Raw genomic sequence first — 72,089 nt, forward strand, 5'->3', positions numbered from 1 at the left:
ATAGAGTTTCTATGGGGAGCAATTCCTTGCACATTTCCACAATCACAGTGTCCCACTATTCTCCACAGGCATATATCAGTTCACAATCACAACAATAATAATAACAACATTCAGTGATACAGTTACAATCACAGAACCAACACAATCTGTAGAGTGTGAAGTTGCACAGCTTCTTTTGGGATCTTCAGATGGACTAACATAGGCCACCACTCAGGTCGGAAAGACCAAAAGGCTGCTACTCTTGCAATGAGAAAAATCACAATGACTACATCAGTTTTTGGAAATGTTTATCTCAGCAGGTCTTCTCCAGGAATCACTTTCCACTCTAAGTTCTTCCACTGGTCCTTTTACACGTGTGTAGTGGTTCCACCCTTTGTTTTTAGTTTGGATTGCTGTTTCAGTGGTCAGCAGGATTTAGTAGGACCTGTCCCAGGCTTGGCTAAGTTTTTCCACATGTCAGATTTTATCAGGACCCAATCACCAGGCTGGAACATATGACCAAAATCGAGAGGTAGGGTTTGAGCTAGTAGTCCTTCATTTCTGAGGCAAGATAAAGAAGAGGAGAGGCCAAGTATACAGTTCTTTACAGACATATCTTTAGTTTCATATTGTGGAATTTCCCCCATTCTGTCCAAGTGTGGAAATCCAAAGATCATTTCAGAAGGCAAGGCCAAGGGTAAAGATTTGGGTCACGGCATAGACAATTTTGCACTCCACTGAACATGACATTCCCACTGAATTCCCACTGCCTCCATGATTGATTGAAGCCCTTTTGCAGTAAAAGGAGTCCCCTGGTTGTTGTCTATAGCTTCTACTACTCCATATCTAGGTATAATCTATTCCAATATAATTTTGGTGACTACTACTGCAGTGGCTCTCATGGCTGGATAAGCCTCAACCCATCCAGTCAAGTGGCCCACTATAAATATTTATGTTTCCTCACTTGAGGTAGTTTAATAAAATCAACTTGAATGCATTGAAATGGTCTCACACTAATGGTCTCTTTTATGTGTAGAATTTGCAGTTCAGCAGTTCGAATCCCTAGTGCTGTGTAATGGGGTGAGCTCCCGTTCCTTGTCCCAGCTTCTGCTAACCTAGCAGTTCGAAAGCACATAAAAAATGAAAGTAGAAAAATAGGGACCATTTTTAGTGGGAAGGTAACAGCATTCCGTGTCCCTTTGGCGTTTAGTCATGCCGGCCACATGACCATGGAGACATCTTTGGACAGCGCTGACTCTTCAGCTTTCAAACGGAGATGAGCACTGCCCACTAGAGTCAGGAAAGACTGGCACATCTGTGCGAGGGGATCCTTTACCTTTACCTTTACCTAGCTATTTTATCTCATTTTGCTGTATCATATCTCATTTTATTGCATTTTACAGTGGCTGGTGCTCCTGTCTGATATGGTCAATTGACTAATCAATAAAATACATTATATCATACAATAAAAAGGAAAAAGCTGACATAGATTTAAGCTTGCATGCAGGAAGCATCAGTTTAAAGTGTTGGGGTACCTGCCCTGCATCTTCTGGAAGGCAGTTCAGCAACTTGGTGCCATCGGTGTTCTTTAAAATCATAACACTCCACACTGCGGATAGCCTTTGGGGCTTGGCCTCCTACCACTACCATCACCTCTAACAGAAGCAACAACATAAGATATACATTAATTGGGGGGGGAGGGGGAGAGAAACTGAACAGTCTCTGACAATGAACAAAAAAATTCCTATCCACAGTACCATTCCACTTCTCAGAATAGCATTACTCAGGATGGGTTGAAAAGATTCAAGGAAAGCCCTACAGATATGAATATAGTGCAGCCTTTTTTGACTTGTCCCTGGAAAAAAAGATGATGGCTCAGCGGCTAAGACGCTGAGCTTGTCGATCAAAAGGTCAGCAGTTCAGTGGTTTGAATCCCTAGTGCCGCATAATGGAGTGAGCTCACATTACTTGTCCCAGCTTCTGCCAACCTAGCAGTTCAAAACACGTAAAAAAATGCAAGTAGAAAAATAGGGACCACCTTTGGTGGGAAGGTAACAGCGTGGCGTGTGCCTTTGGTCTCCATGGTCATGTGCTCCACATGACCATGGAGACGTCTCCGGACAGCGCTGGCTCTTTGGCTTTGAAACGGAGATGAGCACTGCCACCCTAGAGTTGGGAATGACTAGCACATATGTGCAAAGGGAACCTTTACCTTCACCTTTATACCCAAACAATTCCCACTAATGAAAAAATGAGAAGGTATCTTCTTTTGCCTACATAGCAGTCATCTTAGTTAAGAGAGTTGTTTCTTTATGAATTGTAACTCTAATTAAGTCTGTTTAATGCCACACAACAGCTTTCAATTTTCTTAAATAAAAGGTGAAGTCCTAGCCTAGGTTAACAAGAATGTAGACACAAGTCAGCATCAATCAAGGTTGACTCAGCCTTCCATCCTTTCTAAGGTAGGTAAATTGAGGACCCAGTTGTGGGGGCAATAAGCTGACTTTGTATAAATATACAAAAGAATGAAGGTTATTGCTTAGCGCATTGTAAGCTGCCCTGAGTCTCCGGAGAAGGGCGGCATATAAATCAAATTAAAAAAAAAATAATTTAATTAATTTAATTTAATAATTTAATTTAATTTAATAATTCAATTTATATGCCGCTCCTCTCTGAAGACTCAGGGCGGCTCACAATACATTTTTAAAAAATCATTATAAAAAAACATTTAAAAATTAAAAACATTAAAAACATTAAAAACTTATTCACGCCATTCATGGCCGGATCTCATCAGATCACAAGAGCGAGATCAACAGCCCCAGGCCTGCTGGAAAAGCCAGGTCTTCACTGCTTTTCGGAAGGCCAATAGGGTGGGGATGGTCCGGACCTCAGGAGGTAACTGGTTCCAGAGAGCTGGGGCAACCACAGAGAAGGCCCTCCCCCGCGGGCCCGCCAACCAGCATTGTTTAGCTGACGGGACCCAGAGGAGACCAACTCTGTGGGATCTTACCGGTCACTGGGAGCTATGCGGCAGAAGGCGGTCTCAAAGATAACTTGGCCCTGAGCCATTTTGTATGCACCTGAATACTGACAAGACTCTCTGGCTGTTTTATTAATTTTACTAGATTGATTTAAGTATGCTTTAATTGAACAGGAAATTAAGACTTATTGACATAATGGCTTCTTCCAATTCTATAATTTTCTACTTCATTTCAATTATTCGAATTATATATATATATTAAAATAAAAAAGAGCCGCTGACTTAAATCACATACATTTTTTCATACAATGCAAGTCAATTCGAAAAGGAAGTACATATAAGTGACATGCTTACCTTTGGAAGGCAGGAAGGTGTTCTTAACTTTGTTCGTGTGGACTTCATCAAAGCTCTTTGTTCAAGTGGCAACAAATGGTACTTCATTGCTTCAATTAGGTAATCTTTACACGCACTGCTATTTTTAACAAGTATCTCTTCTTCAACTCTCTGTGAATTAGCCATATTGATGCAATCTTAGCAAGAAAGAACACACTGATTAATTTGCATGAATGTAGTTTCCATGTAGTTATTAGTTCTGAATTGGTTCAGTGAAAACTTTAAAATAATTTTTCCCAACAATTATTGCTAAATGAAAACAAACTAGAGATAATTTTTCCCAACAATTATTGCTAAATGAAAACAAACTAGAGATAATGACAATCTGATCTATGTATCTTTTTATTTGTGAAGTACTCTTTGAAATATTCTATATGAATAATGAAGATTTTTTTTTATTAATATTGATCAGTGTTTTTCAGCCTGGGCAACTTCTAGATGTGCAGACTTCAGTTTCCAGAGTTCTCACCTTGAGAGACGAAGGAATTCTGAAAGCTGAAGTTTGCATGTCTGAAGTTGTCCATATTGGAGAACTGTGACTTTTTTATTTATTATCACATTTATTTTATAATTTTTTGTATTTTATATTCATATAATTTAGCTATCCCGTTTATGGTGCCCTTAGTTCGTATAACCCTCAAACCTGCAAATCCAATCTATATACAATACTATTAAAACTCTTTTTTTTTTTTTAATAAAAAAGTTTTTATTTTCTGATCAAACAAGTATACAATATAAACAATCATTCATACTATCATCAGAAAAAAAGAAAAAAAAATCAATTTGGTAAACTCAATCTTCAACCCCTCCTCACCACCCCCCACCCCCGACTTCCCAGAACAAAAACAGGGCATAGATTTCACCAAACATTCGCTAAAATAAACTAGCTAACTGCAAGATTTAATAACTCCCAAGACCCCTTAACTCCCCTTTTACAATTTCATCAACCTCCCTTTATATAAACACAAAGTAACATGTAATCCAATAACTCTAAGAATTTTAAAACCATTAACAAATCTTAAACATTCAAACCTAAAAACATTTTTCCCCCTCCTACTTTTCTCAAAGTTCAGATATTTTGAAATCTCATAACAAAAAATAAACCTTAGATATTCACTAATTAAATTTCTACATTTTTATAATTAACCATTAGTACATTAACTAGAAAACCAAAAAAGATTAATCAATCATTAATACATCATATTTAAAGATCAATATTCAACTTTATACTTTTTCCCCCTCAGTAGTTATAACACCTAAAACATAATCAATTTAAACCATGAATAGAACAACTGCAAAGCCAAAAAAAAAAAAAAAAAAAATTTAATCTTCCATTCTTGGTTTCTTATTTTGAAATCTCATAATGAAAAATAAACCTTAGCTATTCACTAATTAAATTTCTACATTTTTTAAGTTTCTAAATTTCCCCCCTTCATTATTCCTCCCTCCAATTTTTAAAATTTAAAAGATAATCAACAACATAATTAACCATTAATACATAAACTAAAAAACCAAAAAGGATTAATCAACCATTAGTACATCATATTTAAAAATCAATATTTAACTTTATACTTTTCCCCCCTCAGTAGTTATAATACCTACAACATAATCATTTTTAACCATGAGTAGAACAACTACAAAGCCAAAAAAAAAGGTTAATCTTCCATTTTTGCTTTCTTTTTATATTTTTTCCAATCTTTCTGCTTCCCTCCTACTTCTATTTTGAGGAGGTTTTTCATTTTAATTTGAGGTTGATATAACTGCAAAAATTGTCCCCTTTTTAAAAAAGTTTCCTCTGATTTAGAGCCCCCAAATCGCCTCTTCATGCTTATATAAATCAGTTCATTCCTTCGTCTGTAAAACCAAAGTTTGTCAAGAGTTTGTGAAGAAAAGTTCAATTGTTTCTTTTCTATTAAATGTATAGATGCCACTGACAAGTCTCCTTCATCTTCTGAAACTTCGAAAGTCTGGTCATTTACTACTTTTTTCCAAACCAAGTCATAATTTGAAGGATTCTATCAATTTTTCCGAAAAGAGCAGAGAGTAAGCTCGAAAATTCTTGAGAAAATTCTTCCACCCTCTGTGCTGCAATATCTCCTGAGTTGTCATCATGCTCCGTAGTTGTTTTGATTTCCTCAGTCATTTCTGTTGTTATCCCTTTAAGAATTGCTATTTGGTTACTTATAGCTGCAGTATGATTATTCATGGCTTCTTTTATAAATTCTGTAAGTTCTGCATCAAAATCCTTACAACTCTGTAAATCAGACAACTGTTTCGTTTCTGACACCTCCAAATAGCATCCAGCACTTTCAAGATCTCCTTTCTTAGAAGCCATTTTATTTTAAAGAAATTTTCTTTCTTCCCACAACCATAAAATCATAAAGTCAGAGCCATCCTTTTGAGCAGCATTCAGCAATTTCTTTATAAACAATCTTTTCCCAAACAGCTCTTCAAAATCTATTCCAGCAACTTAAAGCCAGTCTCTGAGCACGAGTCTGTTAGCAAAAACTTTTTCTAATTTTCCCTTTTAAAATCGCAACAAAGAAACGCCATCTTAACTTCCAGCTCAGAAAATCCAATTAGAAACATTGTATCCCCGGAGTTAAGTGTTATACTTGCAAAAAGCTAGTCCTCCTGCTTCTGTTCTGTTCTGTTCACAGAGTCCCCCCGGATCCGGAGCTTCAGTGGGCTGAACGGGGAGCTCTCACCCTCCTAACCCCTGGAATTAATCCAGGGGTTTTCAGGGAGCTCTACCCTCACCCACCTGCTCTCCTCCCCTTCTTTTCCCGAAGGGGAGATTTTCAAGCCGTTTGACAGCTGATTAACGCTGTCAGAACGGCTCAACGGAATCACGGGGGCGGCGGTCTAAAAAGACCGTCAATGGTGCTGCGGAGCCAACCCGGAAGTCTCAATACTATTAAAACTCTTGTTGTCATTACCATTAACTGAGTGAAACGGTGCATTAGAGGGCAACAATATTTGAACCAAGATACTGTATTTTTTGGAGTATAAGACGCTCCAGACTATAAAATGCACCTACCTTTTTTGGTGAGGAAAACAAGAAAAAGAAATCTGCCTCTGCCTCCCAGCAATTTTGCCTCCTTGCAGCAAAGAGCAAATAGCCTGCTTTACTTTCATTTTCGTTTTCAGCATAGCTTGATTAGCACAAGAAAAAAATATCTGCTCCCAGCAATTTATCTTCTTGCAGCAAGCAGCAGAGGCCTGCGCAAAACAGCTGAGAGCAAAACAGCTGAGAGTCGGGAGGCTGATCCAATCAGCTTGTGCTAATTAGGTTGTGCTGAAGCTGAAACGAGCTGTTTCTTCTTGCTGCTAGGAGGTAAACTGCTGGGAGGCAGAGGCCAAAGGGTGGGGGACTGTGGGTGGGCGGGGTTACATTCAGTGTATAAGATGCACCTAAATTTTCACCCGCTTTTACAGGGAAAAAAGACCCCATCTTTGTCCAGGAATGCAAAAATTATATATATTACTCCTATATTTCCTCACAACAACTTTATGAGGTAGATTGGGTTAAAGTCATTAAGGGAGTTGCTGTGGTTGCAGATGGAGTAGAAACTGAATCTCTCTGGTGTCAGTCAAATACGTTAGCCATTGTCCGTGGTCCTTGCCCATTCTATTCATTTATTAGCTTCCTACTCTGTAACTGAATGTAGAATGCTCCTTTCAGTCACTGGAGATCAGGTAGACCAGTACCATCCTAGCCCTTAGGAGGTCATCAGCCCCTATTTTGAAACTGTCTTTGACAGTTTTGTAAACTCAGTGGAGAAGTCAATAGGGATTCTAAACTGTTCTCCGGTGAGAATATCATTTGGTAAAAATAAAATTAAATATTAAAATTATAATTCTAATTAACCCTGATGGAATATAAAAAAGAGAGGGGGTGTATTATGATCAAGAAATGACATACCTCAACAGGACAATACCCTCTTTCAACAACAAACCTAAACAGGGAAAGAGTAAAAAGCAAAATGCATAATTTACACAACACAATATTTCTCCTGATATTGATGCCATGGTTTTAAGTCTTCCTTTACTATTGTGCATTCCTATTTCCTGGAAAATCTGTCAATTGCTGCTGTGTGAAGGAAAAGGTCAGGATAGGCAATTTGCAACCTCTGTCTAATGAACTCCTCAATTTATATAGCAATAATGAACCCTTTGCAATTTAGTTCCGACAGAACATCAGACAATACAACTGCGTCTTTCAAATGACACTCTTTTGTGCCAAAGTCCTTCCAATGAGGAATGGATGGAATCCTTCTGTGAGTAATCAAGAGCAAATTACATTGACATTTAATGCCAGACCCAAACAAATAAGCCAAATTTATTAAAATTTACTTCATGGGTCCTCAAGACGGTGTAGAATTGAGAATGGGCATATTCCACAATAATGGAATCAATGTGAGATTGTAGGTATGTAGGTGGGTGGGTAGCAAGAAGGAAGAGGGGAGAGGAGGTAGGGAAGGAAAAAAACAGCAGAGGGAGGGAGGGAGGGAGGGAGGGAGGGAGGGAGGGAGGAAGGAAGGAAGGAAGGAAGGAAGGAAGGAAGGAAGGAAGGAAGGAAGGAAGGAAGGAAGGATTGCCAACACTCATTCAAGAAATTAAATGGGGAAGCCAACAGGAAATTGGAAGCTGCTCCCCTCTCACTGATTTTTTTTCACATATGGTTATTTTCTCACGTATAGTTCTCTGTTTCAATAACGAGATATCTACTAAACGAAGACCCAACGAAGCACAGGTTGCCTAGGATGATTATAAAGGTTGATTCAACTTTTATAGAAAGCACCAATTTGGGGGATTTTATTATCCGGAATGGATCAACTTGTTGGGGCCAACTTGTGGCCAACTTGCTGCAAGACAACTTGCCATGGGACAATTCAACAAATACACAAGGTAAATTTTCAATAGAACTGTGGCCAGTAATAATAAAATAAAGAAAGTCAATAGAGAAATAGTATTATCTAGTATCAACGAAAATGCGGTCACCATTAGTAAAAGTAACCGAATGAAATGATTAATAGAACAATTGAATTGTCGTGCAGTCTGTTGGCTATGGTGAGTTGGTTGCAGCAAGTTGGCCAAATCAGGGCTGTCAAATTCCCATCCCACGGGCTGGATGTATTACGTTCTGGCCACGCCCGATTTAGCGAACGAGAAAAAAGTCCCGATATATCACATGATGCCGCCATGATGATGGGAGTTTGACACCCGTGGCCTAGACCCTTTGTTACAGTGGTGAAATACAAATTTTTTTACTACTGGTTCTGTGGGCATGACTTGGTGGGCGTGGCAGGGGACGGATACTGCAAAATCTCCATTCCCACCCCACTCCAGGGGAAGGATACTGCAAAATCTCCATTCCCACCCCATTCCTGGGGAAGGATGCTGCAAAATCCCCTTTCGCACCCCACTCCAGGGGGAAGAATATTGCAAAATCTCCATTCCCATCCCACTCCTGGGAAAGGAGACTGCAAAATCTCCATTCCCAACCCACTCCTGAGGGAAAGATACTGCAAAATCTCCATTCCCTCCCCACTCTGGGCCAGCCAGAGGTGGTATTTCCCAGTTCTCCAAACTGCTCAAAATTTCCGCTACCGGGTCTCCAGAATTGTCAGAACCTGCTGGATTTCACCCTTGCTTTGTTATGTTTCTTCCTTTATACAAACTTTTATCTTGCAATATAACAAGAGAATAAAAGACCATGAATGAAATGTCTCCAGTTAATTACCTGGACCAAATATTCCTTTGACAGCAAAGGTAATCGAACATGTTCCATCAGACGTGCCATGAGTTCTTGCCTCACATCTTTGTCATAGTTAACCCAAGCAATCACTGCTTCAAACACCTTATGTGAAATAAAGACACGTTATGAGTTCTGCATATGGTTTTCTTGACAGATAGATATAGAACGCTAAGATTTTGCTTATTTTATAATTCAAGCTGAAAGAGAGGAAGAACATTTCCAGCAACAGCCAGCTGAGACTGCCTTGTCTCCACCCATTCATCTCTTAGAAGTGAAGACATATTGATTATATAAAGTTTTAACTTATCTAGACCAGATCAATATGTTTTAAAATGTAACAATAACTAGCCAGTTTTGGCATTACAAAGAACAACACATCTAATTTCCCCTATGAATTCTTTTTCTGAATTAGCTGGAACTAAGGATTCCTATCAGTATTTATACTTTTACGCTTTTTCACATGTTTAGCAGTATTTGTATCATATACAGTTTGATTCCGATTATTTTTTTCACAATTGGTTTTCCTTGAGGAGATAAATATTAGAATCTCCCCCAGTTTATTAATATTTGGAGTTAATGTAGGAGACCCCTTTCTTCCTCTAAGCAAGAAAAGAGTCTCCTGCATTATCACCAACTATATAATAATGTAGATAAAACGGTTTTCTTTGAGGTTCATAGATTTTTGCTTTGGCAGCCAAAATTGGAAAAAAAAAAATCTGAACAGAATGAAGTGAAAGGGAAAAAACATTCAAAGATCTTTCTCCTATATCCTCCTATCAAGATATATTGTAAAGGGATAAATATTTCAACAATGCGCCTTCTAATCTACCGGTAGTTCCATGATTTTAAAGGTGTGTAAAAACTTTTGCATTAAAACTATTTCAAAGCCAAAGTTAGACACTTCTGATCTTACTGCAACTGTTCTTATATTGGAATATTTTGGGCAAAAAAAGACACAGCATCTGAGTTTCAGATCAAAAAAGAACAGAACACTCCATTTCAAACTCAAATTTTAAACATTAGCATCTAAAACAGATTGCACACCTCTATATTATTACATATCGTAACGGCTAAATAAGGAAGACATTACCTTACTTTTTCTTCTGATGGTACTGTTAATTTGTCACTGGATATTAAGCTGCACACCTGTTCTACACCAATACTGAGAAATTCCTCACCTAGTACAACCTCAGTAAAGTGCTGTTCTATTTCAAGGAAAAAAAAATGTAAACATACAGATTGTAGCAACAGAAAAAGCATGAAGGAAGCATTTTATCCTTATAGAGATTCAGGAAACACAAAATAGTTTTCTTTCTAGTTATAATTGCTAGAATATACAGCTCATGTCCATGTCATTTAAAATGTGGAAATCTCATTTATAAAGCCAACTGGACTTTGTGTGCAACTACCAAGATAATTTCTAAAGTAAGGCCACTACATTTGGAAAATAAAGACTGACTATTAGGTCTTCCTTTTGAAAGATGTAATACATAATAAGGTTAAAGACTGGAATCATGGCAGTGGCTGGATAAATCCTATTTTAAATACAGGGTTATCCCAAAGTCTTAGTACAGGACTATATTAAGTGCAAAGTGTGCATAATGCTATATACACCAAGAGCATAAACAAACAAATATCAGCAAACAAGATAGATGAATTCTACTATTATTAATGGTAAGTGGGATTAACAATTTAACCATGGATGCTGGAGGGTTATGTTTGATGGGCTTGTTTTTTGTAAGCCACCCATCTTCTGTTCCCCAGGCATCTGGCTCCATTGGGAACAGGCAGATAAACTCTAGCAAACAGGTTTTCATGCAGATTATATTTATTTCGGGTATCCTCAAACAGACTTACAATCATGGTGAGTCAAGGTGAGATTCATCCAAGTATTTCATAATCTATCCCATTTCCTAGTGTAAAATGACGGTAGTTCTATCCCCCTGTTCAGAAAGCATGCTCCTCTCTTCTGTGATAGTTCAAAATGGCCAGGTCTTTGTTCTGCACCCAGGCAGAGAGCCTCAGTGGCCAATCAGACACATAGATGTGGTTACATGTCATGGACTACATTTCCCATAATGCAATCTCTCTCTACATCTCCCACAATGCAATCTCTTAAGGAGACAGCTCTTAATTCTTAAGGTAACTAATTCACTATAACTCACTATCTGAAACAGCACAGGAAGGAAGAGATAAGGAGGCTTGCAGTGGCATCCTGCCATCTTGGGGGAGGGGGGGAAACATCTGTAAAATAAACGACTCCTGCAAGGAAATGCAGTTACCCAGCCAATCCTTTTGTATTAAAAATATTCAGATTTAATTTCTTTTTACTTTATTTGTGTAAATAAAATGCTTTTCCCAGCAGCTTTTTCCATATGCATAATCTTTTAAACTATAAATCACTTTTATTACATTTCAAGTAAAAAAAAATAAAAATAGAATAAGCATTGTTTTTGAGGGGACATCAGAAGTGGAAAATGCTGGCACAAAAACACTCTTCAGTGCCCGAAAACCGTAAAGCTATACCCCACCCAATTTCTGCAGCAGATGTCTTTAAGAAAAAAAAGTTTATGGCTTTCTAAAAGATAGAATCCCGGTTAAGCAGGTTATACAATTTAGTGTTTTCCATAGTAAGTCAGAAAGGCCAAGAAGTATTCATATAGATGGTTAGTTATCTAAAGTCTCTACTATCAAATTTCAGTGCCCATACACATTCTGTTCCAGTTATCAATACCTGCCACTGTGTATTAACAAAAACATAGCACTTATTGTTTGATAGGAACAAACCAAAAGGAACCAGGAAATAATAGCCTGAACCCCAATATTATTTTATTTGCCGTACAGAAAACATGACAAAGAAATCAACCACAACTATTTTAAGACAAATTATCTTAATAATCAAATCAGCAATTTACAGTTATGTGTAATACAGATTACAATAACATTCATTAAAAACCAAGTAAAAATATTCTTTGTAGCAAATAAAGATGGTTTCTTAAATCTACCTAATTGGGAAAGAGGATTCCCACAAAAGCTTTAATTGGTGAACTTAATGTAGCTGTTCTTTCTAAACTTTAGGATTCAGATTAATGCAAAAAACCTCCCTTATTTTAATTTTAATGTACATCTTTTTTTTTTTTTACATAATTTCAATCATTTGGTCATATTTAACATTTTCTTAAATATATATTGTATTTGTTTGACATATCTATAGGATAGAAAAAGCACAATCATTTGGAAAATGCATCAGTGAATGTTTTTCCTGCTGCAAACATAAGCTTGGTTGGTTTGTTAAAAGCTGCATTTTGCTTTGAATTGCAATACTTATTACGTTTTCTAGTTTTAAGCAAAAATACGAGGCCATGTCCCTCTTTGGTGCTCCAAAGAGTGTTGCAAATGGGAAATTTATTCCAACTTCTTTTCCACTGTGTCTTTCTGTTTCTTCTTTTTCTCTTGGTAAGAACTGTACTGCGAATCAGTTCCGAAGAGTTTATCCCACCATGTGAAGGTTGAAGAGTAATTTCCAATGAAGTTCATATGATGGAAGTCATGAAAGCGAGAGCCAGCATAAAAGGGCAGGAAATGTAAAGGATTCAGAGGAATATCATAGCCACTGAAAGGAAAAATAATGGAATGCACAGACTGTTAGATTTACAACATGCAGAAAAAAACTTCTCAACCCTGGGAAGAGATAAGTAACATACTAAGACAAGTTTCTACATGGTGATTATTCCCTAAACCTACACAACCTAGTCAAGCATGAGTTTTTCATATTTTTCATTTTCTCCCATAGTATCTGCCAGCCAATCCGATCTGGCAGGATCGGTGCACTTTGAGTTCCATTGATTAAACAATAACATCTATAAACATCCCAGAAGAATGCCTTTCTCTGTATCAACAACTGCCCTCTGGAATGTGGTTCCTCACAAGATTTGAATGGCCCAGCCAACTGATGTTTTGAAGGGCCCTTAAAATCTTTGTCCAGGCCTTTGGTGAGTGTAACTCAAGCCCCTTTTTCTTTGTTCCCATCAGCAAGCATCTGGGCAGCAGTCTCCCAATGGGCAGCAGGGTGCTTGCTGGCTGCATGAAAAAAGCCTAGAAAGTAGTGGATTGTGATTTCACTGAACTAGGGCTGCATAAAAATCTTGGTTTACGTAGGAAGAACCTGGCTATAGAAAAATACATACATACATACATACATACATACATACATACATACATACATACATACACTGCTCAAAAAAAATAAAGGGAACACAAGCAGAAGACATCCGAGATCTGAATGAATGAAATAGCCTTATTAAATACTTTGTTTGTTACATACAGTGGTTTTGTGTTCCCTTTAGTTGTTTGAGCAGTGTATAAACTACTATATGTAAAGAACAAAGTATTTAATAAGGCTATTTCATATATTAGACGCAATTCTATTTCAGATGGTGTTTGTCCATGCAGCTTCAGTTCATCTATGTAAAGTAGATAGGATAGCCAAGCAGATGTTTTTGATGTTTGATAGCCATGACTTGATTTATTCTGTACTGTTGACAATGACAAGCAGTAGTGGTAATAGTGAATCTCCTTGAATTCTCTTTTGATATTAACATCTCCCAGGCTATCACCACTGACCAGCAACTATGTCTTCTATTGTGCATCTTTACACAAAACCTCTAATGTTTGTACTGACTCCTGTTATTTCTAAGCACCTGATTTTTCTTGTCCTTTTCTGTTTTTATTACAAGTTCTTTCATTTCATCTTATATTTTATTCTAATCCACTTTCTTTATCCAGGCTCCATTCTTTCAAATGATCTATCATTTGTTGTTTATATCTTATGATTTATGATCTATGACATAACTTTGTCGTTTGTATGTACAACGAGACCTTATGCATGATTATGATCTATGACATCACTTTGTCGTTTGTATGTACAACGAGACCTTATGCACTGGATACAAATTCCTTGTATGTCCAATCACACTTGACCGATAAAGAATTCTATTTTATTCCATTCCATGTTGTCCCATAGCTGCACCCAGAACTACACTGTTTCTTTATCAGGTATTGATGGGTTCACTGCAGTCATTCCATTGATGGATTGTACAAACGTTTCTGATTTGATTGAAATTGGAGATTCTGCCTATAGTGTGCAATTTGAGCTTCATATTTGCTGATCTTCTTGGCTATAGCCGTTATTTGATACTTTATTATTTCCAGTGCTTCTTTAACCTTCCTTGTTTCTAGATGATATCTCTTGATCAGATTTTTTAGTTTTCTTATTCTTCAGGTTTATTTTTCTTTCATCTGTTCAATATTCTATTTAACTAGTGAAAACCTTTTTGCCCAAACAATATCTGAAGAATTTAGAAGCTTGTCATGGAGAAGTTATTGACAACTTTTTCAAATAGTTGTTTAAATAATTCTAAAATTTCTGAATCTGAACACAAAGAATCATAAATAAATAACAGAAGATTACCTGTGAACATCAATGGTCTCTATCAAACGACAAACCATCCATGCCCATAGCAAAATTAGGTGATTACAGAAGACAATTATCCCAATGAAGAATCCAGTTCCAAGGATTAGAGTTTCTAAAGGATGTGCATATGCAGCTTGCATCCCAAATGGTGCCTGAAGAAAAGTATACAGAAAAGGTTTGTGCACGTGTATCCATACTGAAGAAAAAATTCATATATATGCTTCAATATGACTGTTTCAGGAGATCATTTTCCTTCGTGTGCTAACTTTGAACTCACACAGTTTCAGGAAATGTAAGACTGAATAAATAGAACACATTTCTAAATGTAATAATGTTTGCTACTGCTAACTCCAGACAGCTCCTTAAAACAGTAGGTGCTGTATAACTGTGGATACTGTATGATTTAAAGACACACAGACAGGATTCAATAGATCAGGAAACTTGTGTATTCAGTGAAGTTTTCCTCAACGTTTAAAAAAGACCATGCTAAAGAGGTTGCTTGATACTAATTTTCATATTATTTTAGAAACAGAAATTAAGTTATTTAAGTAAAACTGACAAATGTACAAATGTTTTGCAAAAAATATTGTTGGTTTACTGCAATGTTTAAAACTCTTAACCTCTTGTAAACCTTTCTGGCCTCATACGATAGGAAGAACTTTACTTTAAGTAAAAATAATATAGACAAATAATAAACCCCAGGTTTCGTCTCCCTATTTCTAAAAATAATAACTAACACATGTCCATTGCATGAAATTTTAAGGTTGCAATCATATACCGAAACAAGTTCCGGTGAGTTTCATGGAATATTCTTATTGGTAAGCACATATACAATTTAACCATGTAAACCAAAAACTTAAGAAATTACATACAAGAAATTCATGATGTACTTTGTGGATATATTTATAAATTTTCTTATGATGAAGTAGTCGATGCAAGAAATAATGCCAGGTATCTTCAATCACAGCACATCCAAAACACTGAGTAAGTATCACAAACCTTTAAAAGAAAAATTAGCTTTTGAGATATATATTTGTGCAATCTATCCAATGATCAATGCTAGAAACCTGACATAACATACACAGAAATTTTAATAACATATTTTTCCCCCTTGGAGCAACAAGCACAGCAAAATAAATTGCTTTTTGAGAAAGACAGGAAACAGTAGTTACATATGATGTAGTTTATATTATATTTAAAATAAAATAGCACTTAGGCTTCAATTTTCATCCTGAATAAAGATATCCAGGTATTATCTATTATATTTGTATTTGTTTTGTAGAATGAATAAATGATAAAATTTGAAGAATGTATAGAGATTAACAGACAATTAGAAATAACAGACACTGCCTCCCCCTAGCACCCCTAGGGGTGTGTGTGTGTGTGTGTGTGTGTGTGTGTGTGTGTGTGTGTGTGTGTGTGTTTTCCAGCATAATTCTGGAGCACCTGGGCCGTTAAGGAGACCAAGTGTGGTGTCCTAGAGTGGCAATTGTTTGTGATGTCAGTTCCTTCGCAGCTTCCTCTAGAAAGCCAGCCGTAACATTCGCCCTCCAGTGGACCAATGGGGAAGTGCATGATGGATTTGGGGCAAAGTGCCAGAATCATAGACATGGTGGGAAAGAGGAGCACATGGGAGGGGGGAAGGAGAGGGCAGGGATGATGGGCATGGGAGTAGGGGGAAGAAAGGCACTTCTCTCATGTAATGTAAAAATGTAAGAACCAGGCTTTTGTTTGTTTTACCACACATCTGTTGCATTTATTCCCAGTCATAATGAAAACTTTTGGGAAGCTGAGTGAAAGCAAAATTCTTTATTTAGATGGATGGTGAATTTAGATTTAGCACAGAAGGTATTGCTCGTTTGATTTTAAGGCTTATATTTTTTTTTAAAGAAGAATTAACAAAAACTCTTTATTCATGTTTATATTGTGCTTACTGTAGAAGCTTTCAGTTTTAAAAAACATAATGTCCATCTGTATTAACAATTGTGTTGACAGTCTGTGCTTATTTTCAATTGCCTTAAAATCATTTTCAATCCCTCAGAAGCCTCTGACAACCTTCCTTCCTTCCTTCCCCCCATCTGCCCCTTTCATCTAGGACACAGCATTCTCTAGTTTTTAATAAATTTGAAATTACTGAGCCATAGATTCAAAAACATTTTTGGTCAAACTTCTGGAAATATCTCCCAAATCCAGTCCTTGATCAGCATATAATTGCCTCCCACCGGCCAGTTCGCTCCCACAGAGGGGGCCTCTTCAGGGTGCCGTCAGCCAGACAATGTCGGCTGGCGACCCCCAGGGGGAGAGCCTTCTCTGTGGTGGCACCTACCCTCTGGAACAATCTACCCCCAGAGATACGAGTGATCCCAGACCTCCGGACTTTTCGTCGGGCCCTTAAAACCTATTTTTTTCAGTTAGCCGAGCTGTCCTGATTTTATGGTGGGTTTTTAAAATTTGATATTGATTTTAATTGAAATGTTTTAAATTATGGGTCAAACTTTATTTAATTATTTTAAATCTATTTTAACTTTTGTGTACAAGTGTTTTATTTTGGCTGTTCACCGCCCTGAGTCCAAAAGGAGAAGGGCGGTATAGAAATCTGAAAAATAAATAAATAAATAAATAAATAAATAAATAAATAAATAAATAAATAAATAAATAAAAATATCAGTATTTTTAATGTGTGGAAATATGTATTTTTAACAAACAAATAATGACAAATAATCAAATATTACTTACCATCTTGGCATCATTTCCCAGTCATAAGGAATATTGAAATATTCTGTGAAATAATAGGTACCACATATGAGAGGCAGCTGAATAAAAAACTGATTGAACATAACATTTTTAAAACATTTCCATTGTCCTGTCCATGTTTCTGGTTTATCCTATAATAGCGGCAAATAAACAAAAATAATTAAATAGTGAATATAGCAAACTGATTACTTTTCCTACAGGCTCTCTTTCCAACTACAATAATGCTAACATAAAACATATCACAACATATTCTGGACTTTTGTATTTTTGTTGCAATGTCTCCTACAGTACATGTAAAGGCTTGAGGTTATACAATTTTGTCCTTGCTCTCTACCCCATATGCCTGTTTATTCCAATTACTGAGATAGGAAAATTACTGTCCATTCATAGTGATTCTCTTAATTAAGAATACAATCTTAGGCAAGTTTACTTACAAACATAAGCGTCATTATGTTCAGTGGTATTTTCTCCATAAGTATGGATAGGACTGCAGCAAAGTAAGATGCTTAACTTGAGTTCAAATATTACACTGCAAAATGTGCATTCTTGAAATGAGGTGATTTGAATATGAACCATCTGATTTTTTAAGAATTAGAGAACTGTTCTCTGATTATTTTTTATTTTGATTTTATTTGTCCTGCACTGAAATTAATAATTTCAGGTGAGATTTCTTCTGATGCACTTTAGTCAATACAAATATTAGTGAGGATTTAATAAATAATTCACACAGTATATAAGTTATAAATCAACTACTATCTGGAATGAGCTCCCCCCGGAGATACGGAGGATCCCTGATCTACGCACTTTCCGCCGCGCTCTCAAGACCTTTTTATTCCATCAGGCTGGCCTGGCCTAATTTTTCCCTTTTTTCTTTTTTAAAACGCAAATTTTAATTCATTTTTAATTTATTGGGGTGTTTTAAATCTGTCTTCGGCCAAATTGTTTAATTCGGTTTTATTCTGTTTTTAAATTTTGTATTTATGTGTTTTTATCTTGTGGCTGTTCACCGCCCTGAGTCCTTTGGGAGTAGGGCGGTATATAAATCAAATAAACTAAACTAAACTGCTTTAAGTTATAAATCTAGTTAAAGCTCTGCTTTAAATAAAGTTTTCTGTAGGCAAGAGTTATGTATATGGCTGCTAGTTAAAGGACGGCCCGTAATTTCATGATATTTCATGAATTTCATAAAGACTTTAGTCTTCTCCCATCAAATCAGGTTCGCCTAATACGCCAGTTGCATCCCTTTCTAGATTGGGACTCCCTACGCACCGTCACTCAAGCACTCGTCACGTCCAATCTGGACTACTGCAATGCTCTCTACATGGGGCTCCCCTTGGGGTGCACCCGGAGGCTCCAGTTGGTCCAGAATGCGGCCGTGCAGGGGATTATGGGAGCGACAGGGCGCTCCCATGTGACCCCCCTCCTGCGCGAGCTGCACTGGCTTCCTGTGGTCTTCAGGGTGCGCTTCAAGGTTTTGGTGACCACCTTAAAGCGCTCCATGGCTTAGGGCCGGGGTATTTACGAGACCGCCTTCTGCCGCCAATAGCCTCCCACCGGCCAGTACGCTCCCACAGAGAGGGACTCCTCAGGGTGCCATCGGCCAGACAATGTCGGCTGGCGACCCCCAGGGGCAGAGCCTTCTCTGTGGCGGCACCTGTCCTCTGGAATGACCTACCCCCAGAGATACGCACGATACCAGACCTCCGGACTTTTCGTTGGGCCCTGAAATCACATCTTTTTCACCTAGCCGGGCTGACTTGATCCCATCCTTTTGATTTTAATTTGTAATTGGTTTTAAATGGATAGCCAAAATTATTTAATTTTTTTTAAATTGCTTTTAAATTTTATATGTTATGTTTTACCATGGCTGTTCACCGCCCTGAGTCCTGTTGGAGAAGGGTGGTATACAAATAAAATAAAATAAAAATAAATAAATAAATAAATAAATAAATAAATAAATAAATAATTTGCAGACATATTAACAACAGGTTTTTCAAGTGATTAGCTCCAAGCCTGACAGAAAAGCTCTTTGTTCTCTCTCTCTCTCTCTTTTTTTTTTTTTTTGAAGTTATATTTTCACAATTTGTTGAGGGTAATTACTGAAGCTTAGCATTTATTGCATCTCAGCATATCTTTGAATAGATCTTTGTAGTTAAGAGTAGCCAAATAATACCCCACAAGATAAATTTAATTTATTGTAATCATCAGAGTTTCAAGTCCTTTTTATTCATTTCTTTCAATACTACCAGACAGAACTGAGATTTGATACCAATTTTTTGCAAAAGAGCCAATAGATACAAATTTCATATTACGACACCACACAATAAGGGCAAAGAAGTATCAGATCATTTTAACCTCCCAGGACACTCAACAACCACAAAGGCTTTTAATGCACTATAAATGTAATTATATGTAATTTTAAATTGTAATTTATTTTATATGTAGTTTGCATCTGTGTAACAATCTTTCCTCTCCCTTCACTCTCCCTCATTCCAATTCAAATCCTAAATGTAGTCACTCTGGGCATTTAAAGAAATGAACTTCGAGAGGGGGAGGAGCTGACATCATGGCAAGATGGACGGAGGATTCCTGGGGCTCCAGGATCGCCGCTGAGAGCCCCACCGCCAGACGGTCCTAATTGGACCTCACAGTCTTGTTTTGACTGTGATAGTGGAGGGCACATCCTGATGATCCCAGGGTCACCGCAAAGTCCCTGGTTGATCCAGGAGAAGCCCTTTTTATAGTGGCGGGATGACAGCCATTATAGCTTCTTAAGTTGGGACAGCTCCGGAAGAAGATTAGAAGGACAGTGAGTCGATGCAGTAAGAGACTTTCAATTTAAATCAATATAAAAGAACACCCTGAAACTGAAGTGGAAACTAAATTGGAGATAAAAGGAAATTAAGGAGCGAAATTAAGGTGGACTTTTTTTTTTATTTGTTTTTGACTGGGACTGGATTGAAAGGGATTAATAGAACTGAGAGTTTTTGTCTTATATTTTTAAGCCTTTGTGGCTTTTATTATAATTCTCTTTCTATTTAATCTTTTCTTCTTTTTTGAGGATTATTTCTTTTTCAATTTTATTGGATTAGGCCACTTGTTTTTTTTTTTTTTTTAAATTGGATTACAATTGTGGGAAAGGAAGGGGAGTGTGTAATATTGCCATCTAGTGGATTGGAAATTTTGTTTCTTATTTTTTCTGCTCAAGCTGCAAGTTGCAACAATTGTGTTACATTCTGTTACAACTCAAGGACTCTGAACTTTCTTGCAGATAAGATAGTTGGAAGCACATCTGTGGAAATTTGAATTATCTGTATTGTTTATTCAAGTGTTCTTTGCGGAGCTATCAGAAGTAGGAGTCTGAGACTGAATGAGCGAGATTTGTTAGTGTTTGGGAGGGAGAGCAGCAGAAAAACTGAAATCTATCTTTTTTTCCTCTCCTTTCATTTTTTCCTTGCTAAGTGATAACTCTCTGTATCCTTCCCCTGTTTAAATATTTTTAATGGACTTATGAAACTTTTTTTCCTTTTATAAATAACTGAATTGGATTAAGGTACACAAGTGCCTGAAGATTGTTTTTTCTTTTCTTCGTTGGCTTTTTATTTTCCAGTTTTGTTTTCTTTCTTTTCTGTCTGGCCTTCCTTTTTGATTTTTTAGATTTTTTTTTTTATACATTTGGATTGATATACGCCTCCTTTAAATTGGATTATGGTATAGAAGAACCCAAAGAATTGTTATTTTTTTTCTTTTCTTTTTTCTTTTTCTTTTGGCTTTCTTTTTTTTTGGCTATTTGTGACTACTTGATAGAATGAGTAGAAAGGTAACGGCAGTAGGCTCCTCCTCAACCACGCCTTCCTCATCACCATCTGGAAGACAGCGATCCATTCAGATGATGCTTCAACAGGAGAAGGAGAAAAAAAAGAAAAAGAGAAAGAGACAACACTATAGATGATTCTCCAAGTAGTCCAGAAGATTGAACAACAACAATTAAAGACAGATGAAAAGGTGGAGAGTATACAGCAAATGATGTTGAAATATGAAGATAGACTTGAGAAAAATGAGGAGCAAAGAGAAGAAAAAATTAAAGATATAGATACTAGATTGGAAGAAGTTGAATGTGACAGGAGTGGATTAGTTGGATGGGAGATGGATAGATCAGAATTCTATCTCAGATTTCAAAATGTAGAGGAAGAAAAAGGAGAGAATTTGGCAGAAGTAATGATAGGAATCTTAGCAGAAGCACTAGAAGTCACCAAGGAGAAGAAGATGGATGGCACAGATGAGATATATCAAGTTTATACAAGGTATGCAACGCGCAACAAATTACCACGAGAAGTACACATAAGGTTTACCAAGAAATCAATCAAAACACAAATACTGCAGATTGCTAGAGAAAAAACATTGAAGTACAAGGAGAAAGAAATTGTGGTTCTGAAGCAAATACCAAGAAAAGTGAGGAAGATGAGGAGAGAATACCAATTCTTGACTAAAATACTGCTTCAAAAAGGTGTGAACTACAGATGGCTGATAACAGAAGGATTAGTGCTAATGTGGCAATAGCAAGGATACAGAATAGATGCAATAAATAAAGCTAAAGCATTTTATGCAGAATTCCTCAAAGAGAAGGAAGTGGAATTGAAAAAGACAGAATTACCAATAGAACTCCAAGAGGAGGACTTAGCAATGATTGAAAAAGCAGGAGTAGTAGGGGGGACTGTGGAATACAAAGAACAATGTGAACCGAGAACTACTAGAACAATAAATCCTTCTTACAAAGTATGAAAATGGAAGAGAAAAAATTGATTTCAATTAACATAAATGGACTTAATTCAATGGTTAAAAGAAGAAAGGTATTCCACAAATTAGAGAAATTAAAATTTGATATAATCCGCTTGCAAGAAGTACATATTAAAAAGCAATACAAACAGTTATTGGTGCAGTCAAAATTAGGGAAAATTTTTACATCATTGCCATAATGTAAAAAAAGAGGAGTTGTCTTATATATTAGAAATACAATATTAGCGGAGCATATATACGCAGATGATGAAGGAAGAATGTTGATAGAAATAATAGATAATAATATGAAAATACTTTTAATAGCACTATACGCTCCAAATAACAATCAAGGTGACTTCTATAGAAAATTGCATATGAAAATAATTGAATTGGAATATGATAATACCTGCATGATGGGAAATTTTAATGGTATAGTGGATGAGAAATGAATTATAAATTGTAAATTATAAATATACTTTCTATTCTGACAGACACTCATCTTGGTCTAGATTAGGTGTGATATGGACAAAAATGGAATTGACTTTGAATATAGAACAAATTGAGATAGAAGCAAATACGTAGGCAGATCCTAACCCAGTGACAGTGAAATGGAAAGGACAAAGGAGAAGATCCAGATGGACTTTAAATAACACTGTATTAAAAGAAAAGGATTTTGTCCAGAAAATGGAGAGAGAATTGGCTTCTTTTCAAGCAGAATAGGAAAGAGGACACATTGATGCAAAAACTTTGGGATACAATGAAAGCTTATGCCAGAGGTCTGATAATGGACTATACAAGGAAAAGAAATATTAAGAAAAGACAAATTTATAAAATACTAGAAGATGATTACAAGAGATTTGAAAAAGAACTCCAGAAATCTCCACATAAAAAAGATGTTAAAATGAAAATGGACACAATAAAACATAAAATGGAGTTATTGGAGAAAGAAGATCTAGCCCAAAAAATTAGAAGTACTAAACAGAATTATTTTGAGAATGCTAACAAGCCAGGCAGAGGGTTAACATATAAATTGAAAAAAGAGAGAGAATCAAGAAAAATAATACAACTAATGGACGACCAAGAACAAAGCAAATTTGGGAACAAGGAGAAGAAAAAAATATTCAGGACTATTATAGACAACTGTATGAGCAGGAAAGTATAGAGGAGGGAAATGTGATAGGATACCTCCAAAATGCAAATTTACCTGAGACCCCTAAAGATATCAAGGAGATGCTAGAGGGAAATATAACGATGATGGAACTAACTGAAACAATTAAAAAACAAAAGAATGGGAAGGTACCAGGGCCAGATGGACTGCCAGCGGAATATTATAAGACATTGCAGGAATCCTTGAGTCTCCCACTTTTAGAAGTGATGACAAAGAAGGATATACCCAAGTCATGGTCAGAGGCATATACATATTACATTGGTTCCTAAGGAAGACACTGACCCACAACAAATCAAAAACTATAGACCCATATCCCTGCTAAATTCAGATTATAAAATTGTTGCTTCAATAATGGCAGAAAGATTTAAAAGATATCTAAACAACTTTATACATTCAGATCAAAATGGGTTTCTGCCAAAGAGACAAGTTAGAGATAATATGAGAATAATTCTGGACACTTTTGAATATTATGAGGTCCATCCTGAAAAGCAAATGGCTCTGATATTTTTAGATGCACAAAAAGCTTTTGACAATGTGAATTGGCGATTTATGTTGCTTCAAATGGAACAGATGGGCTTTGGCAAAAAATTTATTCAAGCAATAGAAGCTATATATCATAAACAAACTGCAAAAGTAATGATAGATGGAGAATTGACATATTCTACTGAGATAAAAAAAAGGTACCAGACAAGGTTGTCCACTGTCCCCTCTCTTGTTTGTATTAACATTAGAAGTGCTAAATAGAAATATTAGAGAAGAAAAAGATATAAAAGGAATGAAAATTCAAAAGGAAGAATATACATTGCAAACATTTGCAGATGACCTGGTTTTTATTCTTGAAGATCCATTAATATAAATAACTACACTGATAGATAAAATAGGAGAGTTTGGGAAAGTAGCAGGTTTGAAAATTAATAAAGATAAAACAAAGATTTTGACTAAAAATATGTTGGTAAAACAAAAAGAATTGGCGGAAATATCAAAGATGCAGGTCAAAAATAAAGTTAAATATTTGGGGATATATTTGACAGCAAGATGTAGCACACTTAAGGAGAATAACTACAACAAACTCAACAGATTGGGACAGACTTGGCAAAATGAGAAAATTTACAACTATCATTGATTGGGAGGATATTGACTATTAAGCTGAATGTTTTGCCTAGAATTTTATATTTGTTTCAGACAATTCCAATTAGACTGGGAAAAGATTATTTTGAAGAATTAAATAAAATAGTGTTAAAATATATTTCGCAGGGAAAAAAGGCGAGGATAAAATTAAGGTTATTACAAGATGCCAGAATGAGAGGGGGTTTTTGTTTACCCGACTGGGAACTTTATTATCAAGCGACAAGTTTGATGTGGATTAAAGAATGGGTAACGTTAAGAAACACCAGATTATTGAATTTAGAAGGACATGATTTGTTGTTGGGGTGGCATGCGTTTTTATGGTATAAGGGAACAAAAGCACAGGGGTATTTTAGAAGACACCATATACGAGAGGCTTTGTTATCAACTTGGGAGAAGATTAAAAAACAACATTATTTGAAAATTCCAGTCTTGGTATCAACGATTGAAGCATTTTCACACTCAGTAACATTTAGAAGGGAACAAATTGTTAGATATAGTGAATTAATGGATGAAAAGGGTAACTTAAATCAAAGAAAGAACTGGAAGAAAAAGGTTTTAAGATGAATTGGTTTTCTTATTTGCAAATACGTTCTAGATATGAAGAAGATTGTAAGGAAGAAGGTTTTTATAATACTTTGACTAACTTAGATAAAATTTTAACAGGTTCTGATGATTATGTAGTTAAAAAATTGTATGGTTATTTATTAGAGGTAAAATTGGAAGAAGAACAAGTTAAAGAAACAACGATAGCATGGGGGAAAAATTTTGGTTATGGAATTGATTTAGAGAAATGGCAAAAATTGTGGTTGCAAAATTATAAAATGACAATGTCAACAGCATATAAGGAAAATTTGTATAAAGATGTTTTACAGGTGGCATCGACCCCTGACGAGAATAGCCAGAATGTTCAAGAACAAATCTGAAAAGTGCTGGAAATGTCATCTGATACTGGGCTCATATTACCATATGTGGTGGACATGCGTAGAAGCAAAAAGATACTGGACTAAAATCCACACATGGTTGGAAAAAATGACAAAGAAACACATAGACTTTAAACCTGAGACTTTTTTATTAGGAATTGTGCCAGAGACATACAATAGAGAAGTGAGATATTTGATTGTGAATGTACTGACAGCGGCTAGAATTGTGTTTGCTAAAAATTGGAAAAATGAGAAGATATCAACACAAGATGAAGTTATTAAGAAAATCATGGAATGTGCTGAAATGAGTAAATTGATATTTGAAATTAGAGAAGAAGAAGATAAACAATATTATAGGATATGGGATTTATTTTATCAATGACTAGATACTAAAACATGGAAATGAAATGAAATATAAAATGTATGTTAAAATATAATATGTGAAAATAATTATTTTTGGAATGATAATGCAATTGTTCGATAAATAACAAATGAGGATAATGATACAAAGATATATACCAGGTTGATAACATGAGAAATTAGATAATTTGTAAAATATGAATATGGGGATTAAGCACAAGGGATTTGTAACCGATCGACACACTGTTTGCAATTGTTATGAAAGATGGATTTTTTATGTTTTGTTTGTTTAAAAATAAAAAAAAATTAAAAAAAGAAATGAACTTCAATGACATTTGAAATTTAATGACACAAAAACAGCTATTATCAGCTATCATTATTAAATTCGGATTATAAAATTTTTATGAATTTATTGGCTAACAGAATTAAAACAATATTAAACCGGAAGATACATGCAGATGAGAACGGATTTTTACCAGGCCGGCAAATTAGAAATAATTTACGGACAGTCATGAATGTAATTGAATATTATGAAAAACATCCAGAAAAACAAGTAGCCCTGATTTTTCTGGACGCACAGAAGGCGTTTGACCGAGTCAATTGGAATTTTATGACCCAACAAATTAAAAATATGAAATTTGGCGAGTAATTCGAAGAATTAATTTTGTCAATTTATACTAAACAAAAAGCAAGAATACTAATTAACAGAGAAGCAACAAATTCTTTTGAAATAGGTAGGGGAGTAAGGCAGGGGTGTCCTCTCTCGCCGCTATTATTTATATTAACTCTAGAAAACCTGCTTCGGAAAATTAGAGCAAATGGAGATGTAAGGGGGCTTAAAATAAAAGGAGAAGAATACAAGGTCCAAGCTTTCGCGGACGACCTTGTGTTCTTCTTAGAAGATCCACTTTCAACAGAACCCAATCTAATGAAGGAAATTGAAAAATTTGAAAAGTCGCAGGTTTGAAAATTAATAAGGATAAAACTAAAATATTAATCAAAAACCTAACAACGAAACAAATAGAGGAATTAGAGAAACAATCTGGGCTAAAAGTAGTTAAGAAAATTAAATATTTAGGAATAAACCTGACAAATAAGAATATGGATATAAAGGGAAACAATTACGATGGAATGATACATCAAATTGAAAACGATTTAGAAAGATGGGGAAAGTTAAATATTTCATTTTTAGGAAGGATAGCGGCTCTGAAGATGAAAACTTGCCTAGACTCCTCTACCTATTCCAGACTATCCCAGTGAAATTGGAGAAAAAATTCTTTATTAACTTAAATAAAATTACGTCTAATTTTTTATGGGAGGGCAAAAAACCCAGGATAAGCTTGAGCACACTACAGGATGATAAACTTAGAGGAGGTTTTGGTTTCCCGGCGTGGGAGAAATACTATAAGGCAGCAGGCCTGATATGGATAAAAGAGGGGTTAACCTAGGTAATCAACGATTATTAAAACTTGAAGGCCATGATTTAATGATGGGGTGGCACGCCTTCCTGTGGAATTCCAGGAACAAGACGTACCAACATTTTAATAATCATATAATTAGGAGAGCATTAATTGACATCTGGTTGGAGACAAAGAAAAAATGTTACACGAAGGTCCCTGGGTGGTTTTCCACAGTGGAGGCGGCTATGCACCCCAATACTATAAATTATCATAGAATTATACGGTATAGGGATCTATTAGATTCAAATGGATTATTAAGAACACGCCAGGACCTCAGAGATGCGGGAATGGAATTGGATTGGTGGCCCTACCTTCAAGTACAAAATAGATATAGGAAAGACAGGGACAAAAGAAGAATTGATGTGAATCCTAATAGGCTAGACAAATTTCTGGAAGTGAAAGAAGGGAAATTAATATCCAAAATATATAAATACTTATTAGAAATTGACTTAAATGAGAATATAATTAAAGGACAAATGGTTGCCTGGACTAGAAATATAGGTAAAAATATTCAACTAGAAGAATGGGGAAGGATTTGGGAAAACAACATCAAAATAACGAAATCAGTAACCTACAAGGAAAACCAATACAAAATGTGGTATAGGTGGCACCTTGCCCCCGCGAGGCTAGCACAAATGTACCCTAATTTCAGTGGTGGGATTCTGGGGGCTCTAGGGGGTTTGGCCGAACCCTTTGTTAAATTGCTGGCTCGCCCCGCCCCTTGCCCCGCCCCTCCGCACTACTATTTATTGCCAATAAATGGGGCGGGCGAGCCAGCAATTTAACAAACGGTGTTTTTTTGTAATTTATTGGCCCCGCAGCACACCGAACCATTTGTTAAATTGCTGGCTTGCCCGCCCCTCGCCCTGCCCCGCCTCCCATCCGCGCGGCGTCAGCCTACCCTAACCCAGGGCTGGGCAATTGTGGCTCTTTTACAACGTTTGGACTTCAACTCCTGCCTAGCCCATTCTGGGGAATTGTGGAGAATTCTGGGAGTTGAAGTCCACAAGTCTTAAAGCTGCCAAGGTGGGAGACATCAAGCATGAAGCTGGCCAAGTATCCTCCTTGAAAGACAACAGTTGAACATCAGGAGAGCTGTAAGAGGGCAGGGCTACATTTGGAAATTTTTGCATTTTTGCAGGTGGTGCATTACGATCTGGTGTCTGCAATGGAGAGCAAAATCCGGCATATTTGAGGGACAAGGCAGCCCTCATCTCCTGTCGCTTGGGACTCGGAGCGGTAAACAGCGTCTGGTTCGGGGAGCAGCCAGATTTTGCTCTCCATTGCTCTCTCGGGCCCCTGCAAGCTCTCATCTCTCGAGGAGCGCTCCCTGAAGTGGCGCGGGAAACTTTGGTTGGGCTTCTCGAGAGATTAGAGCTTGCAGGGGGCCGAGAGAATAATGGAGAGCAAAATCCGGCTGCTCCCCGAACCAGACGCTGTTTACCGCTCCGAGTCGGCAGGAAATGAGGGCTGCCTTGCGCCGCAAATATACCGAGGTGTTTTTTTTGCTCTCTGTTGCAGACACCAGATCGGTCCCCTGCAAGAGAATGAGAGAGAGAAAGTGGGGGAGAGAGAGAGAAAGAGAAAGAGGGGGGGAGAGAGAAAGAGAATGAGAGAAAGAGGGAGAGAAAGAGAAAGGGGGAGAAAGAGTGGGGGAGACAGAGAAGGGGGAAGAGAAAGAGAATGAGAGAGAGAGTGGGGGGGGAGAGGGAGAGAAAGGGGGAGAGAGAATGAGAGAGAGAGTGGGGGAGAGAGGGAGAGAAAGGGGGGAGAGAAAGAGAATGAGAGGGAAAGAGTGGGAGAGAGGGGGGGGAGAGAAAGAGAAAGAGGGGGAGAGAGAAAGAGAATGAGAGGGAAAGAGTGGGAGAGAAAGGGGGAGAGAGAGAAAGGGGGGAGAGAGAAAGAGGGGGGAGAGAAAGAGAGAATGAGTGGGGAGAGAGAGAGAGAAAGGGGGGGGGAGAGTGCCTGAAGGACCCTATCCCGTCACTGGGAGTGCAGGTGCTTCAGCAAGCGACGCGCTGGATTCGTATTAGTGGTCCACGAAATTTAAAATTATGAACTTGGTGGTCCCTGAGGTCCAAAATGTTGGGGACCCCTGCTCTGGAGGATTTAAGTAGCTTAATTGTGCTTGCTTGCCAATACCAGAATTACAGAGTTGGAAGGGACCTTTGGAGGTCTTCTAGTCCAGAGATCTCCAACCTTGGCAATTTTCTCTGCCTGGGCCTGATGCTTCCTGAGAGGCAGGGGGTCTCTCCGAATGGGACCCCCTCCCCAAAAGGCTGGCCCCAAAGCCCTAGCTCAGAGGTCTTCAAACTTGGCAGCTTTAAGACTTGTGGACTTCAACTCCCAGAATTCTCTAGCCAGCATAGCTGGATGGGGAATTCTGGGAGTTGAAGTCTGCCAGGCTTAAAGTTGCCAAGGTTGGAGATCTCTGGACTAGAAGATAAATGATGACCGGTCAAAAGTGCGAGGACCTGTCAGAAATCACTTTTTTCAGCCCTCTGAGTAGTCCCTATGTGCATATGGACTACTTAGAGGGCTGAAAAAGTTATTTTTGACCGATCCTCGCACTTTTGACCAGTCCTTGAACTTACGACTGTCCTCACATTTTATGTTTTGCGCCCTATCTTGTCACCGTGGTGAAGAGAAGTAGTGGTGAAATGATTGACATGGTTGTTAAGAATGCCGCAATGAGTATAAATGTGAGGATGGTCATAAGTGCGAGGATCAGTCAAAAGTGCGAGGATCAGTCAGAAATGACTTTTTTCAGCCCTCTGAGTAGTCCCTATGCACATAGGCACGCCCATCCGGTCACATGATCAGCTAGCCACGCCTACCCAGTCACATGACCACCAAGCCACACCCACCCAGTCACATGACCAAGCCACACCCTCAACTAAGCCACGCCCACAGAACCGGTTGTTAAAAAAATTGAATCCCACCACTGCCTAATTTGGATCCGAATTGTTGGAAACGTAAACAGGCCCGAGGAACTTATTATCATGTATGGTGGCTATGTCCCAAAATTAAGGTATTCTGGGGGAAAATCAGAATTTGGATATCACAAATTACAGGAGAAGAAATAGAATTAGACCCAGAGATTTTTTTATTAGGAATATATAAACAAAATATCAGAAAAGAAATGACATATTTGATACATCATATAATTACGGCAGCCAGAATAGCAATTGCACAAGTTTGGAAGACCGATCATGTGCCAACTGATCAGCAGATAATACAAAAAATATATGCATGTGCAGAATCAGATCAACTAACACTGAAATTAAAGGATAAGGAAAGCTCAAAATATTTTAAGGTATGGGACAAGTGGTACGATTGGATTAAGCGAAAAGAAAGTGGATAAGGATGTACGTAGTAAACCATATAGATAATCTTAATGAGTACTAAATTTTACCTTTCTTTAATAGTGAATTTTAAATTGAGAACTGATAATTGAGAGGGTATTTCCATGCTTACTTCATATAAATACCAACAACGACTTCACTGTCAGGAAAATGAATATGGGACTAAGTTAAGAAATATATAATGTGTAGAGAAGAAGAATATATATAGATATGTAAAAGAATAGAAATGAAATGTCAAATATATGATATGATCTATGTATATGAATATCTTATTATTGTTTTAATTGTTTTTATAATTGTTTGATAATTTAATAAAGTTTGTTTTAAATTTTAAAAAAAAGAAAGTATATCTATAGTATGTAGATGCAGATAATAAAGTAAAAAAAAGTAAAAAAAAAGAAAATCATGGAATGTGCTGAAATGAGTAAATTGGTATTTGAAATTAGAGAAGAAAAAGATAAACAATATTATAGGATATGGGATTTATTTTATCAATGGCTAGATACTAAAACATGGAAATGAAATATGAAATATAAAATGTATGTTAAAATATAATATATGAAAATAATTATTTTTGGAATGATAATGCAATTGTTCGATAAATAACAAATGAGGATAATGATACAAAGATATATACCAGGTTGATAACATGAGAAATTAGATAATTTGTAAAATATGAATATGGGGATTAAGCACAAGGGATTTGTAACCGATCAACACACTGTTTGCAATTGTTATGAAAGATGGATTTTTTATGTTTTGTGTGTTTAAAAATAAAAAAAATAAAAAAAAATAAATGAACTTCAATGACATTTGAAATTTAATGACACAAAAACAGCTATCGGAAAGTTTCTGATATTTCACTAACAAAGTTAGTGTGTTAACAAAGGTTAACCCAGCTCTTGCCCTCAATGTTTACAATGAGAGCACATAGTTCACTCAACTGAATTGAAATTGAATTGGAATTGAAATCTTATCAAGAAACTGGCACAGGAACAGATATTTTTTTCTAACCAAATGCAAACAACATATCATTCCTAAAGGAATGAAATAACCTCTACAGTCTGAATAACAGAACAGAATAACAGAGTTGGAAGGGACCTTGGAGGTCTTTTAGCCAAGCCCCTGCTCAAGCTGGAGACCCTATACCACTTCAGACAAATGGTTGTCCAATCTCTTCTTAAAAACTTCTAGTGTTGGAGCATTTGACACCAGAACTCAAAACAAGGGGAAAAAATATGATTTCAACTTTTTGGACATTTTATGGCATATCTCAAAGTGCCAGTTTTGGAAAAACTTTAACTCCACCACTGAATGAGAGGTTGCTGAACTTGCATGTTATTTATTTATTTTTATCCCCCCTTTTTACAAGTGGCTCAAGACAGAAAACATACCTAAAATTCCTTCCTCCTATTCTCTCCACAACCCTGGCAGATGGTTGGGTTGAGAGAGAATGACAGTCCCAAAGTCACTCAGATGGATGGATGGACAGACATATCTCCCAAAAGTTTTAGCAATCTCAGAACATCTCAACAAACATAATGTTTTTAATATAATACAAATTCTAACTGATATAATAGTAATCTATCTTACACTGCATTTTCCTAACCAATGGTCTTGCCCTCCTTACTCCCATCGCACCCCAATTTAAATCCTACATTAGTATGATAAAGTGAGTTGCATATCGTAAACATTTATACATTTTAATAGCAAAATAAAGCTAAATAAAGTGCTACCAAACTCCTGCTAATGTTTTAGCACTATAGATTAACATTGTGTTCTCTTTCCTTTAAAAATTCCATCTTACCTGCTGTATTTTATATTTTTGCATATAAGGTATAAACCGAAATACAAATCCAGGTAAGCATATTAAAAAATAGAAAAGTTCAAGAGCAAGAAATGAACCCCAAGTTGCAATCTGGAATTTAGTGCAATTGTCCAGCATAGAGGTCCAAGCATTTTTAAGTGGCTGTTGTAGTGGATTCTCAGGCAGCAAAGAGTCAATGTATTCTATAGCAAGGTAGGCGGAATCCAGTATCTCAGAACTATTGTTATTTGCCATCGTTCAGTTCTGGCACATCACACTGACAGTTTCTTAACAAAGTTTCTATGAATCTGTAAAATGTCAAATTGAGAGAACTCGATAAATGGTAAGACTTAAACAGCAGTGCAATATTAATATTAATATATTCTATATTACAGCACACACTATAAAGGCAAGTTTGCAATTTCTAGAACTTAAATTTGCAGTTAGGTACATTTTGAGAGCATTTCATCTAGAGTCCATGTAAAAATTCCACAAAAAATGAGATTCATAATTGTCCCCATTCTGAGCATATGGATATGATTTACATTTTGACTATGGTCTCATATCAGGTGTCTGTAAAAACACACATGTAGAACCCAAAAGGTTTTAGATGAGTAATTGTAATGGATTTCTAGATACAGATGGATGTAATTTGATGATGGCTTCACATGAATCCATGATAAAAGTAGTTAGCTGCCTCAGAAATCTGAGTTTATCCAGGTTTATTTTAATTTAGGTATTTTTTTTAATTTTCAAAAAACCTTTATTAAAATTTAAAATATTAAAATACAAATACAGATACATCTGTAACTAAAATACATCCATGATATTTGTACAATTCAACATCGTTCTAACAGTACACAAATCTTAACTCTAAATTGTGTTTACATATATTTGATCAAGAAGGAATATCTGTGAATATTATGGAGTTAAGATTTGTGTAATTTATGTAATTTAATATAATCACCAGTAAAGGCATTTTGCATGAGAGAGATAATATGGGGCAGCTGATTTATTCTACCTGTTGCTTTCCAGAAGTATTGTGATGCAGTTCTAATTGCTAACTGCTACAACTAAAAAGAACATCGTGTTGGGGCAATGTTTGTCTAGAATATTTGATACGAAACCATTTTAAGCCATTCATTAACCCTGATCTGCACTGGACCTTTGTGAAAAAATCATGGGTGGGGGGGACAGATACATTGCCTTGAGTGCCTTGGAGAAAAGTCCAGGACCAAGTTATTTTTATTCAGATGTTTCCTTCTTTTGCAACCATTATGAGTAAATGTATCATCTGTTGGAGAAGTACCTTTCAATGATCCCCTCATCTGCAAGAAACAAATCTCCCTCCCTAATTCAGAAATCTGCTTTGTTTCTGACGGAGATGCATTAGAAATTACTTAAAACGATATCCACCCCTCCCTCCCCCGCAAACACACCCACTAATAAAAGGGGAAAGAAGCGAAACACACACAAATAAACATGCGGAGGGGATTTGTCATTCTTTGGGGATGTTTAATAGGCTAACATACTGAAAGGCAATGAGTTCACTTCGGGAAAGTGCCTCTTCCTGCATTTCCACCCTCCGCATGATGAGACCGGTTCATTGCGCTGCAGAAAGGCCGGAAAGGCACAGGTCCACACAACCACACAGTCACACTCGAGCGATGCCTCTGGTTCGCTTACCTGGCGCAGCTCTCTCCGCAAAGCTCCAGTGGAGGGAAGGGGAAAAAAGGCAAATTCGTCCTCAGCGCGAGCTCTTCAGAAAGAAGCTTCCCGGGAATAGCTGTGAAGGCTTGCGCTGCTCCGATTGGCTAAAGCGCGAGATGTCGTCACGATCAGGCGTGCGCTCGCTCGACAGTGAGGATGGGTAGGTTTCTTGGGGCAGCCGATAGTGGACATCACTTCACCAATGAAGATAGGCGGGATACTGTAGCAGGGGTGGTTACCACAGAAACCGCAAGAGTTTCCTGCTCTGTTGTGTTTTGTTTAAATGAAAGCGATATTTGATAGAACCCGGTTAAGGAATGCAGGCTTTCACTGACATAAATACAGTAAAAATGAATAGCTTAAGCTACCTGGGGAAACAAAACATTTTGATATTCTTTTTTTAAAAAAAAATATTTTTATTAAACAGTTTTTTTAAAAAACAAACAAAAACAGATATTTACATCTTCTTTTCAACATCTTCGCATCAGTGATCCATATTTATACATTTTCTCTCTCTTATCTTAATGTATCTTTTATAGATATATTTTGGTACTTAAAAGGTCCTTAAAAGGACCGTGGGATTGTGTGTGAAGCCAGGAGAGCCTCGCGGATGTCTGGCTACCAGTCCGTGTGTTACTCATTTAGCAGCACCCAGGAGGCACGTGTGGTTTAAGGATTGCCACGGACGTGAGTAACTTTGCCTCGATTAAAGTCAAGAAACCCACCACTCTTGACAGCGCTTAAGCTGCTGGCCGATCATCAGAACACCACACAAAAATGGATTAACTTTCAGTGAAAAACAATTTGATACTTCCTAACTTGGTATTTTTTCTGCACATAATCTATCCATTTTTTCCATTCCCATTCATAAGTCTCTTGTGAGCGATCTTTTAAATATGCTGAGATCTTCGCCATCTCCGCAAAACTGGCCATCTTGAAAGTCCATTCTTCAATGGTGGGTAAAGCTTCATTTTTCCAATATTTACCTATCAATAATCTCGCTGCTGTTATCATGTACAATATCAGCTTAGTTTCATCCAATGTAAAACCCTTTACTATACCCAATAAAAACAGTTGTGGAGAAAATTGAATTTTTTTCTTCAAAACATTCTGCATAACCCACCATATTTTTATCCAAAAAGCCTTAACTTTCTTGCAATTCCACCAAACATGATAATATGTAGCATCTAGACTATCACATCTCCAACATTTTGGCTGAACATTAGGATACATGCAGGATAATTTCTTGGGATCTAAATGCCATCTGTAAAACATTTTATAGAAATTTTCCCTCAAATTCTGCGATTGGGTAAATTTAACGTTCTGAACCCATATTTTCTCCCATGTTTCCAACATTACTGGTTCTGCAAAATTCTGTGCCCATTTAATCATACAATCTTTAACCAATTCAGTTTCTGAATCCCTTTCTAACAAAACATTGTAAAGCCTTTTAATATGCATTGGACCTTTCTCTTTTATATGTCTAACCAATTCTTCCTCATGCAACATAATACCAGTTTTTTGGTCCTCTTTCCATCTCAATTGTAGTTGATTATATTGTAACCAAGTTAAGTTTATCCCTTCGTCCAACAGTGTCTGTAATGTCTTCAACTGCCATCTGCCCGCATCTGTAAAAAGAACCTCTTTGTATAAAAACCCCCCGAGTGACATTATATTTGTATTCCACATAATATGACCAAGATCCAGCCATAGCGGTATTTTATAATCCCATTTGAATCGGTGCTTCTTCCAAACTCTCATCAAAGAGTCTCTAAGTATATGGCTTTTAAATACTTTATCCACTTTGTTGTCATAAAATAAGTAAGCATGCCATCCAAAATCAAGGTCAAAACTTTCTATATTCAATATTCCAGTCTTTTTCCTTCCGAACCAATCGCTTGCTTGAGTCAAAGCTGCTGCTTCATAATATATCTGTAGGTTTGGGAGTTTAAGGCCTCCCCTTTCTGGAGCATCCTGCATAATTTTTAATTTCACTCTCGGTTTTTTCTCATTCCAAACAAACTTATTCACTCCACTTTGCCATTCTTTCAGTTGTTTATCACTTTTAAGCACCGGAATCATTTGAAACAAAAAAAGAAATCTTGGCAAAATGTTCATCTTAACTGCTGCTATTCTTCCAAGTAACGAGAGCTGCAGCTTTTTCCAAGTCTCCATATCTTTTCGTACATCTCGCCATAACACCTCATAATTGTTTTGAAATAGTTTCATATTTGATTCTGCAACCTGAATTCCTAGATATTTAACCTTTGGTACAATCTCAAAGCCTGCCATCCTTTCAAATTCATGTTTTCGATCTTGTGTCATATTTTTAACTATCATCTTAGTTTTTTTCTGGTTCAGTCTAAATCCTGATACTGTACCATAATCTTTTATAATGTCTTTCATCTGGATTATTGATTCCATCGGTTGTGAAAGGGTAACAACCAGGTCATCTGCAAATGCCCTTATTCTGTAATCCTCTTGCCTTATCACTATACCTTTCAAGCTGTTCGAATCCCGTATTGTATTCAACAAGACTTCTAGTGTTAAAATAAATAATAAAGGGGATAACGGACAACCTTGTCTTGTTCCTTTTTCAATATTAAAATCTGTTGTTAAATTTCCATTAATAATAATCTGTGCCTTTTGCTCTTGGTAGATTGCTGAAACCGCTTGTATAAATTGATCCCCAAAGTCCATCTTTTTCAAAGTCTTTAATAGAAAATTCCAATCCACTCTGTCAAAGGCCTTCTCCGCATCCAAAAAAACCAGCACTGCAGGGATCTGTTTATTCTTCTCAAGATATTCCAATAAATCTATAACTTGCCTTACATTGTCCTTCATATATCTACCCTCTATAAATCCCGCTTGATCATCATGAATCACCTCTTGAATTACTGGCATCAACCTGTTGGCTAGTACTTTTGCATAAATTTTATAATCATTATTCAGAAGAGATATTGGTCTATAGTTCTCCGGTTTTTTAGGACCTGCTTGCTCTTTTGGTATCAAAGAAATATAAGCTGTTTTCCATGATGGGGGTATTTTACCCCCTTGTTGTATGTTACAAAATAAGTCTCTAAGTTGTTCCACGATTTCTGCTTGCAAAGTTTTATAATACACTGCAGTCAAGCCATCTGTTCCCGGAGCTTTGGCAGTTTTCAGTTGTTTAATTGCTGTAATTATTTCCTCCACTGTTATAGGGTGATTCATTCTTTCCTTTTGTTGATTAGTAACTTTTGTAACTCTTTTATTTTCTAAATATTTTTCTATAAGTCCATTCTGTATATCATCTTTAGCATATAGTTTAGTATAATAATCTACAAAAGCTTCTTTAATTAATTTTTGTTGATAAATTTCTTTCTCTCCAATATCAATACAGTCGATAGTCTGCCCGGTTTATTGGCATTACAGAATGTATTATGCTTTGCGTATTGTAAATTTGTTGCAACTTGATCCGCCATAAGCATTTGGAATTGATCTTTCAAAAGTTTTATAGCACCACGTATTCTTTCATCTGCTGGATTTTTGATAAGTAACTGTTCTTTTTTCTTTATTTCTGCTTCAATTTCTAATCTTTTCTTTTGTCTATTCAGTTTATGTTTAGAATTCATATGAATGAGTACCCCTCTCATATACGTTTTACTTGCATCCCAGACAATTTCAATAGGGGTACCCTTGTTCAAATTAATTTCAAAAAATTCTTTCATCTGCTTCTTAAGTTCTATTATATTTTTTTCATATCTAAACAAATTTTCATTTAATCTCCATGATCTTCTCTCAATTTTTCCAATCTCAATTTCTATCCATACTGAGCTGTGATCAGATAAAATTCTTGGAAAGATTTTAGTTCCTTTTGTTTTAACAAGTAAATCATTTGATAATAAAATAAAATCAATCCTTGAAAAAGATCTGTGTCTATCAGAAAAAAAAGTATAGTCCAAGTCTTTTGAATTATGTATTCTCCAAACATCTTTTAATTCCAGATCTTCTTTCATATCAAAAAAAGTTTGTGGTAGTCTAATCCTAGACTTCGCCAGACTTTTTTTATCTAATTTAGAATCAATTATTCCATTCCAGTCTCCCATAATCAAAATAGATCTATAATCCCATTGCAATATTTTAGTATGCAAAATTTTATAAAAATGATCCTGTTGTTGGTTAGGAGCATAAATTCCAATCACAAGAATTTGACCATGTACAGTATGCAATTCAATTGCTACAAACCTACCACCTTCATCTACTTCTATAATTTTAGTTGATAATCTTTTTTTATATAAATAACCACACCATTCTTTTTTTCCAAGTTTGAAGCTATAAAGTGTGATCCTAATTTGGAGTTTATCAAGTATTTTTGATCTTGTGTTCTGATATGAGTTTCTTGTAGACAAGTTATATCATTATTAAATTGTTGCAAATATGTAAATATTTTCTTTCTTTTCTGTGGTGAGTTCAGTCCATTCACATTCCATGACAAAAACTTAACCATCATGTATACTTTTTTGAAACGACGAGCAGAATTGCCGGATGTCTTCCGAGGCCACCGACTTTGCTCTCCCCATGGCTTCACTGTGTTCTATAGTACTCTTAGCTCCTTTTTTATATTGTTGTGCCTTAGCTCTTTCTTGCAATTGTTTTTCTTTGAGTTGTTTTGAAACCGCACGAGTTATCCGCTGGTCTTTAGCTTCAGCCATACGAGCTAGGTCCAAAGCCACATCTCTTGTAGTCAAAATTGGAGGGGATTCTAGCAGGGGCTCCTCCAGAAAACCTCCTACAGCACCCTGCGCTTCTATTGGGTCTAATTCAACCTGCTTAAGCTGCACTTCCAACTCTTGCTGGGGTTGCTTCTCCTTATCACTCTCCTTTATCTCCAATACAGTAGATGAACGTGGAGATGGTGATCTCTCCTTAAAAACAGTATGGTAAAAATGTTCCGCTTTTTCAACAGTATTCAGTCGATATCTTTCCCCATGATACTTCAAAATTATACCCGTTGGGGCATCCCACCAGAATGGTATCTCTAATTTGTTTAATTCCTTTACTAAAAAACCAAAGTCTTTTCTATCTTTCAGCATCTTTGGAGGTAATTCTTTATAAATTCCAACTTGAGTTCCCTCCACTTGCACAGAGGAAAGAAAAGATTTTTGCAAAATATCATTTCTCATTCTTCTATCTGTGAAATATATCACCACATCTCTTGGTAATTGTCTTTGTCTGGCCACCCACGAATTCACTCTGTAAATTTTATCTATTTTGTAAAAAATCTCATCAGAATTAATTTTTAACAACACAGCCAAGGCATCAGCACAAACCTGTCTCAGATCTTGCCAGTCACTCTCCTTGATACCTCTAATTCTTATAGCAAATTCCATGGACAGGAATTGCATCATCGTAATCTCATCTTCAACTCTCTGCATTTTATTATCCACATAAGCAATTTTAAAATCAGTATCCTTTATTTTGACATTCACTTCTGATTTAAAATCTTCCAATTTAGAATCCACTTTAATAATAATTTCTGACAGGCCAGAAACCACATTTGATAATTTATCAGTCACCTTGTCGTAATTCTCTTTCACCAAGTTTTTCATTTCACTAATTTCCTGCTTAATTTCTTGTTGAGATTTTTGAAATTTATCATCCATTTCCTGTTGTGATTTTTGAAAATTATCATCCAAAGCCTGAGTGATAAATTTTTTTAATTTTTCAAAATCAAACTGCTCTTCAGGCTTGTGTGTGGGGGATCCCCCCCCCTGCTGCCTTGCTTTCCTGTTTTTTAGAAGCCATTTTGCCACGTAGGTTAGATTTTCTAAAAAGGGAAATCCTTTTTCCTCTTCCAACACCACAAAGTCCTCTAAAAAAGTCCCCCAGTTTTAGGCAAATTAGAAGTAGAATTAGACTGTAAGATCAACTTGTTTTAAAAAGGGATTTTTTTTTCCCCTCTTCTCCTGTGCTTGCTACAAACAGCGCAACAATATAACTTGTTGAAATAGCTTTAGGAAATCACTCTCCCTTTCAGCTTGTTAACTTGTTAGCGCTGGAGCGGCGCCATCTTTTCAAGCCGCTTCCGCTCGTGTTAGTTTTTAGTAAAATCGGGAAATCACAAAGAGAAAGAATACTTGCAGTTCCTTGGTTTCAGGGTTCAGGTTTTTTTTTTTTATTGGTAAAGTTAGTTTCATTCAATTTTCGTGTTTGCTGCTGCCGGCTTGCTCTGCAGAAAGCAGAGTCGTCCCATGCCCCTCGGAGTCTTTGCAAGTTGGAAGGGAGCCACGCCTGTTTCCCCCCCAATAGCAAACTTCTGGGGGCTCACAGGGGCTCAACCTGCGCCTTGCTTACTCTCTCCTTCAAATCCTGCAGATTCTGGAGTTTCCAAGCCGCTTCTCACGATCGAAGCGGCTCTACAAACGGCAGGGCTGGCGGTCCTTAAAAAGGCACCGTCTTCACCGGAGCCAGAAAACCGGAAGTCTCAAGAAACCCACCACTCTTGACAGCGCTTAAGCTGCTGGCCGATCATCAGAACACCACACAAAAATGGATGGAAGCGTGGAGTAGCTATTCCCCCCAAGATATTTCTGAGCATATTAATCCTAATAGTATACCTCCAGGATTTAATCTACCCTGACACATATGGGTGACATACAATAGAATTAGAATGATTCATGGGGTGTGTGCCGACTCCTTGTATAAATGGGGAAAGACACCTTCAGCACAATGTGATTGCGGGGCCCCCAACAGACTATCCAACATATAGTGAGGGAATGCTCTAACAGAAGGTATCCAGGAGATTTTAGGGACTTCCTCTGCATAACAACGACAGCTACTGACTGGATCTCCAAACTCGACATTAAACTCTGAAATGCTATTTCTGTTTTCCTCTTAGGTTTTCTTACTGCTTTTTTTTTAAAATTGTTTTAACCTGTAAAAATGAAGTGTTTTAATATTGTGTGTGACCAGCCATACACTAAATAAATAAATAAATAAATAAATATAGATATATTTCTAGTATATCATATATATACCCTTATAATATATTCTATCATTCTAGTTATTTTATTTACATTTCACATACACATGTACCTAATTTCCTTTCCACAATTTTATATCTTCCCATTTATTTCTATATTTCTCCAAAACATTTTGATTTTCTATACGAAGAACCCGAGGCTCCATTATTGTTCTTCCTACTCCCAATCTGGGCTGCAAAACTGGCACTAAAGACACACAATTCACCCGAGTTTTGCAGCCCAGATGCGGCCAATCAGTTACAGTTGTGCTAATTAGTTTACATACCCTGGCAGAATTTATGATTTCTTGGCCATTTTTCAGAAAATATGAATGATAACAGAAAAACTTTTCTTTCACTCATGGTTAGTGTTTGGCTGAAGCCATTTATTATCAATCAACTGTATTTACTCTTTTTCAATCATAATGACAACAGAAACTATCCAAATGACCCTGATCACAAGTGTACATACCCCGGTTCTTAATACGGTGTATTGCCCCCTTTAATGTCAATGACAGCTTGAAGTCTTTTGTGGTATGTGTGGATGAGGCTCTTTATCTTCTCAGATGGTAAAGCTGCCCATTCTTCCTGGCAAAAAGCCTCAGGTCCTGTAAATTCTTGGGCTGTCTTCCATGAACTGCACGTTTGAGATCTCCCCAGAGTGGCTCAATGATATTGAGGTCGGGAGAGTGAGATGGCCACTCCAGAACCTTCACTTTATTCTGCTGTAGCCAATGACAGGTCGACCTGGCCTTGTGTTTAGGATCATTGCCATGTTGGAATGTCCAAGTACATCCCATGCACAGCTTCCGGGCTGATGAATGCAAATTGTCCTCCAGTATCTTTTGATAACATACTGCATTCATCATGCCATAAATTCTGACCAAATGTCCTGTGCCTTTGTAGCTCACACATCTCCAAAACAGCAGCAATCCACCTCTGTGTTTCGCAGTAGGAATGGCGTACTTTTCATCATAGGCCTTGTGGGGGATTTTTTGCATCCCAAACAATTTTCCTGGCAGTTGTGGCTGATAGTTTAGTTGGTCTACCTGACCGTGGTTTGGTTTCAACAGGACCCCTCATTTTCCACTTTTTGATTAGTTTGAACACTGCTGATTGACATTCTCAATTCCTTGGATATCTTTTTATATCCCTTTCCTGTTTTATACAGTTCAACTACCTTTTCCTGCAGACCCTTTGACAATTATTTTGCTTTCCCCATGACTCAGAATCCAGAAACGTCAGTGTAGCACTGGATGAAGGATGCAGTCTGTCAGGAGGTCAGAAACTCATTGATCTTTTATACACACACACTAATTACATGCAAACAGATCACAGGTGAGGATGGTTACCTTTAATAGCCATTCACACTCCTTTGTGTCAACCTGTGTGCATGTTATCAGGCCACAATCACCAGGGTAGGTAAACTTGTGATCAGGGTCATTTGGGTAGTTTCTGTTGTCATTATGATTGAAATATCAAGAACATACAGATACAATCAGTGGTGGGTTGCTCCCGGTTCGGTCCGGTTCCTGTAAACTGGTAGTAATGGCAGCGGGAGGCTCCACCCAAATATCTTCATGAATGATCTGCGCACGCTCAGAAGCCTCACGCCTGTGCTCCCACTACGAACCGGTAGCGGAGGTAAGTAGAACCCATCCCTCGATACAATGCATGTAAGGAATAGCCACACTTTGGGGAAGGTATGGCATCCTTTTATACCTTCAGAGGCATTAGCTTAATACCCAATTCTGGCCCCTTGGCCCATGCCTTCCTTTGGCAGTGCAGCAAGGAACAGGGGGGTTGAGTGCTTAGCAACCGAGGGGTTGGGTCAGGAGTGAAATCCTACTGGTTTGGACTGATCTGGACAAACCAGTAGTGATAATTGGCATTGGTTTGCTGAGCCAATAGCAATCATTCCTGGTGGCCCTGGCCCCACCCGCCTGCCTACTCAACAGGAGCGCTGGAAGACGGCCTTTTCTGCAGCATCCCTCTCCCCTCTTTCGATAACCCTTCAAGGGGGGCTCTGCCTTTGCAGAAATGGGGATGGCAGTTTGTACGGAGGATTGGCGTGAGGGATGTGCGACCCTCCGGGATGGAGAGCAGGGCAAGAAAAGGCTCCAAGGTTTACTTGGGCAGTCAAGCCATTTGGCGGAGGGAAACTGAAAGTGTTAGGGGCTTCAGAACGGCAGAATGTGCTTCAGAATGTGCAGCTCCTGGCTCTAACAGTGAGTGTGTGAGTGATTTATTTATTTATTTATCAAATTTCTATACCGCCCTACTCCAGGAGGACTCAGGGCAGTGAACAGCCAAGATAAAATACAGATAATACAAACATTAAAAGTCCATTAAAATTATTAAATATTTTGGCCGAAAATTTAAAACACCCAATTTATAAAACAAATTAAACTATTTAAAAATTTAAAAGGGAGAGTTAGGCCAGGCCAGCCTGCTGAAATAAAAATGTTTTGAGAGCACAACAAAACGTGCGCAGATCCGGGATCCTCCGTATCTCCGGGTCGAGCTCGTTCCAGATGGTAGGTGCCCCCACAGAGAAGGCTCTCCCCCTGGGGGCCACCAGTTGACACTGTTTGGCTGACGGCACCCTGAGAAGTCCCTCTCTATGGGAGCGTACTGGTTGGTGAGAGGCTATTGGTAGCAGAAGGTGGTCTTGTAAATACCCTGGTCCGATGCCATGGAGTGCTCTAAAGGTGGTAACCAAAACCTTGAAGCACACTCGGAAGACCACTGGGAGCCAGTGCAGCTCGCGCAGGAGGGGGGTCACATGGGAGCGCCACGCCGCTCCCATAACCATCCACGCAGCCGCATTCTGGACCAGATGGAGCCTCTGGGTGCTCCTCAAGGGGAGCCCCATGTAGAGAGCATTGCAGTAGTCCAGACGGGAAGTAACGAGAGCATGAGTGACCGTATTTAACGAGTCCCGATCCAGAAAGGGACGCAACTGGCGAATCAGGCGAACCTGATAAAAAGTCCCCCTGGCCACAGCCGTCAAGTGCTCTTCCAAAGACAGCCGTGAGTCCAGGAGGACACCCAAGTTGCAAGCCCTCTCCATGGGGGCCAATGACTCGCCCCCAATAGTCAGTGATGGCACCAACTGACTATATCGGGATGTCGGAAACCACAGCCACTCAGTCTTGGATGGGTTGAGCCTGAGTCTGTTTCTCCCCATCCAGATCCGCACAGCCTCCAGGCACCGGGACATCGCTTCAAGGGCATCATTGGGGTGGTCCGGGGTGGAGATGTACAGCTGAGTGTCATCAGCGTACAGATGGTAATTCACCCCGAAACCATGGATGATCTCACCCAGCGGCTTCACATAAATGTTGAACCGAAGGGACGAGAGGAACGACCCTTGTGGCACCCCACATACAAGGGGCCCCGGGGTTGACCTCTGCCCCCCTGTCAACATGGACTGCGACCAATCAGAGAAAAAGGAGGAAAACCACCATAGGACGGTGCCCCCCACCCCTAACTCCTCTAGCCGGTGCAGCATGATACCATGGTCGATGGTATCAAAAGCCGCTGAGAGGTCTAATAGGACCAGGACAGAAGAACAACCCCTGTCCCGAGCCCTCCAGAGATCATCAACCAACACAACCAATGCCGTTTCCGTGTTGTACCCGGGCCTGAAGCCCGACTGGAATGGATCCAGATAGTGATGTCAAGTTGGCCACGCCCACCAGTCACATGGCCACCAAGCCATGCCCACAGAACTGGTAGCGAAAATTTTTAGATTTTCCACTGGTCTGGGTACTTAGCAACCCCGCTTCTTGAGATATCCACCAGGTGCAGAATTGTACAGAAAAACAAGATAACAAGGTAACAGAAGTTAGATCACTGGTAGGAGTAAATGGCTGAGGCAATTCCAATTCTTAGCAAAGCAATTCTTACAGAAGAATTCTTGCAAAACAGCAAGTTATTATTATGTCCCAGTAATTCTACCTATTCTACTATTATGTCTCTACATTCCTCCCTTTTTTATTTTGAACAGGGTATGTCCTGTCAATGGTGAACTAGAGGTGTATGGGGACAGTCTGGAGGACCATGATATTTGCCGGTTTATCGGGAGAGGTAGAAGACACTATGCGTTGGATTAAAGGGATGAAACAGAGGAGGAGGAGGAGACCTCCAAAGGTTAACAACACTAGACATCCAATCCTTTTCCAATAAGAGAAGGGACTGCCAAACCAGGTGAAGTCAACTACCCCAGGCAAGTGTGTACTGGGATGTGTGCGACCTTCTCCACTTTGGCAGTTTTGCCCTGTAGAGCTTTTCCCTGATCATAAATTTTGTAAACAAAATTTGTGAGATTAAATTTTCCACACACACCTACTACAGTACTTTTGCTAACAAATAGTGTAAAGCAGTGGTCCCCAACCTTTTTATCGCCGCGGACCAATCAGCCTTTGATAATTTTACCGTGGCCCGCTGAGCGCGCGCAGGGGTGGGGGCTTTGGGCCACACGTGCGTACCTGCGCGGGGCTCTCTTCCCTGGAGCCTTTGCGCACGGCCCAGGAGCTTTTGCGCACGGCCCAGGAGCCTTTGCGCTGCAGTGTTCATGTCCCCCGGCCGCTGCGCGGCCCGGTGCCAGGTACTCCACGGCCCGGCACCGGTCCGCGGACCGGGGGTTGGGGACCACTGGTGTAAAGCATATTCTGAGATATCGCTGTTTTAAACAGTGTGCTGTTTAGCTATTAAATTTAAGCACAGCCTATAACCTTATAATTCTAAACAGCATATAAATGGGAGTTCTACAACCATACATACCATCTTCTGCCCAGGTGGCTGGTCCATATATCTGAATTATTCTTTCTGAATTAGGCCATACATGATCCTTCCATTCTCAACATTCTCTTAGATCTGTGGCCTACTTTCTCATAAACAGGTACACCCAGTCTTTTACCTTGTTGTATGGACAGTAGAAAAAATTAGATTTCACAGTTCCTAATATACATGCTTCATACCATCGCCTAGGCAATTGCGCATAGGCAAACTTTCCACATATCCAATATAAGCCATCTGGAGCATGCCAATTAAGAGTTACCACATTCGTCCATCACCCACCCTTTCTAGTTATATTTTCAAATGGTTACTAGGTTGTGTCTGGTTAATTCCAGACTGAAAGGTGACAATAAGCGAAGAAAACACATTTGCTTATAGTATGTTTCACATATATCATTGCATGATATTCTCCTTCTATTAGTCCTATGCATAAGAAAATTATTCCCAAATATTGAACCATTGCATTAAATCAATATATTTTATATTGTCAGGGATTATGATAACACTATCTCCTAGGACTACGGTGTTCAAGTCAGGTTGATCTGATTCAATGCCCCAATCCTCCGGTGTAAGATATATATAGGAATAGAGTTTCTATGGGGAGCAATTCCTTGCACATTTCCACAATCACAGTGTCCCACTATTCTCCACAGGCATATATCAGTTCACAATCACAACAATAATAATAACAACATTCAGTGATACAGTTACAATCACAGAACCAACACAATCTGTAGAGTGCGAAGTTGCACAGCTTCTTTTGGGATCTTCAGATGGACTAACATAGGCCACCACTCAGGTCGGAAAGACCAAAAGGTTGCTACTCTTGCAATGAGAAAAATCACAATGACTACATCAGTTTTTGGAAATGTTTATCTCAGCAGGTCTTCTCCAGGAATCATTTTCCACTCTAAGTTCTTCCACTGGTCCTTTTACACGTGTGTAGTGGTTCCACCCTTTGTTTTTAGTTTGGATTGCTGTTTCAGTGGTCAGCAGGATTTAGTAGGACCTGTCCCAGGCTTGGCTAAGTTTTTCCACATGTCAGATTTTATCAGGACCCAATCACCAGGCTGGAACATATGACCAAAATTGAGAGGTAGGGTTTGAGCTAGTAGTCCTTCATTTCTGAGGCAAGATAAAGAAGAGGAGAGGCCAAGTATACAGTTCTTTACAGACATATCTTTAGTTTCATATTGTGGAATTTCCCCCATTCTGTCCAAGTGTGGAAATCCAAAGATCATTTCAGAAGGCAAGGCCAAGGGTAAAGATTTGGGTCACGGCATAGACAATTTTGCACTCCACTGAACATGACATTCCCACTGAATTCCCACTGCCTCCATGATTGATTGAAGCCCTTTTGCAGTAAAAGGAGTCCCCTGGTTGTTGTCTATAGCTTCTACTACTCCATATCTAGGTATAATCTATTCCAATATAATTTTGGTGACTACTACTGCAGTGGCTCTCATGGCTGGATAAGCCTCAACCCATCCAGTCAAGTGGCCCATTATAAATATTTATGTTTCCTCACTTGAGGTAGTTTAATAAAATCAACTTGAATGCATTGAAATGGTCTCACACTAAAGTTTCCCTCCCTTTTCTTTATGTATAGAATTTGCAGTTCAGCAGTTCGAATCCCTAGTGCTGCGTAATGGGGTGAGCTCCCGTTCCTTGTCCCAGCTTCTGCTAACCTAGCAGTTCGAAAGCACATAAAAAATGAAAGTAGAAAAATAGGGACCATTTTTAGTGGGAAGGGAACAGCATTCCGTGTCCCTTTGGCATTTAGTCATGCCGGCCACATGACCACGAGACGTCTTCGGTCAGCACTGGCTCTTCGGCTTTCAAACGGAGATGAGCACTGCCCCCTAGAGTCAGGAAAGACTGGCACATCTGTGCAAGGGGAACCTTTACCTTTACCTAGCTATTTTATCTCATTTTGCTGTATCATATCTCATTTTATTGCATTTTACAGTGGCTGGTGCTCCTGTCTGATATGTTCAATTGACTAATCAATAAAATACATTATATCATACAATAAAAAGGAAATAGCTGACATAGATTTAAGCTTGCATGCAGGAAGCATCAGTTGAAAGTGTTGGGGTACCTGCCCTGCATCTTCTGGAAGGCAGTTCAGCAACTTGGTGCCATCAGTGTTCTTTAAAATCATAACACTCCACACTGCAGATAGCCTTTGGGGCTTGGCCTCCTACCACTACCATCACCTTCAACAGAAGCAACAACATAAGATATACATTAATTGGGGGGGGGAGAGAAACTGAACAGTCTCTGACAATGAACAAAAAAATCCTATCCACAGTATCATTCCACTTCTCGGAATAGCATTACTCAGGATGGGTTGAAAAGGTTCAAGGAAAGCCCTGCAGATATGAATATAGTGCAGCCTTTTTTGATTTGTCCCTGGAAAAAAAGATGATGGCTCAGCGGCTAAGACACTGAGCTTGTCAATCAAAAGTCAGCAGTTCAGTGGTTTGAATCCCTAGTACATATAAGTGACATGCTTACCTTTGGAAGGCAGGAAGGTGTTCTTAATTTTGTTCGTGTGGACTTCATCAAAGCTCTTTGTTCAAGTGGCAACAAATGGTACTTCATTGCTTCAATTAGGTAATCTTTACATGCACTGCTATTTTTAACAAGTATCTCTTCTTCAACTCCGTGAATTAGCCATATTGATGCAATCTTAGCAAGAAAGAACACACTGATTAATTTGCATGAATGTAGTTTCTTTTTTAAAAAAAAATCTTTATTTACATTTTATTTAAAAAGAAAAAACAAACAACATAAAATGACAGACAAAACAGTACAACAGTAAACATACGTACTTTCATATAGTACCTAAGTGAACAAGTATTCGGTACTATAACTCTAAATTATATTCCGGAGAAGACAGAACATCTTATATTTCTTAGTGCATCACTTAGGTCTGTCCGACCACACTTATCTTATATAGTATAAATTTCTCTTTAAATACCAATCCTCAACTAATGTGAGTTATAGATTCCTCTTTTCTAACCATTTATAGAATTTGTCCCAAGCTAAATCTACTTGTATTTGCTCTCTATCCTGTAATTTTTTAGTTAGCGTATCTGCTTCTGCACATTCCAAAAAAAATTTTATAATAACCTCCTCTATTGTGATATTTTGGTTTTTCCAAAATTGCGCATATGTCAGTCTCGCCGCTGTAATGATATGTAATGCCAAATACCATCAGTCCTTTTTTATATTTTCCGGCTTGGAGCCAAGCAGGCATGTCTCTGGTCGCCAGTCGATTTTTAACACTAATATCTCATTGAGCCATTTTTTAATTTTCCCCCAAAATATCACTGCCTTCGGACACGACCACCATTGGTGATAATAAGTGCCACGTTCCCCTCCACATTTCCAACAACCCGCCGACTGCCCTGAGAACATTTTAGCTAGTCTATTGGGAGGCAGGTGCCACCTATATATCATTTTATAGATATTTTCTTTGTAGGCCGTGGATACTACTAATTTCATATTATCCCACCAGATCTCTTGCCATTTATCTAAGTGTATTGGGTACCCAAAATTCTTCCCCCAAGCGATCATAGAATCTTTGACTATTTCCTCACCTATCTCTAATTTCATAAGCAATTTGTAAGATTTTGAAATCATACCTTTTTCTTGATGTAATTCTCCATCAATCCCTCTTCCATCCCTATCCTTTTGGTATTTAGACTGAATCTGCAGATAATTCCACCAATCCATTTGCACTCCTTGGGCGGTTAGTTCCTGTTTAGACTTTAATCTCCCTTGTACGTTCAGTAGGTCTTTATATGTTAATTTTTTAGCCACATTATATAAATTGGGATATGTCACTGCTTCTAAAGGTGCTAACCAACAGGGCGTTTTAATGTAATATTTTTTACTGACTTTTTCCCAATTTTGGATTAGAATCTTTCTTATATAATGTCGGGTAAACCATTTACTCTGTGGGATATTCTCACGCCAAAGTGCCTTATGCCAACCCTGTTGTGTATCAAAACCTTCTATCTTAAGGAGACGATTATTAGATAATGTAATCCATTCTTTTACCCAAGTTAATAAAGCAGCTGAATAATAATTCTCCCAACATGGTAATCCTAAACCTCCTCTTACTTCTTGCATCATCTTTCTTTTAATCCGTGGTTTCTTCCCCTGCCAAACAAATTTCGATATTATTTGATTCAACTCCATAAATTTTTTTTTAGATAAACTCACTGGTGCAGTCTGAAATAGAAAATTGAACTTTGGTAAAACATAGGATTTCACTGTTGTAACTCGTCCTAGTAGTGAGAGTTGTATTTTACCCCATCTATCTAAATCTTTTTTAATTTGAATTAGTAATTTGTTGTAATTGTCCTCCTGTATACTCGAACATCTATTAGTTAGCCAGATTCCCAAGTATTTAACTTTATTAACTACTTTTAGTCCAGTTACCACCTGTAGCTCTCTCTTAGGTTCTTCCAGGATATTCTTAGTTAATATATTTGTTTTGTTTTTATTAATTAATAACCCTGCTACAGCCCCAAATTCTTTGATTATCTCTAATAAATATAAACAGGATTCTATGGGCTCTTCCAAAATAAAAACCATATCATCAGCAAAGGCCTGGGTTTTATATACCTGTTGTCCAATTTCAAGGCTTTTAATTTTTTCTTCATTCCTTATTTTACGTAGTGGGGTTTCTAATGATAAAATAAAAAGTAAGGGAGATAGGGGACATCCCTGTCTTGTGCCTTTGCCAATAGCAAATTCTTCCGTCAAGTCCCCATTTATCAATAATCTGGCCACTTGTTTAGAGTAAATAGCTTTGATCGCATTTATAAACCTCTGCCCAAATCCCATATATTCTAGTTGCACTATTATAAAATCCCAATTAACTCTATCAAATGCCTTCATGGCGTCTATAAAAACTAATGCAACCTGTTTGCCTGGGTGTTCTTCATAGTATTCCAATGTACTTAACATAAATCTCATATTATCCCGTAATTGTCGTGATGGTAGGAATCCATTTTGGTCCATATGTATAAATTCATTCAAAAACCCTTTTAATCTATTTGCCAAAATTGTAGTGAAAATTTTATAATCTGAATTCAGAAGGGAAATTGGTCTGTAATTTTTTTATGTCTGATGGGGGGGGGATCTTCCTTAGGAATCAAACTAATATTTGCCTCTCTCCATGAATGGGGAATTTTCGCTTTTCCCACTACTTCATTAAATAGATCCTTCATATGCTCTCCCATAACCTCAAACATTGTTTTGTATAGTTCTGCTGGAAGTCCATCTGTGCCAGGAGTTTTTAGATTCCCCTGTTTCTTTACTGCTTTTTCAATCTCCATTAAAGTAATTTCCTCCTCTAGTATCTCTTTCGTTAGATTGGATATCTTGGGTAAGTCCGAATTCTCTATATAATTTTTTATTGCACCTGATGAAATCTCCTCCCTTTTATACAATTCTTTGTAGAAATCCACTGCAATTTTTTCCTTTCCTTTTTTATCTTTTAATAGATTCCCTTCCTTGTCTTCCAATTGGTCAATTCGTCTAATCTGTTTTTCTTTTTTTAATCTAAATGTCAGCCATCTTCCTAATTTATTAGCTGATTCAAAGTGTTTTTGTTTTGCTCTCTTTATCTTATCTTTCAATTTATCCAATTCTAGGAGATTAAGCTGATGTCTTAGTAGTATTATCTGTTCTTTTGCCCCTGCAGAGAGTGGGTTATCTTGTAATTGTTCCTCAGTTTTTATTAGTTTACTTATTAGCTCACCTCTTTCTTGTTCTTCTTTTTTATGTTTATTGGCCATATATTTAATGCTAATCTCTCTTATAAAAGCTTTGGCGGTGTCCCATATTGTTTGAAGTGGCATTCCCGGTGTTTTATTCTCTTGAAAGAACAGGGGTATTTCTATTTTAAGCTTCTGTATGAACTCAGTCTCTTTTAAGATCTCTGACCTCATCATCCACCTCCTTCTATTTTTCTCCTCCTTCTTTAATATAACTAGTACTGGATTATGATCTGCCCAGTCATTCGGCATAATTCTAATCTCTGTTACTAAAGAGTTAAGTTCTTGTGTCAATCAAATCATGTCCAGCCTGGACCACGATTTGTGTCTAGATGAGTAATAAGTAAATTGTTCTTTGGTCGGATTGGGCTCACGCCATGTGTCTTTCAGTCCTAATTCCTCTCTCATTTCATTGCAAATGACTGGTAAGATTATCCTATCTTGTCCTCCGTTTCTTTTTTGACTTTCCCCTGCTTTATAATCCTGTGTCCTATTAACGACTGCATTGAAATCGCCCAGAAGACATACCTGCTCATAGTCCATGTCACGGATTTCTCTTTGTATTTTCCGGAAGAACAATTTATGTTTAATATTTGGGGCATAAATTCCTATCAGTAAGACTTTACTCTGAGATATTTCCACCTCTAACATTAGTATTCGTCCCTCTTCATCTGTGAAGAGTTGTTTTGGGGAGAGATACTCCTTTACATACATTGCAACGCCTCTCTTTCTCTCCTCTGAGGCTGCTACAAACAATTTCCCTGCTTTAGGACATTTCAGTAAGTTAACATGTGACAATTTGATGTGTGTTTCTTGCATACAGACAATATCCACATTAGTTTTCACAATTTTAGTTAATATACGTCTCCTCTTTGCCGGAGCATTGAGGCCATTGACATTTACTGTCAATAGTCTCACTCCTTGGTCCATCCCTATCTATTGGTCCCTTTAATTTTAGCTGCTACACGAGTTTCAACCCCGTATTCTTCTATTTCTCCTTCCTCCCCCTTCCTCCCATTTCGTTTCCCCTTTCCTTGATATGCTTGTATTCCTCTCTCATTTCTCCACTCCGCTTTCTGGTCTTTCTGATTCTTTTTAACTATTTCTTTCTCTCTTTCACCTTCAGTGGGTCCAAAGAAGTTTTCACAGAAATCCTGTGCATCCTGTATGTTTTCAATTTTAATTTTTTGGTCTTGCCAGGTCACCAAAAGTCCTTCCGGCAATAACCATCGATAAGGCGCGTTGTGTTTTCTTAATTGCGAGGTTATAAACTGATAACTCTGTCTCTGTTCTTGCATCCTTCTAGGGATCTGCTTTAAAAATGTAATTTGCTGTCCCTTATATGTAATGTTCTGGTCCCTGGCCTTATGAAGGGTTTCATCTCTGAGCGCCTTTTTAGTAAGTCTTATGTGGATTTCTCTGGGCAGATTATGCCGTCTCGCATAGTTGGTATAAACACGATAGGCCTCATCTATCTCGCCACAGACTTCTTCCTTCTTCCTCCCCACTACTTGAGCAATCACTTCTCCCACAATTTCCTCCAACTGTTCCTCTCTGTCCTCCGCCACATTTTGCAAACGTAAGAAGAAAGCAGACTTCTCCATTTCTAAAAATACTACTTCCTCTTCGAGTTTCCCGACCACTTGAGCACATCTCCTTTCACAAATGTCTATTTAAGTTTCAACTCTTTCAGTAGTTTTTTCAACCTCAATCTCTCCTCGTGTTTCGTCAGAGTTGATCTCATCTCTCCCAATGTTTCTTTGATTTGTTTCATCTCTCCTCTTAATTCACTCATCTCCGTTTTCAGGTCCTCAAAATTTTTAGATGTAGCTTCTTTGTTCTTTTCAATTAGTTCTTGGATATTTTGGAACATTGTCTGCATTCCTTGCATTGTGATTGGTTTCTCTGCTGTTGGTAAATTTTCAGCTGATTTTCTTAGACCTGGAGGCGTTGTGATCAATGAGGATGCCACTGTAGAAGCTATATGCTTTTTAGTCACTTTGGTGGAGGTTACTGTGGTTGACATGTTTGCTAAACAAAGAAAGCTTTTCCAGATTATCATACACTACTATTATTACATATTATTATTATTAAATATTATTATGAAGTCTATTTAAATATACACATTCAATCCACTTTCTCCCTTATTTCATTCCTATCAAAATACACAAGTAAAATCTATGTGACTATATATGCAAATTATTATATCAATTTATGTTAAGTAATAAATAAATCTAAATAAATAATTAAGTACTCAATCTATTAGATCATGATTATTATATACACTTATACTAAGAATTGATTATGTCTTCAAAGAAAAAGGAAAGCTTCTTTAATCCCCACTCTTATTTCCGTTTGTCCAGCTGATTAATATAAACAGGAAAAGGGCTCACTGTCACGCTAAGTTCCTAGGGAGGAAGGGGGGGTTCGGAGAAAAGAGATTCACCCCCAAATCATCCTTGGCTTTATAAAGTTAATCGTTATATATTGCTCCTTAATCCACTGAGTTTTAGTCCTTATCCCAGCTAGGAGTTTTCACTCACTCCAGTAGTTACCGACACTTAGTCCAATTCACTCGCCCTTCCGTTTCTCTCCAGTTTCTCAGCAGCGAGATCGCCAAAAGCTTTGTAAATAAAAACTTCCTTCCCTTTCTTATCGGGGCTGCCGCTATTCTCTCCAGTCGCTGTACAGCCCCTGCAATTCTCAAATCAATCTCTCTTTCTTCTTCTTCTCCTTTCGCGTTCTGTCCTGTCTCCCCGTGCTGGTCAAAACCGCAGCGTCATTGGCTTCGGGGTCGCTTATACGCGGCCTTCTTCTTGATCTCCAGATCCTCGGGGCTCACGTTTCATTACAGCGAGGGGGTCGCACACCCTCTCCTTGCCTCCGAAGGAAGCCCCTCTGTTCCCCCTGCCTCTCCGGGGCTGGAAGCGGCTAAAAAAAGCTGCGGAGCTTCAAGAAATTTGATCGGCACCACGGAGCTCACGCCGCACCGATCCTCCGCCTTGACAGCTGCACCGGAAGTCCCATGAATGTAGTTTCCATGTACTTATTAGTTTTGAATTGGTTCAGTAAAACTGAAAAAAATAATAATTTTAAAAAATAATTTTTCCCAACAATTATTGCTAAATGAAAACAAACTAGATATAATGACAATCTGCTCTATGTATCTTTTTATTTGTGAAGTACTCTTTGAAATATTCTATAAGAATAATAAAGATTTTTTTTTAATTAATATTGATCAGTGTTTTTTAGCCTGGGCAACTTCTAGATGTGCAGACTTCAGTTTCCAGAGTTCTCACCTTGAGAGACGAAGGAATTCTGAAAGCTGAAGTTTGCATGTCTGAAGTTGTCCAGATTGGGGAACCGTGACTTTTTAATTTATTATCAAATTTATTTTATAATTTTTTGTATTTTATATTCATATAATTTAGCTATACCGTTTATGGTGCCCTTAGTTCGTATAACCCTCAAACCTGCAAGTCCAATCTATATACAATACTATTAAAACTCTCGTTGTCATTACCATTAACTGAGTGAAACGGTGCATTAGAGGGCAACAATATTTGAACCAAGATACTGTATTTTTCGGAGTATAAGACGCTCTAGACTATAAGACGCACCTACCTTTTTTGGTGAGGAAAACAAGAAAAAGAAATCTGCCTCTGCCTCCCAGCAATTTTGCCTCCTTGCAGCAAAGAGCAAATAGCCTGCTTTACTTTCATTTTCGTTTTCAGTATAGCTTGATTAGCACAAGAAAAAAATATCTGCTCCCAGCAATTTATCTTCTTGCAGCAAGCAGCAGAGGCCTGCGCAAAACAGCTGAGAGCAAAACAGCTGAGAGTCGGGAGGCTGATCCAATCAGCTTGTGCTAATTAGGCTGTGCTGAAGCTGAAACGAGCTGTTTCTTCTTGCTGCTAGGAGGTAAACTGCATTCCTGGACCCCATCTTTGTCCAGGAATGCAAAAATTATATATACTACTCCTATATTTCCTCACAACAACCCTATGAGGTAGATTGGGTTAAAGTCATTAAGGGAGTTGCTGTGGTTGCAGATGGAGTAGAAACTGAATCTCTCTGGTGTCAGACAAATACGTTAGCCATTGTCCGTGGTCCTTGCCCATTCTATTCATTTATTAGCTTCCTACTCTGTAACTGAATGTAGAATGCCCCCTTCAGTCACTGGAGATCAGGTAGACCAGTACCATCCTAGCCCTTAGGAGGTCATCAGCCCCTATTTTGAAACTGTCTTTGACAATTTTGTAAACTCAGTGGAGAAGTCAATAGGGATTCTAAACTGTTCTCCGGTGAGAATATCATTTGGTAAAAATAAAATTAAATATTAAAATTAAAATTCTAATTATACCCCGAGGGAATATAAAAAAGAGAGGGAGTGTATTATGATCAAGAGATGACATACCTCAACAGGACAATACCCTCTTTGAACAACAAACCTAAACAGGGAAAGAGTGAAGCAAAATGCATAATTTACACAAGACAATATTTCTCCTGATACTGGTGCCATGGTTTTAAGTCTTCCTTTACTGTTGTGCATTCCTATTTCCTGGAAAATCTGTCAATTGCTGCTGTGTGAAGGAAAAGGTCAGGATAGGCAATTTGCAACCTCTGTCTAATGAACTCCTCAATTTATATAGCAATAATGAACCCTTTGCAATTTAGTTCCGGAAGAACATCAGACAATACAACTGCGTCTTTCAAATGACACTCTTTTGTGCCAAAGTCCTTCCAACGAGGAATGGATGGAATCTTTCTGTGAGTAATCAAGAGCAAATTACATTGACATTTAATGACAGACCCAAATAAATAAGCCAAATTTATTAAAATTTACTTCATGGGTCCTCAAGACGGTGTAGAATTGAGAATGGGCATATTCCACAATAATGGAAATCAATGTGAGATTGTAGATATGTAGGTGGGTGGGTAGCAAGAAGGAAGGAAGAGAGGAAGAAAGGAAGAGGAGGCAGGGGAGAGAAGGTAGGGAAGGAAAAAACAACAGCGGAGGGAGGGAGGGAGGGAGGGAGGGAGGGAGGGAGGGAGGGAAGGAAGGAAGGAAGGAAGGAAGGAAGGAAGGAAGGAAGGAAGGAAGGAAGGAAGGAAGGAAGGATTGCCAACACTCATGACAAGTTCCCACAAAGAAATCCAATGGGAAAGCCAACAGGAAATTGGAAGTTACTCCCCTCTCACTGATTTTTTTTCACATATGGTTATTTTGCTTCTCTGTTTCGATAACGAGATATCTACTAAACGAAGACCCAACGAAGCACAGGTTGCCTAGGATGATTATAAAGGTTGATTCAACTTTTATAGAAAGCACCAATTTGGGGGATTTTATTATCCGGAATGGATCAACTTGTTGGGGCCAACTCGTGGCCAACTTGCTGCAAGACAACTTGCCATGGGACAATTCAACAAATACACAAGGTAAATTTTTGATAGAACTGTGGCCAATAATAATAAAATGAAGAAAGTCAAATAAAGAAATACAAAAGTATTATCTAGTATCAATGAAAATGTGATCACTATTAGTAAAAGTATCCGAATGAAATGATTAATAGAACAATTGAATTGTCGTGCAGTCAGTTGGCTATGGTGAGTTGGTTGCAGCAAGTTGGCCAAATCAGGGCTGTCAAATTCCCATCCCACGGGCTGGATGTGTCACGTGCTGGCCACGCCCATTTAGCGAAGGAGAAAAAAGTCCCGATATATCACATGATGCCGCCATGATGATGGGAGTTTGATACCCGTGGCCTAGACCCTTTGTTACAGTGGTGAAATAGAAATTTTTTTACTACTGGTTCTGTGGGCGTGGCTTGGTGGGCATGGCAGGGGACAGATACTGCAAAATCTCCATTCCCTCCACACACCAGGGGAAGGATACTGCAAAATCTCCATTCCCACCCCATTCCTGGGAAAGGATACTGCAAAATCCCCATTCGCACCCCACTCCAGGGGGAAGGATATTGCAAAATCTCCATTCCCACCCCACTCCTGGGGAAGGAGACTGCAAAATCTCCATTCCCACCCCACTCCTGAGAGAAGGATACTGCAAAATCTCCATTCCCTCCCCACTCTGGGGCCAGCCAGAGATGGTATTTCCCAGTTCTCCAAACTGCTCAAAATTTCCGCTACCGGGTCTCCAGAATTGTCAGAACCTGCTGGATTTCACCCTTGCTTTGTTATGTTTCTTCCATTACACAAGCTTTTATCTTGCATAACAAGGGAATAGAAGACCATGAATGAAATGCCTCTGGTTAATTACCTGGACCAAATATTCCTTTGACAGCAAAGGTAATCGAACATGTTCCATCAGACGTGCCATGAGTTCTTGCCTCACATCTTTGTCATAGTTAACCCAAGCAATCACTGCTTCAAAGACCTTATGTGAAATAAAGACACGTTATGAGTTCTGCATATGGTTTTCTTGACAGATAGATATAGAACACTAAGATTTTGCTTATTTTATAATTCAAGCTGAAAGAGAGGAAGAACATTTCCAGCAACAGCCAGCTGGAACTGCCTTGTCTAATTCTCTGTTGTCTCCACCTATTCATCTCTTAGAAGTAAAGAAATATTTGCTATATAAAGTTTTACCTTATCTAGACCAGATCAATATGTTTTTAAATGTAACAATAACTAGCCAGTTTTGGCATTGAAGGGAAACAATAATAAGGATATAATAAATAATACTAGAATATGATATACTGGTATACTAGATTCTGTAACCATTAGGTTCCTGTAACACATATCTGCCTTTGTATTTGTATCACATATATTATGCCTTTATATTTGTATCTCCTGTAACAAACATATTCTGTTATTAGGCCTGTAATGTATCTGGTATTTGTCAAACATATGTCCCTGCCATTTGACCTGAACCCATATCAATCTTCTCCCTGTTTTTTTCTTGTGCCATCTAAGAGCATGGTATGTATCTCCAAGGGATAATTTACACCTCAGTCCTAATTTATGTTTGATCTGGATAGACTCCTACTTTCCAGGGCCAGGGGGCCAAAGTGGCCAATTGCGTAAACAAAGAAATGCTCAAGATGACTAATTGGGAAGTTTCTATTCCCCCTTGCAGGGCAACAAGGAATGCACGGGCCTGGATTGGGAGGCCAGAGTTGGGTACTAAGCTGACAACTCTGAGGGTATAAAAGGACGCCATACCTTCCCCAAGGTTAGGCTATCTCCTCGCATGCATTGTATCTGTAAGTTCTGGATATAGTTCCACCCAGTATTTTGTTTTTGGCCATAAATAAAATCTGTTTGTTTTTTTTTGCAAACCTCGACTTGAGTCTCTCTCTTTGGCATTCTGGTGACTCAAGTGTATTTTCGGACCTTACATTTCTGGTGCCCAATGTGGGGTTGAAGGCAAAGTTTCTTCAAGGTGGCTGCATTCAGCTTCCTACAAACTGAACCGCTTTGAGGCTTGGTGGCCTTCATTAAAGGCAGACGGAAGAAACCAGCTTGAACCAGTACCGAAGTCAAGAGCGCTCCTGGAAAAAATTATCCAGTGACTTTAATCTGGTCATTTGCTGGCAGGCTCCGATTCTGCCTGCCCTGAACGTCTAACAAAGAGGCTTGCACTGTGGGGGATTATGGAACTGAGCTCTTCTGGGTGGGTAGAATTTTTTTTTCTCTTGGGAAGGGGAGTGTTGCTTTGTAAGTGTGTGAATGAGACGAGGGAAATTCCTCAGAGGTTTGCCCTCGAAGCGATGTGCGGAGATCCAATCTGCGTTTCTGATTATCCGAGAGGAGATCAGCCAGAGATGATCGCTTTGAAAGGCGTGTGACTGTTGGAATAAGAATCTGTAGTGCAGGAAAGGGCTCTGACCAAACTTCGGACCCGCAGGGGAGGTCTGGGAAATCTCTTAGGGAAAAAGAGAGGATTTGGTTAGGCTTCACACCGATGGAAAGGTGTGGGAAATCTCCTCAGGAAGAGAGATAGTCTAGTCAGGCTTCGAGCTGACAGAAAGGAATCCCCTGGGAAAAATGGGCAACTATGCTGGTAGCCTGTTTGGAACAAATAACTAGTAACAAGAATTGGGCCGTGTTCTCCATTTGGCTATGTTAGCCCACTGGAACACGTTACAAACAAGTTGTGGAAAAAAAAGAGTATAAAAAAAATGAATGAAAAATGTTGTGGCAGTAAAAGTTGTCTGTAAAAAGAAAGGAGTTCAAACTTGCTCATGAGAGCCCTGACTAAATGCAAACGATGTGTATACCTCTTATACATCTTGATCTTTAAAATGGGCCAGCGATTGCTGAGAGATCCAAGTTAGAATGAGAACACACAGAACACCTCCAGGGCAGAGACACATAGTAACAATCTAGTGTCTAAAAAGAGATCTATGGGTGGCAAAGAAATATTGCAGTGTTATAAAGATCTTGATAATTTACCATTCTCAAAAGAGCCAGAGAAGTCTGAAAGAACTAAGAATAAAGAAGAAATTGTTTATTGTTCTTCCCACCTGGGTTTTAGCAGGTAATAAAAAATGTAAAACCTGCCTAAATGGGAAGACTCATATAATTTGACTTGATCAATTTGGTGTGATTTCTGTTACAAAATTCCTGGATATGCATCTATAATAATAGTATGTAGAATTGATTGTGATATGTCTGGCCAGCCTGCAAATTAAGTAAACATCTCGGCTTGGAGCTGTGGGAAATGGAAAGTAGTTAGGGCCCACAATCATATTTATGATTTAAACTGCTCTCTGAGTTTTCCCACTGCTTTAAGAATAAGCTATAGGTTGCCCAAGGAAATAAAATTAAAACAAAAAACAAAAAACAACCTCCACAGGAAATGTTTGATGGTATGTGTGTGTATGTGTATTTATGTAATCATTTCCAAACCTGCAGGAAGGATGAGACCCTCTAACAACAGTACACAAAAAGTTATTTAGAAAATGGAGCGCATTGGCTTGTGAACAAGCTCCCTGAAATAATTTGGTTTGCATGGAGGAAGCATTAAATGAAATTTTTGTATATGAAATTGGTGTATACAAAAAGTCTGATTGCAGTACAAATGTGAATGTATGTGTGTGAGATGTCCCGAAGCTCATAAGGAGTGATAAAGTGAAGTGATCTTGAGACCTGTGAATGCCTGTGTGTTGAGGATGTGGGAGATAAATTTGTGGAAAAATGTCTGTTGAGTTGTTGAGACTAGAGAGAAATGCAGAGGGTTGTGTTGTTGAAAGGATGCTGAGAGGCGAAAGGAGATGAGAATTCTATGTAGTTTAAACATTTTTCCCCCTCTCCCTGTATTCCACCCCCCCTCCTTTGAAGGAGAGAAGCAGGAAAAGGGTGGGCTGTGGGCTTTTGTTCTTTTCACCATTTTTTTCTCTCTGCTGAACCAGCCTGAGAAAGGCGGGGTAAAGGGTGATATCTGATACCTGCCTTTGCAGTTTCACTGTTTTTGACTCAAATACCTCATTTAGATAGTTTGTTTTATTTTTGAAGCTGTTTTTCTTACTCTTTTATGTCTTTATGTCTGCGTGCATTTTGCATACTTAGCAGACAAGGTGCTCTATCCTATCCGTTTGTTTATTTGTTTGTTTGCTTGCTTGCTTGCTTGCTTGTTTGTTTGTTTGTTAGCAGCACAAGTTGCTGCCCTTTTAGGAATTGTTACAGAGATGAGTTAGAAATTACAATATGTAGTAAGACAGAGTCAGTGGCATTTTTGTCTAAAATGTTAGTTCCTGCCTGTTAAGGATTTCCAATTTGTGTTCAAGCAGTGGCAGCTATGGCAGTGTTAGTGAAGGAAAGCAGAAAGTTGACTTTTGGAGGAGCCCTAATGCCCCTCCTCAAGTGAGGGTGATCTTGATGAGAGTATGCTTGTTTTTGTTTGAATCCAGCTCAGTTTACAAGGAGATTTAGAAGGATGATCAGATATTGGTGTGAGAAGGAGTTAATTTGTTTATAGATGGGAAGAGAAAGTGCTAGCAGGTAAGAGAAGACATTTAGGTAAGTTGGTTTGCACAGGCTTGTGAAATCAAGCTTTGAATTTCTTTGAAGCTTGAGGCACTACTTGGAAGCCAGGATGGCAGCAGCAGAAAGAACTGAATGTTTAGTGTTAGGTGAGAAGTACTAGTTAAAGAAAATGTGAGCAGTAGAAAGAGAAGGGAGGGCTACTTTAGCGTGAGACAATTTCAATGCATTTGAATTGATTTCATTAGACTAACTTAAGTGGGGAGACTTAGATATTTATTGGTGATAGTGGGTCACTTGACTGGATGGGTTGAGGCTTATCCAGCCATGAGAGCCACTCAGCAGTAGTCACCAAAATTAACAGATAATACCTAAAAATGGGATAGTAGAAGCTATAGACAGCAACCAAGAGACTCATTTTATTGCAAAAGTGCTTCAATTAATAATGGAGGCAGTGGGAATGTCATGTTCCATGGAATGCAAAATCATCTCTGCTGTGAACCAAATCTTTACCCTTGCCTTGCCAAATGATGTTTGGATTACCACGTTTGGACAGAATGGGGGAAATTCCACAATATGAAACTAAAGACATGTTTGTAAAGAACTGTATACATGGCCTCTATTCTTCTTTATTTTACCTCAGAATCAAAGGACTCCTAGCTCAAACCCTACCTCTCGATTTTGCTGTTCATAAGTTCCAGCCTGGTGATTGGGTCCTGATAAAACCTGATGTGAGGACAAACTTAGCCAAGCCTGGGACAGGTCCTACCAAGTCCTGCTGACTACTGAAACAGCAGTCCAACCTAAAGACAAAGGGTGGACCACTACACCTATGTAAAAAGACCAGTGGAAGAACTTAAAGAGTGGCAAGTGATTCCTGAAGAAGACCTGCTGAGAATAAACTTTTCCAAAAACTGGTGTGGTCATTGTGCTATGAATGGGTTTTGTTTGTGATTTGTCTTGTTGCAGGAATAGCAACTTTTTGGACTTTCCAGCCTGAGTGGTGGCCTCTCTTATTCCATCTGAAGATCCCAACAGCAGCTGTGCAACTTCACACTCTCCAGATTGTGTTGGTCCCGTGATTGTAACTGTATCACTGAATGTTGTTGTTATTCTTGTTGTAATTGTGAATTTATTCACACCTGTGGGGAATAATGGGACACTGTGCTTGTGTAAATGTGCAAGGGATTGCTCCCCATAGAAACTCTATTCCTATGTATATATCTATCCTACACTGGAGAATTGAGGCATTGAATCAGATTAACCTGACTTGAACACAGTAGACCTAGGAAATAGTGATATCATGATCCCTGAAGATATAGAATGGATTGATTTAATGCCATGGTTCAATATTTGGGACTAATTTTCTTCTGCATAGGACTAATATGAGGAGAATATAATGCAATGATCAGTGTGAAAAATCATATTACACGTAAGGGTGTTTTCTTTGCTTATTGTTACTTTTCAGTCTGTAATTAACCTGACACAACTAGTAACCCATTTGAAAATACACCTAGACTGAGTGGGTTATGGACGGATGTGGTAACTCTTAATTGGCATGCTCCAGATGGCTTATATTGGATAAATGGAAAATTTGCCTATGTGCAATTGCCTAGACGATGGTATGAAGCATGTGTATTAGGAACTGTGAAATCTATTTTTCTTCCTTTTTCTACTGCCCATACAATAAGGTGAAAGACTGGGTATACCTATTTATGTGGAAGTAGGCCACAGAAAGATGAGTAGCCTCCAGAAATAGTAGTTCAGGTATACGGACCAGCCACCTGGGCAGAAGATGGTACAGAACTCCCTTTATATACTGAATAGAATTGTAAGGTTACAGCCAATGATTGCAATGATACCTAATACAACTGCTACTGCTCTAACTTTCTTAGTTAAACAGCACTCTCTGTTGAAAACAGCAATATCCCAGAATAGACTTGCTGTACACTATTTGTTAGCAAAAGTAGGTGTGTATGGAAAAATTAATCTCACAAATTTTGTTTGCAAAATTGATGATTGTTAACCCTTGGAGGTCTCCTTCTTCTCCCTTGTCTCATTCCTTTAATCCAAAGAATAGTCACATGATCCCCGCGATGAAAAGCATTCCATCATTTAAATAAAAAGTGTGGAATGAAGGGAAACAATAATAAGGATATAATAAATAATACTAGAATATGATATACTGGTATACTAGATTCTGTAACCATTAGGTTCCTGTAACACATATCTGCCTTTGTATTTGTATCACATATATTATGCCTTTATATTTGTATCTCCTGTAACAAACATATTCTGTTATTAGGCCTGTAATGTATCTGGTATTTGTCAAACATATGTCCCTGCCATTTGACCTGAACCCATATCAATCTTCTCCCTGTTTTTTTCTTATGCCATCTAAGAGCATGGTATGTATCTCCAAGGGATAATTTACACCTCAGTCCTAATTTATGTTTGATCTGGATAGACTCCTACTTTCCAGGGCTAGGGGGCCAAAGTGGCCAATTGAGTAAACAAAGAAATGCTCAAGATGACTAATTGGGAAGTTTCTATTCCCCCTTGCAGGGCAACAAGGAATGCACGGGCCTAGATTGGGAGGCCAGAGTTGGGTACTAAAATGATGTCTCTAAAGGTATAAAAGGACGCCATACCTTCCCCAAGGTTAGGCTATCTCCTCGCATGCATTGTATCTGTATGTTCTGGATATAGTTCCACCCAGTATTTTGTTTTTGGCCATAAATAAAATCTTTTTTTTTTTTGCAAACCTCGTCTTGAGTCTCTCTCTTTGGCATTCTGGTGACTCAAGTGTATTTTGGGACCTTACAGCATTACAAAGAACAACACATCTAATTTCCCCTATGAATTCTTTTTCTGAATTAGCTGGAACTAAGGATTCCTATCAGTATTAATACTTTTACGCTTTTTCACATGTTTAGCAGTATTTGTATCATATACAGTTTGATTCCGATTATTTTTTTCACAATTGGTTTTCCTTAAGGAGATAAATATTAGAATCTTCCCCCAGTTTATTAATAGTTGGAGTTAATGTAGGAGACCCCTTTCTTCCTCTAAGCAAGAAAAGGGTCTCCTGCATTGTCACCAACTATATAATAATGTAGATAAAACTGTTTTCTTTGAGGTTAATAGATATTTGCTTTGGCAGCCACAATTGGAAAAAAAAAATTGAACAGAATGGAGTGAAAGGGAAAAAACATTCAAAGATCTTTCTCCTATATCCTCCTATCAAGATATATTGTAAAGGGATAAATATTTCAACAATGCGCCTTCTAATCTACCGGTAGTTCCATGATTTTAAAGGTGTGTAAAAACTTTTGCATTAAAACTATTTCAAAGCCAAAGTTAGACACTTCTGATCTTACTGCAACTGTTCTTATATTGGAATATTTTGGGCAAAAAAAAGACACAGCATCTGAGTTTCAGATCAAAAAAGAACAGAACACTCCATTTCAAACTCAAATTTTAAACATTAGCATCTAAAACAGATTGCACACCTCTATATTATTACATATCGTAACGGCTAAATAAGGAAGACATTACCTTACCTTTTCTTCTGATGCTACTGTTAATTTGTCACTGGATATTAAGCTGCACACCTGTTCTACACCAATACTGAGAAATTCCTCACCTAGTACAACCTCAGTAAAGTGCTGTTCTATTTCAAGAAAAAAAAATGTAAACATACAGATTGTAGCAACAGAAAAAGCATGAAGGAAGCATTTTATCCTTATAGAGATTCAGGAAACACAAAATAGTTTTCTTTCTAGTTATAATTGCTAGAATATACAGCTCATGTCCATGAAAGAATAATGTCATTTACAATGTGTAAATATCATTTATAAAGCCAACTGGACTTTGTGTGCAGCTACCAAGATGATTTCTAAACTAAGGCCACTACATTTGGAAAATAAGACTGACTATTAGGTCTTCCTTTTGAAAGATGTAATACATAATAAGGTTAAAGACTGGAATCATGGCAGTGGCTGGATAAATCCTATTTTAAATACAGGGTTATCCCAAAATCTTAGTGCAGGACTATATTAAGACTTTTAGAACACCCTATCATTTTTGTTTCAGTACATTTGAGCATGTTACAAAGTGTGCATAATGCTATATACACCATGAGCATAAACAAACAAATATCAGCAAACAAGATAGATGAATTCTACTATTATTAATGGTAAGTGGGATTAACAATTTAACCATGGATGCTGGAGGGTTATGTTTGATGGGCTTGTTTTTTGTAAGCCACCCATCTTCTGTTCCCCAGGCATCTGGCTCCATTGGGAACAGGCAGATAAACTCTAGCAAACAGGTTTTCATGCAGATTGTATTTATTTCGGGTATCCTCAAACAGATTTACAATCATGGTGAGTCAAGGTGAGATTCATCCAAGTATTTCATAATCTATCCCATTTCCTAGTGTAAAATGACGGTAGTTCTATCCCCCTCTTCAGAAAGCATGCTCCTCTCTTCTGTGGTAGTTCAAAATGGCCAGGTCTTTGTTCTGCACCCAGGCAGAGAGCCTCAGTGGCCAATCAGACACACAGATGTGGTTACATGTCATGGACTACATTTCCCATAATGCAATCTCTCTCTACATCTCCCACAATGCAATCTCTTAAGGAGACAGCTCTTAATTCTTAAGGTAACTAATTCACTATAACTCACTATATGAAACAGCACAGGAAGGAAGAGATAAGGAGGCTTGCAGTGGCATCCTGCCATCTTGGGGGAGGGGGGGAAACATCTGTAAAATAAACGACTCCTGCAAGGAAATGCAGTTACCCAGTCAATCCTTTTGTATTAAAAATATTCAGATTTAATTTCTTTTTACTTTGTGTAAATAAAATGCTTTTCCCAGCAGCTTTTTCCATATGCATAATCTTTTAAACTATAAATCACTTTTATTACATTTCAAGTAAAAAATAAAAAATAGAATAAGCATTGTTTTTGAGGGGACATCAGAAGTGGAAAATGCTGGCACAAAAACACTCTTCAGTGCCCGAAAACCATAAAGCTGTACCCCACCCAATTTCTGCAGCAGATATCTTTAAGAAAAAAAAGTTCATGGCTTTCTAAAAGATAGAATCCTGGTTAAGCAGGTTATACAATTTAGTGTTTTCCATAGTAAGTCAGAAAGGCCAAGAAGTATTCAATATAATCTAAGGAAGTTCCTATGGTTTCCTCATGTACATCTCTAGGGATAGTTTTGATTGTATGTAATATAGATGGTTAGTTATCTAAAGTCTCCACTATCAAATTTCAGTGCCCATACACATTCTGTTCCAGTTATCAATACCTGCCACTGTGTATTAACAAAAACATAGCACTTATTGTTTGATAGGAACAAACCAAAAGGAACGAGGAAATAATAGCCTGAACCCCAATATTATTTTATTTGCCGTACAGAAAACATGACAAAGAAATCAACCACAACTATTTTAAGACAAATTATCTTAATAATCAAATCAGCAATTTACAGTTATGTGTAATACAGATTACAATAACATTCATTAAAAACCAAGTAAAAATATTATTTGTAGCAAATTAAGATGGTTTCTTAAATCTACCTAATTGGGAAAGAGGATTCCCACAAAAGCTTTAATTGGTGAACTCAATGTAGCTGTTCTTTCTAAACTTTAGGATTCAGATTAATGCAAAAAACCTCCCTTATTTTAATTTTAATGTACATCTTTTTTTTTACATAATTTCAATCATTTGGTCATATTTAACATTTTCTTAAATATATATTGTATTTGTTTGACATATCTATAGGATAGAAAAAGCACAATCATTTGGAAAATGCATCAGTGAATGTTTTTCCTGCTGCAAACATAAGCTTGGTTGGTTTGTTAAAAGCTGCATTTTGCTTTGAATTGCAATACTTATTACGTTTTCTAGTTTTAAGCAAAAATACGAGGCCATGTCCCTCTTTGGTGCTCCAAAGAGTGTTGCAAATGGGAAATTTATTCCAGCTTCTTTTCCACTGTGTCTTTCTGTTTCTTCTTTTTCTCTTGGTAAGAACTGTACTGCGAATCAGTTCCGAAGAGTTTATCCCACCATGTAAAGGTTGAAGAGTAATTTCCAATGAAGTTCATATGATGGAAGTCATGAAAGCGAGAGCCAGCATAAAAGGGCAGGAAATGTAAAGGATTCAGAGGAATATCATAGCCACTGAAAGGAAAAATAATGGAATGCACAGACTGTTAGACTTACAACATGCAGAAAAAAACTTCTCAACCCTGGGAAGAGATAAGTAACATACTAAGACAAGTTTCTACATGGTGATTATTCCATAAACATACACAACCTAGTCAAGCATGAGTTTTTCATATTTTTCATTTTCTCCCATAGTATCTGCCAGCCAATCCGATCTGGCAGGATCGGTGCACTTTGAGTTCCATTGATTCAACGATCACATCTATAAACATCCCAGAAGAATGCCTTTCTCTGTATCAACAATTGCCCTCTGGAATGTGGTTCCTCACAAGATTTGAATGGCCCAGCCAACTGATGTTTTGAAGGGCTCTTAAAATCTTTGTCCAGGCCTTTGGTGAGTGTAACTCAAGCCCCTTTTTCTTTGTTCCCATCAGCAAGCACCTGGGCAGCAGTCTCTCAATGGGCAGCAGGGTGCTTGCTGGCTGCCTGAAAAAAGCCTAGAAAGTAGTGGATTGTGATTTCACTGAACTAGCGCTGCATAAAAACCTTGGTTTATGTAGGAAGAACCTGGCTATAGAAAAATACATACATACATACCTACATACACTGCTCAAAAAAAATAAAGGGAACACAAGCAGAAGACATCCGAGATCTGAATGAATGAAATAGCCTTATTAAATACTTTGTTACATATAGTAGTTTTGTGTTCCCTTTAGTTGTTTGAGCAGTGTATAAACTACTGTATGTAAAGAACAAAGTATTTAATAAGGCTATTTCATTCATTCAGATCTTGGATGTCTTCTGCTTGTGTTCCCTTTAGTTTTTGAGCAATATATATATATATACATACATATATATATATATATATATATATATATATGTTTTCTCAGGTTTTCGCGGGTGTTTGTATGTAGGTCTTTGGTTATTCGGGTCTTCTCCCACGTAAAATTGGAAGTGTCTTGGCGACGTTTCGACGAAGTCTCATTCGTCATCTTCAGGCTGGTGTTCTCGGCTTCGTGCTTCCAGGAGCAATGTGAGATCGCAGCTGTTTCTTCCTTTTAACTGCTAGTGGAGGTGTGAGCTGATTGGGTGGGAACTTGGCTGTGTTCTGATTGGGTGGAGGTGTGTTCTGATTGGTTAGGGGCTTGGCTGTGCTCTGATTGGCTGGGGTTGTGTTCTGTTTGGGTGGGGGCTTGGTTGTGCTCAGCTTAGTCTGAGTTGCAGGGGGATTTGAGCTGGTGAGCTGCGTTGTTGTTGTTTGGCTTCGTGTTTGTGGCCGTGCGAGCTCTTCATGGTGGGTGTCAGTCTGCTTCATGTATGGATTGGAGGGGTTTAAAGTGGCTAATGATGCAGCTGCAGTCTGGCTTTTGGTCCTTGGTCATGGCTCATTATCAGTGTGGGTTTGAGTCTGCTTTCTGCGTGGATGTGTGGTGGTGACATCAGGTGTGGCACTCGTGAGTGTGGGTCTGGTGTCATTCGTCGTGTTAGGGACTCGTTTGTCAATAAGGGCGGGTTTCCAAATGGCTGGTAGGCGGGAGGTATCGTCTCGTTTGTTCATGCTGTGTGGGCGTTTTTCTATCTCAATGGCTTCTCTGATTATTCTGTTGTTAAAGTGTTCAGTTTTGGCGATAGTTCTAGTCTTTTTAAAGTCAATATCATGTCCTGTGGCTTTAAGGTGTTGGACCAGGGAAGAAGTTGGTTCCTCTTTTCTGACTGAGTTCTTGTGTTCTTCTATGCGTGCACTTATTCGTCTGTTGGTTTGTCCGATGTATGTGGTGGGGCAGGCGGTGCATGGGATTTCATATACTCCTTGATTTTCTAACTCAATTTTGTCTTTGGGGTTCCTTAGGATGGTGGATATTTTTCGGTTTGTGCAGAATGCTGTCTTGATGTTATGTTTGTGGAGGATTTTGCTTATTCTGTCTGTGGTGCCTTTTATGTATGGGAGGAGGGCCTTGCCGTTTTCTTGTTCTCTGTCTTGGATTTTAGTGGGGGTTTCTTTTTGGATTAGGTTGGTGATCTTATTTCTTTGGAATCCATTGGATGTGAGTACGTTAGTGAGGGTGTGTAGTTCGGTTTTTAGGTGTTGTTCGTCAGCTAAGCGTTTTGTTCTGGAAATGAGTGTCTTGGCTACAGAGTTGATCTGGGCAGGGTGGTGGTGTGAGAGTGCGTGCAGATAGCGGTTTGTGTGTGTTTTCTTCTGGTATATAGTGTGTCCTAGGGAGCCATTGGATTTTCTGTAGACTAAGACATCCAGGAAGGGAAGTTGGTTGTTCACTTCTGTTTCCATGGTGAACTGTATTTTGGGGTGTAGGCTGTTGAGGTGTGTGAGGAAGTTGTCCAGTTTTTCTTTCCCATGTGGCCAGATTATGAAGGTGTCGTCCACATATCTGAGCCAGAGTTTGGGTTTGTGATCGGATTTTTCTAGAGCTTGGGTTTCAAAGTATTCCATATAGAGGTTGGCAATGACAGGTGAGAGGGGTGATCCCATGGGTGCTCCTTCTGTTTGTTTGTATTTCTGTCCATTATAGATGAAGTATGTGTTGGATAGGCAGTGGTTGGTCAGATCTAAGATGTGCTTGGGGGGGTTATATTTGTTTTGGATAACTGTCAAGGCTTCTTTGATTGGTACTTGGGTGAAGAGGGATATGACATCAAAGCTCACGAGTAGGTCACTGGGCTGTAAGTTTTGTTGCTTTATGATGTCTATGAACTGGAATGAGTTTTTTACGTATGAGGTGATGGATTCTGCATAGGGCTGCAGTTGTTTGGCGAGAAATATATATATATATACACACACACACACACACACACACACACACATACATACATATATATAACACACACATATATATATACATATATACATACATACATACATACATACATATATATATATTAGACGCAATTCTATTTCAGATGGTGTTTTTCCATGCAGCTTCAGTTCATCTATAGTAGATAGAATAGCCAAGCAGATGTTTTTGATGTTTAATAGCCATGACTTGATTTATTCAGTACTGTTGACAATGACAAGCAGTAGTGGTAATAGTGAATCTCCTTGAATTCTCTTTTGATATTAACATCTCCCGGGCTATCACCACTGACCAGCAACTATGTCTTCCATTGTGCATCTTTACACAAAACCTCTAATGTTTGTACTGACTCCTGTTATTTCTAGGCACCTGATTTTTCTTGTCCTTTTCTGTTTTTATTACAAGTTCTTTCATTTCATCTTATATTTTATTCTAATCCACTTTCTTTATCCAGGCTCCATTCTTGTATTTCTTTATATTAAAAAATGCATCTTTCATACTACTTTCTCTTATGATCTATCATTTGTTGTTTATATCTTATGATTTATGATCTATGACATCACTTTGTCATTTGTATGTACAACGAGACCTTATGCACTGGATACAAATTCCTTGTATGTCCAATCACACTTGACCGATAAAGAATTCTATTCTATTCCATTCCATGTTGTCCCATAGCTGCACCCAGAACTACACTGTTTCTTTATCAGGTATTGATGGGTTCACTGCAGTCATTCCATTGATGGGTTGTACAAACGTTTCTGATTTGATTGAAATTGGAGATTCTGCCTATAGTGTGCAATTTGAGCTTCATATTTGCTGATCTTCTTGGCTATAGCCGTTATTTGATACTTTATTATTTCCAGTGCTTCTTTAACCTTCCTTGTTTCTAGATGATATCTCTTGATCAGATTTTTTAGTTTTCTAATTCTTCAGGTTTATTTTTCTTTCATCTGTTCAATATTCTATTTAACTAGTGAAAACATTTTTGCCCAAACAATATCTGAAGAATTTAGAAGCTTGTCATGGGGAAGTTATTGACAACTTTTTCAAATAGTTGTTTAAATAATTCTAAAATTTCTGAATCTGAACACAAAGAATCATAAATAAGTAACAGAAGATTACCTGTGAACATCAATGGTCTCTATCAAACGACAAACCATCCATGCCCATAGCAAAATTAGGTGATTACAGAAGACAATTATCCCAATGAAGAATCCAGTTCCAAGGATTAGAGTTTCTAAAGGATGTGCATATTCAGCTTGCATCCCAAATGGTGCCTGAAGAAAAGTATACAGAAAAGGTTTGTGCACGTGTATCCATACTGAAGGAAAAATTCATATATATGCTTCAATATGACTGTTTCAGGAGATTATCTTCCTTCATGTGCTAACCTTGAACTCACACAGTTTCAGGAAATGTAAGACTGAATAAATAGAACACATTTCTAAATGTAATAATATTTGCTACTGCTAACTCCAGACAGCTCCTTAAAACAGTAGGGGCTGTA

At 38.0% G+C, this 72,089-nt stretch overlaps 3 protein-coding genes across 3 annotated transcripts in view; all 3 read right to left on the bottom strand.

Annotated features, from left to right (window-relative positions):
• Positions 1–396: 396 nt before the first annotated feature.
• Positions 397–11,327, bottom strand: LOC139320588 (kelch-like protein 2). The gene is made up of 6 exons (XM_070948975.1): positions 11,279–11,327; positions 10,209–10,318; positions 9,099–9,215; positions 3,314–3,463; positions 1,515–1,632; positions 397–485 (listed from the first exon to the last, which is right to left on the bottom strand). The coding sequence occupies exons 1-6, from the start codon at positions 11,325–11,327 to the stop codon at positions 478–480; spliced, it is 552 nt and encodes a 183-aa protein (XP_070805076.1). The 3' UTR covers positions 397–477.
• Positions 11,328–11,936: 609 nt separating this feature from the next.
• LOC139320315 (methylsterol monooxygenase 1-like) lies at positions 11,937–34,299 on the bottom strand. The gene is made up of 6 exons (XM_070948564.1): positions 34,011–34,299; positions 32,325–32,632; positions 17,323–17,471; positions 15,459–15,585; positions 14,584–14,738; positions 11,937–12,726 (listed from the first exon to the last, which is right to left on the bottom strand). Exons 2-6 carry the CDS (start codon positions 32,577–32,579, stop codon positions 12,519–12,521), a joined length of 894 nt encoding a protein of 297 aa, XP_070804665.1. The 5' UTR covers positions 32,580–32,632; positions 34,011–34,299; the 3' UTR covers positions 11,937–12,518.
• Positions 34,300–66,996: 32,697 nt separating this feature from the next.
• MSMO1 (methylsterol monooxygenase 1) overlaps positions 66,997–72,089 on the bottom strand; it is a 12,319-nt gene continuing 7,226 nt past the window's right edge. The window contains exons 5-6 of the mRNA XM_070948553.1: positions 71,705–71,859; positions 66,997–67,781 (exon numbers count right to left, since the gene is read on the bottom strand). Of these exons, the coding sequence (XP_070804654.1) occupies positions 67,574–67,781; positions 71,705–71,859 (363 nt within the window). The 3' untranslated portion in view covers positions 66,997–67,573. The remainder of the gene's footprint in view (positions 67,782–71,704; positions 71,860–72,089) is intronic.

This window comes from Pituophis catenifer, unplaced genomic scaffold (assembly GCF_029215685.1).
Source record: "Pituophis catenifer annectens isolate HBS135680 unplaced genomic scaffold, rPitCat1.0.hap2 SCAF_8, whole genome shotgun sequence".
NCBI lineage: Eukaryota > Metazoa > Chordata > Lepidosauria > Squamata > Colubridae > Pituophis > Pituophis catenifer.

What these genes read in the sequence shown, in the direction of transcription:
- LOC139320588 (XM_070948975.1), bottom strand. Translation starts at nt 11,327, where the DNA reads ATGCCACTGCAAGCCTCCTTATCTCTTCCTTCCTGTGCTGTTTCAGAT. An exon ending in TTCCTGTGCTGTTTCAGATA is followed by an intron (nt 10,319 to 11,278) that starts GTGAGTTATAGT and finishes TCCTTGAAATAG; the next exon opens with AACAGCACTTTACTGAGGTT. An exon ending in CAGTACCATCAGAAGAAAAA is followed by an intron (nt 9,216 to 10,208) that starts GTAAGGTAATGT and finishes ATTTCACATAAG; the next exon opens with GTGTTTGAAGCAGTGATTGC.
- LOC139320315 (XM_070948564.1), bottom strand. Translation starts at nt 32,579, where the DNA reads ATGGCAAATAACAATAGTTCTGAGATACTGGATTCCGCCTACCTTGCT. An exon ending in AAAAATATAAAATACAGCAG is followed by an intron (nt 17,472 to 32,324) that starts GTAAGATGGAAT and finishes CCGCTATTATAG; the next exon opens with GATAAACCAGAAACATGGAC. An exon ending in TGGGAAATGATGCCAAGATG is followed by an intron (nt 15,586 to 17,322) that starts GTAAGTAATATT and finishes TTTCTTTTAAAG; the next exon opens with GTTTGTGATACTTACTCAGT.